This window comes from Antechinus flavipes, chromosome 4 (genome assembly GCF_016432865.1).
Source record: "Antechinus flavipes isolate AdamAnt ecotype Samford, QLD, Australia chromosome 4, AdamAnt_v2, whole genome shotgun sequence".
Lineage (NCBI taxonomy): Eukaryota > Metazoa > Chordata > Mammalia > Dasyuromorphia > Dasyuridae > Antechinus > Antechinus flavipes.
In genome coordinates, this window is record NC_067401.1 from 186136834 (window position 1) to 186197781 (window position 60948).

The 60948-nt window shown below is 39.8% G+C and overlaps 4 protein-coding genes across 4 annotated transcripts; 3 read left to right on the top strand and 1 right to left on the bottom strand.

Moving 5' to 3' along the window:
* Positions 1 to 36835: 36835 nt before the first annotated feature.
* Positions 36836 to 38694, top strand: GLTPD2 (glycolipid transfer protein domain containing 2; the record flags this gene model as incomplete). Its single annotated transcript, XM_051996668.1, has 3 exons — positions 36836 to 37009; positions 37345 to 37490; positions 37760 to 38694. Coding segments are annotated over 3 exons (843 nt in total), but the record flags the coding sequence as incomplete, so codon positions are not given.
* A 1939-nt stretch (positions 38695 to 40633) lies between these two features.
* Positions 40634 to 42559, top strand: PSMB6 (proteasome 20S subunit beta 6). Its single transcript, XM_051995919.1, has 6 exons — positions 40634 to 40776; positions 41242 to 41309; positions 41429 to 41560; positions 41689 to 41818; positions 42076 to 42220; positions 42319 to 42559. The coding sequence occupies exons 1-6, from the start codon at positions 40675 to 40677 to the stop codon at positions 42459 to 42461; spliced, it is 720 nt and encodes a 239-aa protein (XP_051851879.1). The 5' UTR covers positions 40634 to 40674; the 3' UTR covers positions 42462 to 42559.
* A 1838-nt stretch (positions 42560 to 44397) lies between these two features.
* On the bottom strand, positions 44398 to 45363 carry C4H17orf114 (chromosome 4 C17orf114 homolog). Its single transcript, XM_051995921.1, has 2 exons — positions 45276 to 45363; positions 44398 to 45091 (listed from the first exon to the last, which is right to left on the bottom strand). The coding sequence occupies exons 1-2, from the start codon at positions 45346 to 45348 to the stop codon at positions 44931 to 44933; spliced, it is 234 nt and encodes a 77-aa protein (XP_051851881.1). The 5' UTR covers positions 45349 to 45363; the 3' UTR covers positions 44398 to 44930.
* Positions 45364 to 46743: 1380 nt separating this feature from the next.
* On the top strand, positions 46744 to 58607 carry PLD2 (phospholipase D2). Its single transcript, XM_051995915.1, has 24 exons — positions 46744 to 46853; positions 47024 to 47154; positions 47274 to 47416; positions 47838 to 47946; positions 48068 to 48133; positions 48301 to 48359; positions 48654 to 48746; positions 48953 to 49105; positions 51031 to 51180; positions 51905 to 51988; positions 52169 to 52247; positions 52912 to 53022; positions 53578 to 53748; positions 54199 to 54325; positions 54490 to 54608; positions 54705 to 54818; positions 54913 to 55017; positions 55188 to 55276; positions 55391 to 55504; positions 55670 to 55719; positions 56364 to 56498; positions 56852 to 57005; positions 57080 to 57194; positions 57709 to 58607. The coding sequence occupies exons 1-24, from the start codon at positions 46745 to 46747 to the stop codon at positions 57931 to 57933; spliced, it is 2805 nt and encodes a 934-aa protein (XP_051851875.1). The 5' UTR covers position 46744; the 3' UTR covers positions 57934 to 58607.
* Positions 58608 to 60948: the final 2341 nt, after the last annotated feature.

Sequence of the window (60948 nt, forward strand, 5' to 3'; positions counted from 1 at the left end):
GATAGATTTGAGAATCATTGATAGAAAACTCTAGCATTTGAGTTTCTCCAAAAGGAAATAAGTAATGAGGGAATATGCCTATGGAATAGACAGCCTCTGACAAGCCAGGCCTATGTATGATATATGCTTTGTACTTTTTTCTAACTCCCACTCATACATTGGATTTCACAGGGAAAAGGGAAGTAACTGCTCTTAAGTTCAAAGTATTCCTAAAACTTCAGCCCAGTAATCTCTACCAGTATATTAATCTTCAATAGTCAGCCTGTTGACACTATTATTTTAAAAGCTAAGACATTTACTGAAATAGCATAGCATGTACAATGGTAACAAAACATTTCTCTAACATATACACAGTTGAAGGAGGAAGAGTAAACGATCATTCAATTAGTCCATAAGAATTTCATAAGCATACACTATCTGCCAGACACTGTATTAATTGCTGGAGATAGAATATAATGTCCAAGTAAATGAAAGGTATTCTCAAAGGGAAAGACAATAGCAGCTGGGGGAACCAGAAACAATCTCTAATGAAAGGTAGAATTTGAGCTGAATCCAGGGAAACAGAGACAGAAATTAAGTTTTTTTAAAAATAATTTTTAAAAAAATTAATAATAGCTTTTTATTCTCAAAATACATGCAAAGATAGTTTTCAATATTCACCCTTGTGAATGTGTTCCAAATTTTTCTTCTTTCCTTCCCTCTACTCCCCTCCTCTAGGTAATCCAATATAGACTGAATATGTGCAATAGAGAGCAAGATTTAGGGACATTCTTATCACATACAAAGCAACAGTATGGAAAGGTGTAGAGCCATGAGCAAGTAGACCAAAGCAGGCCAGGAAATAGGCTATATGGCAGAATGTAGAAAGGGGGAGAAAATATGAGAAAAATTAGGATGACAAAGGAGCCAGGCTATGAAAAGCTTTAAATTCCAAGCAGAAGACTTTTATATTTGCTCTTTTAGAGAGCCACTGAAGTTGACTGAATTGAGGGGTGACATGGCCAGATATATACTTTTGGAAAATCATTTAGCAGTTAAGTGAAGGATATACTAAAGAGGAGAAAAACTTGAGGCATGTAGACCAACTAGAATAATTCAGGTGAAAGGTGATGAGGACCTGAACATTTTTAGAGGACTCCATGGACAAGATTTCATGATGATTTTCCCCAGCTTGATTCACAGCAAACACACACACACACACACACACACACACACACACATGCACACAGCTGTTATAGTACTGCTCCTACAGTCAGATCTGAATTTGAATCCTGTCTTAGACACCTATTAGCTTGGTTGTTACTTGGACAAGTAATAACTTCTGTCTGCCCTAGTTTCTCAACTATAAAATGAATAATAATATATATCTCTTAGGGTTGATGATATATTTGTAAGATACTTTGCGAAACCTTAAAGTTTCAAATAAAGGTTAGTTATTATTATTATTATTATTAGGTGTATGGTAAGAATAATTCAGTATTACAGTTAGAAAGGGCATAATTAGCAATTGAATAAGGGGACAAGATTCAAAATGAAAAGATAATGTAGAGTTGAGTACATTCACTAAGGAGTTAAGCTAAGAGATCAAGGAGAGTGCAGCCAATGCAAAAATGATCACCTGGAAAAGAACTGGGTGGGGTGGGGTGGAGGTAATGAGGATAATGGTGAGGATAAAAAACTAGATTAAGGCATAGCGGAAGATGAAATGAAAAAAGTGAAATGATCCTCTGGATTTACCCTCCCAACTCCACATGTACTAGTAGGCTAGGTTCCTAAAGGGTGGCTTTTTATCTTGTTCAAAATTTTAGGGATACCCCAAGGAATTTGAGTTATTTCTTTTTTTTTCTTTTGTTAATACTTTCTTGTTGCACTTGGGTTCAATTAGCATTTTTCTTTGAGGCTTTGCTGTTTTCCACATTGTTGTTGTCTTCTGAATTTATGTATTGATTGTTTAATCATTTTCCCAACATATTGGGCTCTGCCCACCTGTTTTCATAGCCGTTCTAGGAGTCTACAAATTTTCATTGTTTCCAAGGTAGTGTGATTTGGCTAATGGTCTGGCTCTGGTCTTTACCCACAAAGAATCTCTTTTCTTGTGCAGGTCTAAGTGCTAGCACTTCTCTCTTCCTTGAAACTGTGATCAGAGCCTCTGATCCTTATGACTAAACACAAGTGCTCCTCTCCACACTGGATCTGTGATCCAGAACTGCTTATGTTCAATACAGTTGCCAATCAGTGCAGGCTACATCCAGTGCCAGCAAAAAGTCCCTTGTAATCTTTTCTGACCAATTGTTCAACCCACCACTCTTTCTTTACTCCTGAAGCTTCTGCGGCTGCTACAGCTATTGGAACTCCTCCAAGACTCACTGTTGGCATTTCTGCCATGCTCTGTACTGGTTCCCTCCCTAGTGTTGCAAATCTTTCCTTTCTAAGTTGTCTTACACTGTAAAAATGTCATACTCTGACATTTTGTCGGCTCTACTACTCTAAAATTTGGTTTGAGGAGTTATTTTTCATTTCTTTTCTTTTTTTTATTTTTATAGGAATAGCTATTTACTTTTCAAAATACATGCAAAGATAGTTTTCAACATCCACTCTTACAAAATCTTGTGTTCCAAATTTTTTCCCTCCTTCCCCATTCCACTGCTCCCCTAAATAGCAAGTAATCCAACATAGTTAAAACATGTGCAATTTTGAGGAGTTACTTTAAAGTTGTTTGTAAGGGAATGGTGGATTATAAAAGGTTCAGTTGGGTTATAATCTGTATTTCACAATATTGGCTCTGCTCCCCAAATGTATCTTTTGAAACGTTACTTAATTGAGCCCTCATTATGATGTGTTTACCCAAATATCAATTACCATTGATTACTGCCTCATTATTTTCTGCCAATAGTAGTTTACCAAGTAACATTGATTAGTTTTTACAAAGGGAGATCTACAGAATAGATATAATAGGAGCCAAATTATAAATAGCCTTCTGCAAACCAGGGGCACACTATCTTTTATACCTTTTTCCTGGAGAGATCCATCTTAAGAGCTTAAAGCATATGAGCCCTTTGATCTTAGAGATGAGATGAATGAGGAGGGAGACTCATAGAGTGTGAAAAGAGCTCCAGGTTATTATGCCTTACAGCCTTGTTGATATGCATTTTTGTAAGCGGTGATCACTATGTGAACAGTAGGCAATCCCCAATCACCATTCAGAGAAGCAGCTCATTGTCTTTTCATATGCATAGTATCTGCCAATGGGAGGAAAGCCAATCCAGTAATTTAGCAACTCACTCATAGGTGAGAGGACATGTTAAGGCATCCCTTCTCACAAGCAACTACACTGTGACCTCAGGCTCACACCGGTTCCCTGATAACAAATCATTGTTCCTTGCTCAACAAGGGCGTTTCCACAACATGGCAGAAAACTTATTGTGCACCAAAGGTTGAGGTGGCCTCAGTACTTCCTCTCGGCAGAATCCCATAGCCTAGCAATTCCCACTTTTTATCTTTTAGATAAAAAGTCCTTTCTTGAGCTGCAACCTCTGAAAGGTGAAGAAAGATTTATAAAAGCATCCTAATATTACAACCTAATAACACACAAGGCAATCCATGATTCTAATTTTAACCACCATGAAGAGGTATTATCAAACCAATGTATGATTTTTTTCAGCAGTTTTATCTGGTTTCACATCTTCATGAGAAGCTTTCTCTGTGTCAGATGCTAGTTTATATAAACTTTCTATGTCACCTTCAGTTATGTTGAGAAATAAACCATTCAAATGCCTCTTGATACTGTCCCAATAATAATCTTGACTTGTATGATTACACAGCAAAGGGGTTACACAAACCTTTGTATATCTGTAATCACATTATAATTGATCCTGGAATTTCAATAACTCCACTTCTGCATCTATTTCCAATGATACTTCTCTTAAATCTTTTATCGTCTATTACAATTGTTCATCTATCTTAGCTTGTCGGGCAAAACCCACTGAGACATTTTTAACTAGTTCCTCTATGTATCTAGCTTGTACTATGCTGTTTTTCGATATGGATATTGCAAGAGAGATTGATGAAACTATAAGTGAAACCAGCATATGAAACCTAATATGACACAGCTGATGCATCTCTTTTTTCTAATGGGACTAAGGTCTGTTTCCTTCTATTCTATTATGGCATTGTACATATGATCAGTCTTAATATACTATTTCTCACTTTTGACAGGAAGCATTGATACAGTCTGATTTTCAATGTCAGTATCCAAGCAATCACTAACTGTACAATTCCAGCAAGTAACATTGTAAAAATCTAAGGTTTCTTTGGTAACAGTTACAGAATCTCTCACATAAATGCATATTTTCCTCCCAGACAGGCTTTAGCATAAAACTGGTATCCAATTGTTGTGCCATTTGTCCAAGAACCAGGGCCCAAGATGTTTTTTCATGTGCCAAACTGCCGGCCCAATTCTTGAGGGACAAGAATGTCCCTTAGAGGCTTGTGCTTTCCATAAACCTTTCCAGGCATTGCCTTTGTAAGGTTCCCAAATAGGTCCTGGGAGACTGTTATATGTCGTCTTTTTAGCCTCATGCCAAGACTGCAATGTCCAGTTTCAATTATATGACAAGTACGAGTATGGGCACAGCACGCAGATATGGGGACCGGCCTGATGACCCCTTTGTGTAGACACACACTGCAGCCCCCCCACGGGAATGAGGGTGTCGCTAGGACAGGGCGTCCCCTGCATGATACCCCATACTCGAAATTGGCATTCCTAAAGTCTCCTTCTTCACTTGTGCTCAATAGGTACAATTCCTTCCTGACCAGCACAAAGAAAGCCTATTCACAAATCCAGCAAAGCTGTACTTTACCTTTGCCATAGTTCCATTGTATTTCTCCTCCCATGAGACAATCCTAAGCAATGGTGGATCTCGCCCACCTTTTGGCCTCTGACCAGTCCTGATTGTGTGTAACACAAACCTATATATATATATGAAAGCATCTTGCTAGTGATCTTGGGGGCACGTCTTTTCCTCCTTTAGGATAGCCGGCTCTTCTTCTTTCTTTTCCTCTTCAGTTCTATGGACAACTTTGAGGTGTCTAGTGAGGATCCACTGCTGAAGGTTTTCTCCTGTGGAGATAGAAGCATATCCTGGCCCCCACATTAGAACTCTACAGGGTCCCTCCCATTTTTCAGGACCCTTTTTCATTTCCATGGTCTCTTTAATGAAGATGGGGTGGTCTCTTTGAGTGATTCTCTATGTTCACCAGAGAGTATTTCATAGCTGGACTTAAATCATTTGAATCAAATTTTCAGTAATTTATGGTGTATACTGCTTTATCTATATCTTTCTGAGTGACCTTACTTTCATCTCCCTCTTTTTGTTTTTTGTTAAATCTCTTGAAGGTCTGATTAGTCCTGTCTACAATGGCCTGTCCTATAGGGTTATAAAGAATCCCAAAAATATGATGCATGGAGAATTCCTATGAAAACTGTTTTAATATTTTTGAGGTATATGAGGGTCCTTGATGATGTGTGGAATACCCATAGAGGCAAAACAGTGAAATAGGTGATTTATTACATGTGAAGCAACTTTCATTGAGAGGATGCAATACAAAGCCTAAATAAGTATCAACTGTAACATGAATGCATGTGTAACATCCATTTGCCATATATCATCCGGCCTTTCACCTCTGGAATTAATCCCCAGCCCTACAGGTCTTTGAGAATAATGTGCACAAGCTACACATCTTTTTCTAATAACTTTTTAGTAGAATCTCTGGGGTTCTCTCAGTATACCATCATATCATCAGCAAAGAGTGATAATTTGGTTTCTTCATTGCCTATTCTTATTCCTTTAATCTCTTTCTCAACTCGCTACATATCTTTTTACTGTGCTTTCTGCTTCTTGCCGGGATACTCCATAGAATCTCCAGAGAGATCTGGCAGACAGATGCCAATGTTCATGAGCCTTTATTGTTTGCTCTAGAGGGAAGAGAAGAATATGTTGTGTAAGCAGACCATTCACTGTTTTGTTCCCTTCAAATATAGGTCCCAGCCCATCTGTATGAGAGTGGATGTGCATCATATAAAAAGGATGGACTCTCATTAAAATCATCTCTTGTACTTCCTGAAACAAGAAGATAGGTCCTGTTTGAGCCTTTATACATGCTGTCTCTATTCTCTGGATCACCCCAACCGCATAGTGACTATCTGAAATGATCTTGATGGGTTTGTCTATTTTCAATGCTTACATAAATGACACAGACATTATTGCTGTGTAGAGCTGTAAGGTATAATAAATACATTAGAGATGCCCAATTGTAGGTAATATATGGCTACTTTGTTGGTTGGTGGCATCAGTAAACATATCAGGGCCTTGAAGTGGATGTATTTTTGTTTTTATGGGAAATATCCATTGTCTCTGTTCATAGAGGCTATTGGGTCAGTATTTTTCCTGCTTTTACTTCTTCTAACCCTAACAAAATGGTTTCCTTAATAGCTATTAAGCAATCTAACCTATCCTTGTTTATGTTAATCCACATAATTTCTCTTTCTCCTATTAATTAGATAATTCTGAACAATGTTTTCCTTGCTATTTCAGTTGTCATGTCTAAGTATGTTTCTAATGACCTTTTTGTCTTTGAGATATATAACCATTCATAAATGTCATTGTTTTGATGTATAACTCCCATGTATTGTACAGGAGCTAAAATAACAGAGCTGTGTAACCTCTTTTGTGGAAGTACTCTCTGAGTGCTTGCTTTTATTATTTTTTTTTGTATTCTCTGTTTTATGCTATCAAGGGCTTCAGGAGTCCATGTCTTAATTCTAATTATTCTTGTATTAATTGATGTAGAGTGGCTGGGGGTTTTTTGGTTTTGTTTTGTTTTGGTCAGAGGCCATTGCTCCACCCATACCAATGTGTTGGTAGTCTAAGTCATTTTTGGAGCAGTGGAAGCTGCAGCAGCAATGACCCCTCCTAAAAATCTGTGGTAATTTTCATTCCTGCTTGATATAATATATCCCTACCCCATAAGTTAATATGTAAGCCATCTATAATTAAAGGCAAAATGATTCCCGTCTTTCTGTCTTTTTGCCAATTTTCCAGTTCAGCAAACATCAAAGCCTTCTTTACTGACAATTTGATTTTCCTCCTTCCTTTTTCTAATCAAATTTACTAAAAGTTTATCCATTTTGTTGTTTTTTTAAAAAATAAAACCTATTCTTACTTTTATTAATTCAAAAGGTTTTTTTTGGTTTGTTTCAATTTTATTGAACTCTTTTATTTTTAAAATTTCAAGTTTGGTATTTGGGGGTTTATAATTTGTTCTTTTTCTGGTTTTTTGAGTTGCAAGCCCAATTCATTGATCTTCTCTTTCTCTATTTTATGCAAGTAAGCATCTAGAGATACAAAATTTCCCCTTTTTACTACTTTGGCTGCATCCCACAAATTTTGGTATGTTGTCTCATTGTCATTCTCTTGGATGAAATTATTGTGTCTATGATTCATTCTTTAGGATGAGATTATTTAGTTTCCAATTACTTTTTGGTCTATTTTCCCCTGGCCTTTTATTGAATGTAATTTTTATTGCATTGTGATCTGAAAAAAATGCATTTACTATTTCTGCCTTTCTGTATTTGACTTTGAGGTCTTTATGTCCTAATATATGGTCAATTTTTGAATAGGTTCCATGAACTTCCAAGAAGAAAGTCTACTCCTCTCTGTCTCTATTCAATTTTCTCCAAAGATCTATCATATCTAGCTTTTCTAGTAATCTATTTACATGTTTAACTTCTTTCTTATTTATTTTATGATTTAATTTATCTAGTTCTGAGAGAGCAAGGTTGAGATCTCCCACTATTATAGTTTTGCTGTCTATTTTTTCTTGCAAACTCTCTTAATTTTTCCTTTAGCAATTTAGATACTACACCACTTGATATATATATGTTTAATATTGATATTGCTTTATTATCTGTGGTACCCTTCAGCAAGATATAGTTTCCTTCCTTATCTTTTTTAATTAGATCAATTTTTACTTTTGCTTGATCTGAGATCAGGATGGCTATCTCTGCTTTTTTTACTTCACCTGAAGCATAATTGATTCTGCTCCAGCCTTTTATCTTAACTGTGTATGTATCACTCTGCTTTAAATATGTTTCTTGTAAATAACATATTTAGGATTCTGACTTTTAATCCAGTCTGCTATCCACTTACATTTTATGGGAGTGTTCACCCCAGTTACATTTACAATTTAAATTACTAATTCTGTATTTCCTGCCATCTTATTAACACCAAATTATACTTTTCTCTTTCCTTTTCCTTTTTCCCCAGTATTTTACTTATGAGCACTACTTGCCTCAAGCAGTCTTCCCCTTTTAGAGATCTTCCCCCTTTTTAATACCTATTTCCTAATATTTCTGTTTTTCCTTCTATAGGATGAGAGAAGTTTCTCGGTGAAACCAAATATATCTAATATTCTTTTTTTTGAGCCAAATCTGATGAGAGTAAGATTCACACAATTTTCGTCACCCTCCTTCTTTCCCTCAATTATAATAGGTTTTCTTTGCTTCTTCCTGAGATGTAATTTTCCTCATTTTATTTCCACTTTCCCCTTTTTTTTCTATTACAACCCTCCAAAGCCTCCTTACTGCCTCCTACCCTTGCCACTCTATTGTTATCTAAAGTCATAGGCCACCAAGGGTGCCATTAAGAAGTAGCCACCACAGTCCTGTCAGCAAAGTAAGGGTCAATATCAACCGAGTGAGTGTGATAGCTTTTGGAAAATATGTTTGTACAATGGCCTCTGAATTTGGATCCATCCGGGGGCTAATTCACAATTATTATCTTCTGTTTTAACTATAAGTTCAGATGGAATGACTGTTCCTTGAGCTATACATTGTCCCTTGTTAAGATGTGTTTCAATATCGTCAGTGTTAATCATAGTTACAGACATAGGCACTTCCTCAATATATTTCTATGATTGGGATAGCTAGTGAATCCTGGAGTAGTGGAGGATTTACAAGGACTTTTAATTGTTTTCCTCTTTGATACTATTGAATGGGCATGAGAGGGTAGGTGGTAATAAGCATTGCTCTGCGAGAATCTGCATTATAGTTTTCCAGTAACAAAGCCTTTAATATTCTATCTACATTTCCCATGGCCTTAGCTACAGCATCCAGTAATCAAGCAGCAAAATCAGTGAAAGCCTCCCCAGGTTTTTGAATTTATTTGGTAAAACTTTCCTTTTCATCCTTTTCTACAGGAATGCTATTCCATTCTGTTCTGGCACACTGGGATATTCAGAGATATGTCTCTTCAATAAAATAAATTTGTGTCTGCATGAGCCTCAGTGCTGCTAAGTTGCTTAAAATGTAAGTTATGTTTGCCCCTGAAGCAACCTGAGTGGCAGTCAACCGAGTGTTCTAAAAATTCTGTCATCCAGAACACTGCCTGACCTGAAGTCAACACAGCTCATGCGAGTGCTTTGCAATCATTGGGACACAAAATTGCCGGTGACATTGTTTCAAGTTGTAACATAATCAAAGATGCTGTGGGTCCATATTTATGAACTGAGTCCTTAAGCTGGGTTAGAACTTTAAAGGGAAGTGGTTCATGTCTGCGTCTTCTCTGCTCTGGGTTAAAAGGATCATCCTCTATATTCCCACCCCTCCATGTCTTCTCCTTAATGTCTAGACTGTTGCAAAACTTTGTGAAGTGAATATAAAAAATATAAGTGTCACTGCGGTCTTTGTTTTATATTTCTGATCCTGCTTTTCCCCAGTTCTTATTTCATTTTTAGGCTTTACATTAGGAGAGCCTTTGAAAGACTGTAGGTCTGAATAGACACACAAAAAAAGGGCAGGGCCGAAGGTGATGGAGGGTGGGGAGGCCATCCAATATCATCTTGATCATCCACAATGTAGCAGAAAACTTATTGTGCACCAAAGGTTGAGGTGGACTCAGTACTTCCTATATCCTAGCACAGTGAGCTCAAATTTAGAGTGGTTATTGCAAAGCATTCACTTTGACAGTAACTAATTCCCTTGTTTGCAGGACATGGTGTTTCTGATGTTTGGTCAATGCACTACCAGCATGGATCCTGTAGGATAATGTTTAGGCCTCAACTATGGATTCTACTCCTTGGACCTCTAGTGGATCCTCAATCACCAGCACCACCACTCAATAGACCATTTATTTTCTGAAGCAGAGAGCCAGGTAGTCATACTCTTCCAAAAGTAGGCTCACCGTGTGAGTCCCTTATACATGTACTTAGGACTAAACCCTCATTTTCTAGCCTCTTGTTAAAAAGATTATGATTTTTCGAAGTTCAAAATTTGTAGAGAAGAATGAATACTTATGGATGATGGGAAAATTAAGGATAGAGCTGATGATGATAATGTGGATGATGGGAAGATTAAGGATATAGCTCAGTTGGAATGGAATACTGCACCCTATAAACTGAGTAGATTGAAGAAAAGGGAAATCGCAGGAATTAAAGGTGCCACATTCAGTGGGGAAAGGATTGCTACCTCACTGCCCTCAAATACAGGTCGGGGCCTTCCGTCTGAGACTAACACTCATGATAAAAAGGGGTGCGGCTCTGCTGTTGAAAGCTTCTTGAGCCTGAAGGAGACCAGTGATGGTGGAGGGCCTGTCATCCATATCCGCATGTGGTAGCTGCCGGATGGCTTGGCAAACATAAAGACTGTCCGGGAGGACATGAATAGCCTCTTTATGCCATTGCATGGTGTGTCTGATGGCTTATAACTCATTTTTCTGTGTGGAATCATAGGAGGTGTCAAGGACATATGTCTCCTGAGTGTCTGCCCTGTGATCTTTGGTAGCATCAGTAAAAACATCAGGGCCTGGCACTGGCTCTGAGGAAAGAGGTCCAGGGGCAATACTTCCTCTTAGTCTTTTGTACAATTGTCTAAGTGGCCAAGAAGTAGGCAAAGGTGCTAAGGGACAAAGCCATTAAGTTCTCCTGGGCAATGGCAAGCGCCTGCTGTGCTGGTCTACCAAGAGCCAATTGAGGGGGTGGCCCCGAGATAAGTCCGGCCTACTGGCAACATTGCCACAGGAAGGAACCGCGTCCTTCAGTCTCACTGGTCAGAGCCCGTGAAGGCCTCGTAGGGGACAGCCTCTCTGGTGGGGAGGGGGGGGGCTCGCCATGTGCCGTGCAGAGAAAAGGGCTTAACAACAAATGCCGACAGCATCAAGGGCCCCGAAGGACCAATTCTAGAGGCAGGACAAGCGCACAGCAAGGGAGCAGATTGTAATGCTGCAAGGGCCTCCGCAGACCACGACCATGGTGATGTCAGGGCAGAAGGGCCTTTCAAAATATCATAAAAGGGTGCATAAAGAAGGGGGGACCGGAGGAGTGGCCCTCAGCCACTGTAAAGTTCCCACCAACTGTTGAAAATCATGACCTGTTTTCTATATAAATAGTACACATGAGTTTTTCTTGTCCAATCATCTCACCAAAAGAATACAATGGGATTGCTTTGTCAATTGGATGATCTCCCTTTAAGTTCACACAATATGGGTGAGGATTGGTAAGCAAGATAAATGGTTCCATATGTTTAAATACCATAGTATGTACAATTGCAGGTGCATATTCTGAGAGTCCAATCACTAATCTATCTCCAGCTTTGGGTTGGACCTCAACACATGCAGGGGTCCATGGGTTGATATTAAAACCCTCAACTGCATTCACCAAGTGCTGTCCACATTCCTCATCAAGGACTGATAATTCTCTTCGAACCCTGCAGCTCCTCTCTGGGTAGGTTCCTGATCTCTCTAGTATGCGTTTGGGGTCCTCGTGGGAGCCCCTCGCCAGTTCCTGCACCTACAAAATTTTGCCATGGGGCCTATCTTGCCACAAAGCAAAAGGATTTTCTGCCCCCTATTGGCTGCTTATGGCATTGGGCTTGGAAATGTCCTTTTCTGCCACAGTTATAACGTTTCTTTCCTTCATCCTTCCTGTCCTCCCTCTGTGTGATTCCCTGGACTATAGCTGAGGATTTTCCTTCCTTCATCCTTCCTGTCCTCCCTCTGTGTGATTCCCTGGACTATAGCTGAGGATTTTCTTTCCTTCATCCTTCCTGACCTCCTTCTGTGTGATTCCCTGGACTATAGCTGAGGATTTTCTTTCCTTCATCCTTCCTGTCCTCCCTCTGTGTGATTCCCTGAACTATAGCTAAGGATTTTCTTTCCTTCATCCTTCCTGTCCTCCCTCTGTGTGATTCCCTGGACTATAGCTGAGGATTTTCTTTCCTTCATCCTTCCTGTCCTCCCTCTGTGTGATTCCCTGAACTATAGCTAAGGATTTTCAATCAGAGGTTGTAATCCTCCAGCTTCAATTTTAATTGGATATTGACATCTATGAGGAAATACACTAGGAACCTCCCGCAGCTTGAAGGGTCACATGTGTGGCTCTTCTGGGGATGCCCTGATCCCATACAGAGGAGTCAATGTCCTCCCAGATTTCATACAGAATGTGGGAGGGTCTTGAAAGGAGTACAAAAAGATCATTTGGAGGTTTGAACAGGGAGAATTGGATCCTTAGCTTCACTATCAAGTCTTGCTCCAGTAAAGGAGTGGGACAGGAAGGGATTATTAGAAAAGAGTGTGAAAACAATAGATCCCCGAACTGGCAAGGCAGGGGAAGAATTTCCTAGCAGTTCTGGAGTTTCCCTTCAATTACCTTTACCATGGGGAGGAGGGGATGAAAGGAGCAAATGGGACTGAAGTGCCACAGCAGAACCCAAAAAGAGGCCCCGTATCAAAAAGAAAAGAGATGAGCTTACCTGCTATGGCCAAAGTGACTCTGGGTTTGGCAGTGGTGATGGAGTAAGGGGGTGCCTGGCCAAACCCTGGGCCCCATCACTCCTGGTCCTGAGGAGACCAGAGGTGAGGTTTGAGATAGCAGCTCTACCCCTCTCTGGGCAGTCCCTCCCCCAATGTCCTTCCTTGTTGCATTCAGGGCAAGGGCTGGGGTTTTTTCCCAAGGCATTTTTGTGCCTTATTGTTGGAATCCTTACTAACTGCTAACTAATTAGAGTTGATCTAATCTTACAAGATGTTTTGGGCAGAACCTGAAACAAGGTACTAAGTAGAACTAATTAATACAAGGCTTGTGTTCACACCTTTACTCATTGGAGTTCAATGAGTTCACACCTCCCTTGAAGCTCTTTGGGCCAGAGAGCACTATGGGAAAAAACCCACAATCCCTTTCTTGAAGGAGCATAAATAGAGCTTCAATGGGCCAGTCAAAGAAGTTCTTCAGAGTGAAGAAGCTACAAGTCGAGATTTCACCGGAATGACATGAAGAGTGGAGCTGGCTGGATACTGAAGAAAGCAGAGGGAGAGGCTGAAGGACCAGACCTTTGGATTTGGCGACATTCGGAGGGAGCTCTTGGAACCAAGCAGAGAGATAGGCCTCTAAGCTAACCGGGCTATATTGGAGATAATAAAAGATCTGAACTTTCATCACCTGGCTGCATTTGGGAAGAAGATCACCAACAGTTCTTTTTCTGGATGTAGATGGCATTTTTATTCAAAGCTTATTGGAATTGCTTTGGATCACTGAACCAGTGAGAAGAACCCCTTCTTTATGAATTCCATTGGATATTTGAAGCTAGGTGGTGAGTGGATAGAGCACCAGCCCTGAAGTCATGAGTGTTGGAATCCTTACAAACTGCTAACTAATTAGAGTTGATCTAATCTTACAAGAAGATGTTTTGGGCAGAACCTGAAACAAGGTACTAAGTAGAACTAATTAATACAAGGCTTGTATTCACACCTTTACTCATCGGAGTTCACAAGTACGCCAGCTTCACAAAGTAAACTTTGTAATTTTGGGAATTCACACCTCCCTTAAAGCTCTTAGGGCCAGAGAGCACTATAGGAGAAAACCCATAATACCTCTCTCTTGTATCCCACAATTCCTCCCTCTTGTATAAAAGAAACAGACACAGAGCACTTTGAGAGATTTCTCCGGAATGACATGAAGAGTGGAGCTGGCTGGAGGCTGAAGAAAGCAGAGGCAGAGGCTGAAGGACAAAACCTTTGGATTTGGCGACATTCGGAGGGAGCTCTTGGAACCAAGCAGAGAGATAGGCCTCTAAGCTAACTGGGCTATATTGGAGATAATAAAAGATCTGAATTTTTATCACCTGGCTGTGTTTTGAGAAGAAAAAGCTCACCACATTTTGGCGCCCAACATGGGACTAACAGACGACCCCCCCCCCCCCCCCCCCAGTGGATTCCACATTTTGGCGCCCGAACAGGGACCAATTCAGATCCATCTGAACTAGATCACAACATTTTGGCACCCTGAACGTGGGGCTAACAGACCCCCTCAGTGGATTTCAGTGGAAAAGCTCCGATCCTGATTCAAGTGGAAAAGCCTCTGATCCTGATCCAGTGGAAAAGACTCTTCAACCCAGAAATTAGGGTGAGTGCAACAAAGAAATTTTGTTAGAAGAGTTAAAGTAGAATTTCAGCTAATATGGGACAGATATTTAGAAAACAGCCTGTTTCTGTTCAAGGAAAATGTTTAGAGAGCATTGTCAAAGTTATGGAAAGCCAAGGTTTAATTATAAGTTTACAGCAAATCACTGAACTTTTACAAACTGTAAAGGACATATGTCCTTGTTTCTCTCTTGATAAGGAATTAGATCTAAATGAATGGAAATTGGTTGGAGAGGATCTTTGTCAATTATATGATAAAAATGGGCCTAACTCAATAATTAATACATATAATGTAATACAATTGACTATAAGAAGTTATTTAAGTGATAGAATGATGAAAAGGAAAGTACAGGAGGAAGAAGTGCCAACTTTACTAGGTGAAAAGGAGGATGAATCAGATGAGAATGGAGTTAATTATAATTCTGAGTATGATACTTCACAGCAGGAGGAATTAGGTGATTCCCCATCTCATGACCCTCCCCCCGCAATTAACCCTTCATGGGTGGAACAAGGGGGAGGGAGAGAGACAGAAACACAGTCAGCTTCTCCTGTAAAGCAGAATTTGACAAGATTAGAAAAAGCATTAATTAAAGCAAAAAATGAAGGAGAAGATATATCTGATTTTATAAATGCATATCCTGTGATTGAAGAGCTCAACTCCTCAGGTCAAAAAGAGAGAAAATACACTCCTTTTAATTTGGGAAAAATTAAAGATTTGAAAAAGGGTTTCACTCTTTATGGGGCTACATCATCTTATGTGAAGATGTTACTGGATAATTTGTCTTATGAAATCTTAACCCCGAATGACTGGAAATCCATCGCTAAAACATGTCTTGAACCGGGACAAAATTTATTGTGGCTTTCGGAGTTTCATGAATTATGTAGGATTCAAGCTCAACGCAATAGGCAAACAGGAGCTATTGTACAAGTTGCTTTTGACCAACTAGCTGGAGAAGGTCAGTATGCAGAGAGTCAAAACAGATTTATTATCACATAACAGTGTATGAGCAAATTTCTAAGGCTGCAATAAAAGCTTGGAATTCTCTCCCTGGACAGAAAGATGGAAATAATGCTTTCACAAAAATAGAGCAAGGTCCCAATGAACCTTTTGCAGATTTTGTGGGACGTTTACAAACAGCTGTAATAAGAACCACTGGAGATAATGCAGCAACAGAAATAATGACTAGACATTTGGCTAAGGAAAATGCCAATGAGGTTTGCAAAAGATTTATATGGGGGCTAAACAAAGATGCTCCTTTGGAGGAGATTATAAGACGCTGTGCCACAGTGGGCACAAATGCTTATTATGCCCAAACTATGATGAACATGGAAAGACAAGGTCCTTCTTGGCAAAGGAATTCTAGAGAAACTCGTCGATGTTTTCAATGTGGAAAAATTGGACATCTAAGAGCCCAATGTAGATACAGAGATACAATGAGAAGACAGGGTGAGAGAAAACCCAAAACCCCATGTCCAAAATGTAACCGAGGCTTTCACTGGGCCTCTAAATGTATATTGACCCAGAGGAAGGAGAGGCAAGGCCCAGCTCCAAAGTATCAATCAAAGGACAGGTGGGGCATGATAGCAGCTGAGGTTACACCCAGAGAGCCTTTAGAAATTCAGGACTCTGATGTCATCAACCAACAGAAAAGCAATCAGGATTGCAGTTGGGAAGAATACAGGCCTTTTAAGACAACAAGGCAATATCCAGTGCAAACAGCTCCAATGTAATTACCAGATGATGAGGAGAAATCCCAAATTTGGTAAATAGAAGGGAATTAGGTTAACTGCTTGGGGAAGAGGATCTGCTTATATTTCTGAGAAAGAATCAGATAGCTGACAATGAGACTGTTAAAAGAACTTTTTAAAACCCCAGGAATCATTGGATTTCCTAAGACAAGATGAGACTGTTTCAGTTCTTGAAAAACTAGCAAGAATCATTGGATTCCTTAAGATGAAAAATTGTTGATGAGACTTTTTGCAGTACTTCAGAGCTTACAGGAACTATTGGATTCCTGGCACATGAACTAATGGACAATGGATTCCTTATGGACTATTTCTAGGACTTATGGACATGTGTAAATTTTCAGGTTGATTCTTGTTATTTGTTACATTACTACTAGCCTGTGTTATATTGCTATGTGCTTATGTAAATTATGTGTAATGCCTCCCATATTGATGGATTTATGTATACCATGTATATCTGTTACAAAGTTCTGGCTCATGTTGATGGATTTATGTGTACCCCTTCAGAAACCCACTAATCTGATTTGATTTCCTATTTCCTTTGGTGTTTTCATCTCCCTTCCTGAGATGTCAGGGAAGGCGTGATCACCTTTTAGGTGGGGTTCTCACCTCCTTGAGAAATCAGGGAGGTCATGACCACCCTATGTTCTAAAACAAAAGAAAGGGGGAGATGTTGGAATCCTTACAAACTGCTAACTAATTAGAGTTGATCTAATCTTACAAGAAGATGTTTTGGGCAGAACCTGAAACGAGGTACTAAGTAGAACTAAGTAATACAATGCTTGTGTTTACACCTTTACTCATTGGAGTTCACAAGTATGCCAGCTTCACAAAGTAAACTTTGTACCTTTATGAGTTCACACCTCCCTTGAAGCTCTTTGGGCCAGGGAGCACTATGGGAGAAAACCCATAATCCCTCTCTCTCGTATCCCACAATTCCTCCCTCTTGGATAAAAGAAACAGACAGAGGCTCTCGGTCAGATTTCACCGGAATGACATGAAGAGTGGAGCTGGCTGGAGGCTGAAGAAAGCAGAGGCAGAGGCTGAAGGACCAGACCTTTGGATTTGGCGACATTCGGAGAGAGCTCTTGGAACCAAGCAGAGAGATAGGCCTCTAAGCTAACTGGGCTATATTGGAGATAATAAAAGATCTGAACTTTTATCACCTGGCTGTGTTTTGAGAAGAAAAAGCTCACCACACCTTATGACCCTGCCCTTTGCACCCCCTAAAGCACGAACCCCTGTGTTCTTTGGAAATAGCAGCAGCTAAAAGTTGGGCCTGCTCTTTGTTTCTTGCTTTGGCCCTGTGATCCTCCTCCACTGCTGCAGTTCTCTATTGTTGAACACTCCAAAAGTGACTTCTAATAATTGAGTTGGGGGAGTCTGGGGCCCCAGGGCTAATTTCTGTAACTTCTGTCTTATGTCTGGGGCAGATTAGTTGATAAAATGCATGCAAGGACAGTGGTCCTCTCAGGAGAAGTGGAATCCAGATTAGTGTATTTCCTCATGCCCTCTACCAGGCAGCCCTGAAAGAGGGCAGGGGGTTCTCCTCAGCTGCTTGAGTAATCTCCCTAAGTTTGTCATAATTAACCTGCTTCTTAACTCCCTTCTTCATGCTCTCAGTTAGGGAGGTTAGTAGATGATCTCTCCTCTCTCTGTCCCTGCTTCCCTCCTGGTTGTTCCACGAGGGGTCTGAGACAGGCAAGGCTGGGGCCTCTGGTTGGTATCTACTAGGGGAGTAGGCAGCCATGTCACCCTCCAAACTTCTGGGCCAGATCCCAGATCCTTCTTTTCTCCTCTATGGTACAAGAGGAGATAATGATATTAATATCTCCCCAAGAAAGATTGTATTGGAGAGTAATGGCTTTAAAAGCTTGAATATACTTAGTGGGGCCCTCAGAGGATCTGCTCAGTTTCACCTTAATTTGAGAGAGATCCGACATGGAAAAGGGCACCTGCACTCTAAGCACCCCCAACTCTACCCCACCCCAGGGTAGGCAACTTGCCTCAAGGAAAGAGTTTAGAAGTAGCCAAATCAGGGTCCTGAGGAGCAGCTGTGGCTGAATCAGGCTCCCAGGGAGGAGAAAGAGGAGCTCCATTCTCAGTAGGAGAAGGGTTGAGGCACTGGGGCTAGCCAGCCTCAGAGGGAGGCTGGAAGGATCGGGTTGAGGAAAAAGGGATCCTATTTCTTGTATGACAAGGCCAAGAAGTGGGGGCTGGGCAATCTGAGAACTGGACTCCAAAGGAGAGGGGATTTGGATATCTTGGGATATCCTGTTTTTTATAAGGGGGCATTTCTGGAGTGCAAGCTTTCTGCCGAGGGCTGCAGGGTGGAGGGCAGATGCTTCTTGCACCCCTAAAGGAGTGTGTGGCTCAGAAATGGTGAGGGGTCACCATTAAAAAAAAAACAGCTGGAGAAATCTCTAGGAGCAAAACAAAAGTTTATTGTACATTCTTGTGAGATCGGGTGTCCCACTAGTTGAGCAGACAATTGAAGGGAGGAGGCAATTTTCAGGACAGGTTTGACACTTAAATCCCTAATGCAAATATCCCTCCCACCACTGACCCTCATCCTCATTGGCTGAGGGTCTTACATTCTAAACAGGGGAACTACCCAAGAAATTGAATTTGACCAATAAGTACATAGTTGCCCATATTTGATTGAAATAGGGAGAAAATGATCTCATGGGACTATAAGCAGGAAAAGGACTTAAATATGCCCTTGAATCAATGCTCAAAGACCTTCAGGCCTACTCCAATTCTGAAGCAGATAAAGCCTTACTCAGTTTTCACAACTGTCCTGAGAGATCTCATCTCATTCAGGAGTGGAAAAGGGGGTCATTTAAAAGGTTGGTTTCTACTCCGAGTTCCTCACCATTAAACTTGACAAGCAACATTTTGCAATTTAATCTTAATTTAGGATCTTCAGACAGAGTCATCAAGGCCTGAATATAAGGAACTTCAGTCTATTTACCTTATCTCCTGCAGTTCCTTAATAGTGAAATAATTGATTGAGCCATGAATTGGCCATTTTACCTGGCTCTCTAAGAGATATTTAGGCCAGGCAGTATTGCAAAAATAAATGACCTTTTTCATCTTGAGATCTCCTCAGCCAAATTTATCCCTCTTTTTTTAAGAGACAGCCTAAAGGTGAATCTTTAGGGATAGAGGAAATAAATTGTCCCATTCTTGCCACAGGCCCCAAGCCCCAAGCTTCCCCAATTCTATAGCTTTTTCATTCTCTATAGGCATCCCTAAGAAAGAGAAAGATATGACAAATTTTTTGTCAATTCGTAAGAATTTTCTGCCATGAGCGTTCCCAGGCAAAAAGCTCTGCTTGAGCCTAAAGCTCTAGAGGCCCTAGAGGTCCTCAAACTACAGCCTGTGGGCCAGATGCAGCAGCTGAGGACGTTTATCCTCCTCACCGAGGGCTACGAAGTTTCTTTATTTAAAGGCCCACAAAACAAAGTTTTTGTTTTTACTATAGTTCAGCCCTCCAACAGTCTGAGGGACAGTGAACTGGCCCTCTATTTAAAAAGTTTGAGGACCCCTGCATCTAGGCAGTCCAAATTGTTCTGTATTTTTGGATGCCTTCTTCTATAGAAGGGGTGAGAGGGGGAAGGAGCTTACCTAGGCTGGGCTCTCTTGGAAATCTCTGTAGCAGGCCACCAAACATGATGAGGTCTGAACCTGAACTTGGAGAAGGAGGAAAACAAGAAAGGCAGAATGAGACAGTCCTTGTGACAAGAATTCACAAACTAGACAAACTGGAGTTATCTGTGGCACAGTACAGGAAAATTTATTTCTGAATATCACTAACAAAGAGACTCTCTTAGTGGCCAAAAGTCCCTAGTACAATCAGGAGATTTTGCAAAGAGATTTATTGATACTTAGTTTTATGGATAGATCCTAGAGCTTAGGACAATTGAAACAATGGAGAATTTTAGAACTGAATTTAGAATAGAATACCTCTATACAGAACTTAATCAGTAGTGAGTGTTATAAATGGGGGTGGTCTCTCAGGATAACAGAATGAAGCTGGTTGTCCTGTTTGCCTCAGCTGAGGTACAGAGGCAAAGTTCAAGGAGGCTTTCTCCTTGAGAGAGAAAGTTTTTCAGGCTTCCCTAGTCATCAGCACCCCTGACATATATCTTGATTCTCCATGTCTGCACTCCCAGAGACTGCCAACATCTCAAGTGAGATCATTCTCTCTTTAGTTGAGTTGAGATTTCATCTTTCTCCAGAATCAAAAAGGCTCAAATATAAAAGTAATATACTTCTGTGTAACCTATTTAACCTAATCTGTATAGTTTCCCTAGTCACTGTTTTACTCTTTCCCTTGAAAAATGTTTGCTCTCTATTTTGTGTAATAGCATTTGGAGAGAGACAGCCAAAAGGGAAAATATAAAGCTAACTGTTAGCCTCCCAGCTTGGGGCAAGACTACTTTTCCCCTAGAGTGAATAAATAAAGTGAACTTTATTCTTAACTCCAAAAGAATGTACCAGTAGATTCAAATATCTGATATGCTATAGAAAGATATAATTCTAACCTCAATTCTCTTTTGTCTATTGAAGATAGGAGAGTGAAGAAGTTAAATTCCAATCATGACCAACCTTCTACCTTCATAAAGACAAAAATTGAAAATGCCTTTGAAGATGGGAATGGGGTCATTTCAGATCATACCAATTAAACAAATATTTGCAACATAGGCAATTCTGGATCTTTTTGGCCCAGTTATACCTGCTGTATTACTTTTACAACAGGTATGCCAGAGAACACAGTGAAAAGGGTGGAAAAATAGGTAGTATTGATGAGGTTTGTATCCCCTTAATTCCTGGTGGTGATGAGGTTAGTGGCAATAAGAGAGTTTTAAAAAATCCTCTTTTAATCAGTCACAGATTTAAGGTGAAAGAATTCACTTATTCCCCAATTATTAATTGCAAAATGAAAGTTTATTGTTGGATAGAAAACCATTTGCTAAGAGACTAACTTCTATAGTGGCAGAGTCCTATTAGGGAAATGGAATTTTGCACTGAGAATTCTTTTTCAGTGGCCAGAAAGAGTCCAAGCAGCTGAGCAAGCTACTTTTGGCCTTCTGCAAGGAGTGAATTTAAGGGAACCTGTTATATGGGTATCTTTGGTGGGGGGATGGGACAGCCTGAGCTGATCAAACCAGGAATTCTCATTTGAATGAGAATTTAGAATTTCAAAAAGATCAATGGGAGTTGATTTGCCCTTGAATAATGTTGCTTCTCTCAACCTGGGAAGATGGGCCCTCTCTCTAGACTCCTTGGAGCCTGGGAGATCCTGATCTCTGAGATCAAAAAAGGGACACAATTTAATTTTAAAGGGAACAAAATTTAGTGATCATCTTAAAAGGCACACATTTTCAAAAAAGGGAACCGTTTCCCTCCCACTTCAATATGAGAGCATGAAAAGATGTAGCTATAAATGGAAATCAGTGTTTATCAGTAGCTGAGTGTTCAAAATCTTGAATAGAGAAGGTATAAGAGTATGGAACTATGATAATTTTGGAATGAGTTCAAGTATAGCATCTATAGTTTGAGGCAGATGAATATACTGTTCAAGGTCCTCTCTTAAAGATACAGCTAAAGAAATCTCTAGCATTGAAGATAGGAGATGGGATCTTATCCCAGGGCACATAGTAGGGAGTTACACAGGTAGAGAACACAAGGCAACTTATACTTTATCTAGGCACTTCAAGATCCTGATGGCTTTTTTGTCTTCTCATGGTGTCATGCTGCTTACCCTGAACACAAAGTCTTTCTTCTCTGATGATACTACCAATCTAGAGCAGGTCCTTCATAGCTGGACTATTACAGTAGCTTGCTGCTGAATCTTCCTGCCACAAGTTTCTTTCTACTGCAGTCCATCATTCAGTCACAAGTCTGATCATGTCACCCCACTATTCAATCCCCTCCCATGACTCATTTTCTCCTCCAGGATCACGCACAACATCTGTTATTCAAAATTTTTCGAAGCTTGCCTTTTTCCTTGCCTTTGGAGTATTTTTTACACTGAGTTTACATACTCTTCAATCCAATGGCATTGACTTTACTTTTTTGCTGATCCTCTAACAAGGCTTTCTGTCTTCCTGCTCCAGACATTTTCACTGCCTGCTCCATACCTTGAATGTTCTCTCTCCTCATCTCTGCCTCCTGGCTTCCCTTGTTGTCCTATACTCATGGGCTTGTTATGGGAAACCATTTAGGCCCTGCAAATAATTGTATTGTAATTCACTTTCCTCCTCCCTTCCCATTTATAATTTCTGTATAAATTTTCTGCTTTTATTACAACAGGCAAGGTTTCCTGCCCAGGAAAAATCCAATTTGCAAAATGCATTCCTTACTCTGAAAGTGATTAATTAAACCATTACTTGATCTTCAAAAAAACCTATCTCTGCACTTTGTTTGGTTCTAGCTCTTCACAGTTTAGAGACCAAACATTTTTAAGCTATGGATAATAAAAGTGGAGTCTTGAACTCTCCAATGTATGCGTGAAGGGACCTTTTTCCAAAGTCCCAATTCTCTATGTCTGACAAGTATACTCTGACTTTTCATGCTCACCTTTCAAGGTGAGAAATGTTCCAGGAACCCTTTCCTTCATGTGGAGCACTTTGATAAGGCCTGTTTTAGTACACAGATTTGTGTTTGCACGCAACTTTTGTCTCTGATAAATGCACGCCTACCAGTTCCCATCCACTCTTCCCCAGAACATACATGTTTGCTTGTTGTCTTTGTTATTAGATTGTGAGCTTCTCAAGGGCAACTGCCTTCCTCCTCCCTCTCCCCCTTTTTTTTGGTACCCCCAAGCACATAGCACAGAAACAGGCACATTTGTTGTTTTTGTTTTTCAATCATACCTGATTCATCATGACTCCATTTGATGTTTTCTTGGCAGAGATATTGGACTGGTTTTCCATTTCATTCTCCAACTCATTTTACAAATGCATTTATTTTCCTAGCATCCCCACTTGATTACTCTCTCAAATTTCATTGAAACCAGGAATTATGTCCTTGAATGAGTGACTGTTCTCATAAGTTCAAGGAGTTATTGTATAGATATGCACTTCCAAAACAACAGCACATGAGTTCTTACTAGTCTACTTTCCATTCATAGACAGTAGACATAGTTACGTTTTGGCAATGGCATTTACCAAAATGGAATACTAAAATAGCTTCAAAACATTCTCCTTATGATCCTAGAGCACACTCTCACAAATGTGAGCATGGGCACAAACAGTGTACAATAGTGATGAGACATACCTAATACCTGCAGGTACTTCAAGATCTAGGAGTCTTTTTTTCTCTTAATGGAGTTCTCATAAAACTCTTCTCTGGACCAATCTGATTTTCCTGGGCAGATTGCTTTTTTCTAGCACTATAAGTAAAGAATTTAGTTCTCCATCTGCTAGTTCCTTTCAGAACTTCCTCTAGTTAACTGGACTGTATATTTCAGTATGTACTTTATTTCTTTTTGTAATACACATATAATCAATAATATGTATTATGTAATATATCAATAATCTGATTTATGTTACTTTTTTTCTTTTTTAACTTTTTTTATTTAAAAAAAAAAACAGAATAAGAAAAACGAAAAACAGAAAAGGAATGTCATATGCCCAGCAGAACATCAGGGAGGATTTGAAATATATAACAAAAAATACCAGTTCAAGAAAATATATATGTTAATAGAAGAAATTATATTCATGAGGGTCCATCTTTTCTTTAATTCCTTGAAAATTGTTCTTTTGTTCTCTGCTATGTACCTATTTTACTTTATTCTTTTTTCCCCCTTCAACTCCCTGGCACCTCTAAACAGACTATAGTTAAGAAAAGATATATTTTTATATGCATATATAAATACACACACACACACACACACATACACACACACACACATTGCACATATCTTTCCTATCTGCACTAAACCTTTGCTTTAATTCTGCTCCTAACGGGGGGGGGGGGGGGGGGGGGGTGGGGTGGGGGGTGGTGGTGGAGGAGATGGTTCAGTGGATAGAGCACCAGCCTTGAAGTCAAGAGGACCTGAGTTCAAATCCAGCCTCAGACACTTAACAATTCCTGGTTGTATGACTATGGGCAAGTCACTTAACCCCAACTACCTCAGCAAAAAGCAAAAAGAAGAAGAGAAACAAACAGCTAACAGAGAGAGAAAAAAAGCAAAAAGAAGAAGAGAAATTCTGCTCCTAACTTGCCTTGCAATTATTTAACTTCCCTGCACCCATGGAACCCTTCCTTGTCTTTTTCCTTCCACCTTTGCTTCCCCTTCTACCTATCCCTCCCGAATAATTTCTTTATAGAGTTTGGAGAGTGCTATACACTTCATGGTATATGTATAGTGTTGCCTTTTTAACCCATTCCTGATGTGAGTAGGTTTTCGGAACTATGAGCCCTCCTCCCCCCTCTAATGCCTCTGTATCTATTTTTCCTCTGCACCTCATTTGTATAATATAATTACTATTTTTACCTTAATTCTGCCCCAGTCTTTCTTTTGAGTTACCCTATTGTTGATATCAACCTTAAACATATGATACATATTTCCCATGTAAAAAATAAACAATTTATCCATGTCGAGTTATTTGAAATTGATTTTTGATATTGGCTCTTATATGTTAAATTTTCTATTAAGTTCAGATTTGATTGATAGAAAGTCCTAAAAATCTCCAACTTCACTGAATTTTTTTCTCATTCAAAATTATAAATAATTTTGCTGAATATGATTTTTTTCCCCAGAAGGCATAGTTCTTTTGATTTTCAGTAGATATGATTCCAGGACCTTTTTTTTATGACTGCTGATAAATCCTGTAGAATTCTAATTGTAGCTCCAGCATATTTGAATTATTTTTTTCTTGTTTCTTGCAAAATTTTTTCTTTGATCTGGGGGTTTCAAAATTTGGCAATAAGGTTCCTATGTGTTTTCCACAAAGGATCTCTTTGAAGTGGTAATTGGTGGATTTTTTCTATTTCTACTTTCCTCTCATGTTATATCACTCCAGGACAATTTTCTTGTATTATTTCTTGCATTATTGTGTCAAGGTCTTATTTTTGGTCACAACTTTCAGGCAGTCCAATTGAAGAGGGAGGGAAACTGTTAAGTTGTGTTCCCTTTAAGAAACTATATTTTCTTCTGATCTGTGATCCCTTTGGAGTCTCAGCTTCCCCTGGGGAAGACATATCCCTCCAGATAAGTTATTTTCTGGGATGCCAGAGCTTTGATTCAATTAGAAATCCTCGTCAAAAGGCACCCCTTTAAAGTGCCATTCTCAGAGCCAAATTCCAGTTCCCTAATAGGTCTTTGCCACTATAGAAGTCAGTCCGTTAGAAACTGATTTCTATCCAACAATAAACTTTCATTTTGCAGCTAATAATTTGGGTATAAGTGAAGAAAGATAAATCTGTGGCTGATTAAGGGGATATTGTAACAGCTCTCTTATTGCCACTAACCCTATGACCACCAGGAATTAAGAGCATTCAAACCGCATTACAATTATTCTTATATTTTCTCTTCTTGATCTATTAAGATATTTCACATTCTTTATTTTCTCATTCTTTATAATCTGTTTTGTTATTTTTTTGGTCTTTCATATCTTCACTAGCTTCCCCTTACCCAATTCTAATTTTCAAAAAGTTATTTTCATCTTTGAGACTGATGCAGGTTGTGGTCCCTTTAAGAATTGATTTATTCCTTTCTTTCTGATTCCCAACCCCTCCTAGCTGATGCATTATCAATCCAGGACCTGTGATTCACAAATCTTGGTCAAAAAGTATCCCTTTGAATTCCAATAGAAGACCTGGTCCTGTCCCAGCCCCCACCCGGATCTCAGCCAACTTGGGCTGTCCCAGTCCCCATTCTAAAGATCTGCTCAGGTTTCCCAACCCCTACCAAGCCAACTTCTCACTCAGGGTCTAGTCCCCACAGCACAGCTGGTGTTTCTAATCAGCTGAGGCTTCCTGAGTCTTCTGGGACTCAGACCCCAACTCCACAAACAGTTCAGGAGGTGAAAATTTCTGTGGTTCCTGCTGAGGCTCAGCCAACCTAGCTATCCCTAGGGTTTCCCACTAAGTGTTTCTACGGAGCTAGCCCGGAGCTTTTTGCACTTCACAGGAGTTAATACTGGGCCCAGGGTCTTCAGATCTTCTCGGATCTGCCTTCTCTTCTGGAGGACTTCTGTTCTGCCTTTTCTTGATTGTTCCCCAGTCTAAATTCTCCCTGAGGCACAAATTTGTTCTATTTGTGGGGCAAATCTGGAGAGCTTTAAATTTACTAACTTACTCTGCCATCTTTCCAGAATCCTTTTGGACTATATATTTTAAAGTTACAGAGGAAAGAGGTAGAGAACACACTGCAAGGGAAAGACTAATCATTTTCCAATGACAAATGCTCTCTTCTGACTCACTTAAGGGGACTTTTTTTTGTGAATTTAAGGTTTCTTTTCTTTGATTAACTTCAATTTTCAAAGACCAATTTCTTTATACTTTTATATATTAATTCTGTCTCCTTCAATAGAAAGTAAGTTATGTCAATCAAGTCTGGGATACAATTAAATTGAAATTCATAAAGAAAAGTCAGCGTAGCAAGTATCCAAAGTCCAAGAGTCCAGGAGTTGAATTCATGATTGGTTTTGCAGTCTTCCTCAGCATTGATGCTCCAAGGAAATGGTAAGAGAAATGCAGACTCATCTAGCAGCAATATCTTATGTGCATTTAGGGGGAGATTGCTATGTGGAGATTGCATTAAATCTGAGCTTTAAATACCTTGGATTCCTTTGTAAAACCCAATTGGTATTAATTGGCTCAATGGAACTGGAATGCAAATCATTGACGGTTAACAGTGAGAGGAAACACATCGGGAATGGGGGGATCCCAATCTGATAGCCTTAAAAAAAAAATCTCAAAATTTCAGGGCTCCCCCTGCCCAATGTAAGAGGGAGACGTAACCAGCCTCAGTCAGAAAGAGTAAAGCTAGAGAAATTTTGTTATTTACATAAATAAAGGTATAAAAAGGTCAGGTTATGAAGAGCTTTAAAGCCAGAGGATTTGATATTTAATTTTGGAAGTGATAGGGAACTTTGGGAGTTGATTAGGATAAGGAGAGATGTTTGACATGATTGGATCTTTGCTTTAGGAATATCAGTCTGTAAAGGCCTCATTTCTAAAATTTATAGAGAATTGACTCAAATTTATAAGAATACAAGCCATTGTCCATTTGATAAATGGTCAAAGCATATGAACAGACAATTTTCAGATGAAGAAATTAAAACCGTTTATAGTCATATGAAAAAATGCTCGAAATCACTTTTGATCAGAGAAATATAAAGACAACTCTGAAGTATCACTTCAGAATGGCTAAGATGACAGGAAAAGATAATGGTAAATGTTGGAGGGGATATGGGAAAACTGGGACACTAATACATTGTTGGTGGAATTGTGAAGTGATCAAGGTATTCTGGAGAGCAATATGGAACCATGCCCAAAAGACTATCAAACTGTGCATAGCCTTTGATCCAGCAGTGTCTCTACTTGGCCTGTATCCCAAAGAAAAGAGATTATAAAGAGGGAAAGGGAAGCACAGGTGTAAAGATGTTTGTGGCAGTCTTTTGAAGTGGCAAGAAACTGGAAACTGACTGGATGCCCATCATTTGGGGAATAATGGCTAAATAAATTATGGTATATGAATGTTATGGAATATTATTGTTATAAAAATTGTTACAGTTTGTTATAGAAAACAATCAGCAGGATGATTTCAGAAAGGCATAGAGAGACTTACATGAACTGACACTAAGTGAAGTGAGTAGAAGCAAGAGAACATTATATAACATGTTTATGTAATGATCAACGGTGATAGACTTGGTTCTTTTCAATAATGAGATGATTCAGGCCAGTTCCACTAGACTTGTGATGGAAAGAGCCATCCACATCCAAAGAAAGGACGGGGGGACTGAATTTGGATCATAACATAGTATTTTCACCGTTTTTGTTTTTGTTGTTTTTTTCTTTTTTTTTCTTCTTTAATCTGATTTTTCTTGTGCAGCATGATAATATGGAAATATGTATAGAAGAATTACACATGTTTAATATATATTAAATTAATTGCTCTCTAAGGAAGGGGGTGGAGGAAGAAAGGGAGAAAAAATTCGGAACACAAGATTTTACAAGATGAATGTTGAAAACTATGCATATATTTTAAAAATAAAAAGAAAAAAAAGATGAACAAGCTAATTTTCGAAAGACTTGGAAAGATTTACATGAACTGATGCTGAATAAAAGAAAAAGCACCAGGAATATATTGTACACCCTAACAAAAAGATTATGTGATGATCAACTATGAAAGATTTGGTTCTCAGCAGTTTAGTGATCTAAGGCAATCCCAATAAACTTTGGGAAGAAAATGCCATCTATATCCAGAGAGAGAATTATGAAAAATGAATGCAAATCAACACATTCTATGTATACTTCCCTCTCCCTTTTTTTTCTGTTTTTTTCCCTTTCATGGTTTTTCCCTTTTATTCTGATTTTTCTCTCCTAACATGATTCACAAAGAAATGTGTATTAAAAATTAATGTACATGTATAAAAAAATAAAGCAATAAAATATATAAACAAAAAATATTTTTACATGTAACTTGGAAAAATAAATTTTAAATAAATAACTGAGTAGAGGAATGAAGAGTGAGGAAAGATTTAAGGCAGGCAGATTCCCCCAGATAGCTCATTGTTATAGTCTAGGAGTAAGGTGATGACAATCTGCACCAAAGTGGTGGCAATGTCAGAGGAGAGAAGGAATCCTATAATAGTCAATCAACAACACTTAGCAACAGATTGGAAATAGAAGTGAGAAAGAGGGATAAGTGGAAATGGCATCTAGATTTTAAGCCTGGGTGACAAGGAATATAGTGTTGCTCTACACAGTAATCATCAGAAAACAAGAAAGGGGTTAAGTAAAAAAAAAAAAAAAAAAAAAAAAAAAAAAAAAAAAAAGATAATTAGTTCAGTTTTGAATGTGTTAAGTTTAAGATTGTCTACAGTTTGAGATGTTCAAAAGGACATGAATACAAAATTTCCCCTCTTTATTCCATTTCTATGTTATTTAATTAATAGATATTACTATCCTTCCTTCTACTTGTATGTTTGTTTGATTTTTTTTTTTTTTTGATGCTGTGATCGCAAAAATATCAGTTTGTGAAGGCACGCCCTCTTCTGGAGTAGGATTCAATACTGAAATGTATAAATTTGCAACAAAGTCCTATTCTGTTCATTCTCCCAAGCAAAACACCATTATGAAATCCAGTCTTTTTATCACACCCACATCCTCCATGAGACATTCTTTAATGGCTCCCTTTTAGTACTTTTTCTTTTTTATAATTCAATTTTATTTTTATTTTTAGTTCCAAATTCTTCTCCTTTCTTCTGTCCTTTCTCCACCCACTGAGAAGACAAGAATTATAAAATCCATCATACATATGAAATCATGTAAAACATATTTCAGTGTTAGTCATATTCAGGAGGAAAAAAGAAAAAGAAAGGAAAAATACAGTTCAGTATGCACTTTGTGTCAATCAATTCGATATCTGGAAATAAATAGCATTTTTTAAAAAATCATGAGCACTTTGGAATTGTGGTAGATTTTTGGATCTATCAGAGTTAAGTTGGAAGGTCTAGTGTTGTAACATATACACGCCAAAAAAAAATTTCCCTTTTCTAAAGGAAGATCTTCCCTGGTTCTAATTTCATTCATATCCCAGGCTCTTCCTTTCTATCCTTATTTTCCATCTACCACAACTCTTGTTGTAAGAACAAAGAAATTACTGTGCTTTCTTTGCTCACTTCCACACTGGAAGGGATGCATCTCCAGCTCCCTCTTGTCTTGTCTTCTCTCTCCTGATTTGAGATTTCCTACTGTGTAATTTATGTAATCATTTGTAGATGAGCATGGGATTTAGTCCATAAAATATTAATTCAGCTCTTTTTCTTCAACTTTCTCATGATTCTTTAAGATCCTCATACACTTTTAATATTTTTGTTCTTTTTTATCCCTTAATGACCACTGTTTTTTAATTCCCAGTATATATATTTTTTGTAATAAATAGCCTGTAGCATGACAAAATTTTTTATCTCATTGCTTATCTTTTTCTTGCTAATTGTATTTAATTAGCTTTTTGTCTTCATCTTGTTTGGGGGTGACTGCAAGTTGAATGTGCTATTTACCTCTGTGGCCTCTTGAAGTTTGCTGGAAGGTCTCTATAGCAAAGAGAGACTGGGACTCCCATGGAGTTACACATGCTCTCTGACTCCTTACCATTAAACATGTGCTCCACTTCCTTGAGGAGGATACACACCTTCAGGAGATGACCCAGCATTCCTATTGTTGGTTCCCGGTGGGGAGAGGGTGTGGAAGGTGATGGATGACTGAGTCAGATGAACTGACTACTCTGTGGGCTGAAACAGGAGCTGAGAAAAAACATCTCTGATTCAATACTTTCCTTGCTTGGACATCCAGTGGAATGAAAAATAAATTCCCCTCTCCTTTCTGTAATAATAGCAGTCACAAGTACATAATCAGTGAGAACAATATGTTTTCTCCCCTGAGAATAGGATTAGCAACCTGAGATCCTGATAAATAAGTTGTTCTTTTTAAACTGTGAAAACTCAGAGAAACTTAATACAATTTTCATAATATTCAATATTTACTTACTACTCAATGTTCTATTAAAGAATTTTAGTGTAAACCACTGTATACAGCAAGATTCTCAGCCACATAGCATAATTAGAACATCAGAGTTTAAAAGATGTCTTTCTAACAAAAGGTCAAGAATCTCAAGGGAATTAATGAAAAGAAAATGCATATAAAGGTGGCCTAACTGTGCCAGACCTAAAACTATATATATATGTATATGTATATATATATAATTTTATTAAAGCTTTTTAAAAATTTTTATTATTATTATTATAGCTTTTTATTGACAAAACATATGCATGGGTAATTTTTCAACATTGACCCTTGCAAAGCCTTCTGTTCCAAATTAACCCCTTCTTTCCCCTACCCCCTCCTCTAGATGACAGGTAATCTAATACATGTTAAATATGTTAATTTATATAGTTATCTTGCTGTACAAGAAAAATTGGATCAAGAAGAAAAAAAAACTGAGAAAACAAAATGCGAGCAAACAACAACAGAAAGAGTGAGAATACTATGTTGTGGTCCACGTTCTATTCCCACGGTTCTCTCTCTCTGTGTAAATGGCTCTCTTCATCACTGAACAATTGGAATTGGTCTGAATCATCATTGTTGAAGAGAGCCATGTTCATCCGAATTGATCATCATATAATCTTGTTGCTGTGTAATGATCTTCTGGTTCTGCTCATTTCCCTTAGCATCTGTTCACGTAAGTCTCTCTAGGCATCTCTAAATCATCCTGCTGGTCACTAAAACAATATTATAAAGCAGCAGTCACCAAAACCACTTGATACTGGCTACGAAATAAAATAATCGATCAGTGGAATAGATTAGGTTTACAGGACAAAATAAGTCAATGATTATAGTAATTAAGTGTTTGACAAACACAAAGACCCCAGCTTTGGGGATAAGAACTCACTATTTGACAAAAATTGTTGGGAAAATTTGGAAACTAGTATGGCAGAAACAAGCCACTGACCCACACCTAACACCATATACCAAGATAAGGTGGAAATGGGTTCATGATTTAGACATAAAGAATGATATTATAAACAAATTAAAAGAACATAGCATACATAGTTTACCTCTCAGATCTGTGGAGAAGAAATGAACTTGTGGCCAAAAAAGAACTGAAGTTCATTATTGAACACAAACTAAATAATTTTGATTATATTAAGTTAAAATTTGTACAAACAAAACCAAAGCAGACAAAATTAGAAGGGAAAAATTTTTACATTCAAGGTTCTGATAAAAGTCTCCTTTCTAAAAACATATAGAGAATTGACTCAAATTTATAAGAATTCAAGCCATTCTCCAATTGATAAATGGTCAAAGGACATGAACAATTTTCAGATGAAGAAATTGAAATCATTTCTAGTCATATGAAAAAGTGCTCTAAATCACTATTGATCAGAGAAATGCAAATTAAGACAACTCTGAGGTACTACCTCTCAGATTGGCTAAGTTGACAGGAAAAGACAAGGACAAATGTTGGGGGGATTGTGGGAAAACTGAGACACTGATACATTGTTGGTAAAATTGTGAACAATTTCTGGAGAGCAATTTGGAACTATGCTCAAAAAGTTATCAAACTGTGCATACCCATTGATCCAGCAGTGTTTCTACTGGGCTTATATCCTAAAGAGATCTTAAAGGAGGGAAAGGGACCCACATGTGCAAAAATGTTTGTGGCAGCCCTCTTTGTAGTGGCAGGAAACTGGAAACTGAGTGGATGTCCATCAATTGGAGAATGACTGAGTAAATCACGGTATGTTAATGCTATGGAATATTATTCTGTAAGAAAAGACTAACAGGATGATTTCAGAGAGGCCTGGAGAGACTTACATGAACTGATGCTAGTGAAATGAGCAGAACCAGGAGATCATTATACATGGCAACAAGATTATACAATGATGACTTCTGATGGACACGGCTATTTTCAAAAATGAACTAGGCCAGTTCCAATGAACTTGTAATGAAGAGAGCCATCTACACCCAGAGAAAGGACTGTGGGAACTGAGTGTGAACCACAACATATATTTTTCACTTTTTTTGGTTGTTATTTGATTACATTTTGTTTTCTTTCTCATTTTTTTCCTTTTTGACTTGATGTTTCTTGTGCAGCAAGGTTATTGTATAAATATGTTAACATATTTGGATTTTTATTTATTTATTAAGTAATTTTTTAAAAAGTTTTTATTGTATTAATTTTATAAATATGTTTACATATTTGGATTTGTAACTGTAGAAATATGTTAAATCTACTATATACAGACATATTTATAGAATTATCTTGCTGCATAAGAAAAATCAAATCAAATCAGACATTCATCATTATCTTTTCCCATCATCTTAGCTATTCTGAGAAGTGTCTTAATTTGTATTTCTCTAATCAATAGTGATTTAGAGTACCTTTTCATATGACTAGAAATGGTTTCAATTTCTTTATCTGAACATTGTCTGCTCATGTCCTTTGATCATTTATCAATTGGAGAATGGCTTGAATTCTTATAAATTTGAGTTTTTAGAAATAAGGCCTTTATCAAAACCTTTAAATGTAAAAATGTCTTCCCAGTTTATTTTAATCTTTTAATTAAGACCTTTTAATCTTGTCTGCATTAATTTTGTTTGTATTTTTAACATTTTTTAACATAATATAATAAAAATTATCTATTTTGTGATCAATAATGCTCTCCAATTCTTTGGTCACAAATTCCTTCCTTCTCCACAGATCTGAGAGGTAAACTATGCTATGTTCTTCTAATTTGCTTATAATATTACTCTTTATGTCTAAATCATGAACCCATTTCCACCTTATCTTGGTATATGCTATTAGATGTGAGTCAATGCCTAGTTTCTGCCATACTGGTTTCCAATTTTCCCAGCAGTTTTTGTGAAATAGTGAGTTCTTATCCAAAAAGCTGGAGTCTTTGGGTTTGTCAAACACTAGATTGCTACATTTAGTGTTTTGATTAGTTTTTTTGGAGGTCTCTGGACCAGCCTTCATTTCAGTAGAGTAATCACCACAAGCATAGCCAAAGATAAAGTCCAAAAATCTTTGTTGTTGTTGTTGTTGTTGTTGTTCCTTGTCTCCTTGCCTGGGGCCCAGGCTAGCTTTCTGGAGGTCCTCTGGAATGTGTCTTGGTTTCTGTGGGGGAGGCAGGAGGACCACCATGATGGTCTCTGTCTTAAAGTCTCCCTGAATCTGGGAGCTTGTGTTCCAGCCTCCAGTCTTCTGTCTTCCCCTAGTCTGTTCCAGTTCCCTGTAGGTCTGACTCTAGCCTCTTAAATACTCTATTACAATTAAATCCATTCATCATACTGAGTATAAGCCGTCATTATATCACTAGGGAACCATTATTTGTTGTAAGATTAATTCAATCATACTGAACTAGAGAACCATGCGAAACTAGATAACCATTGTCTTATCAATTTCACTGAGTTAACATCTTGTTTAAATCAATCATACAGAGTTTCAACCTCTATAACTATAGTCATTGACTATTTTGTGCTGTGAACCTAACCTATTCCACTGATCCACCACTCTATTTCTAAACCAGTACCAAATGTTTTTGATGACTGCTGCTTTATAATAAAATTTTAGATCTGCTACAGTTAGGCCACCTTCATTTGGCAATTTTTAAATTCATTCTCTTGAAATTCTTGATCTTTTATTATTCCAGATGAACTTTGCTATTATTTTTTCTAGATCTGTAAAATTATTTCTTGGGAGTTTGATTGGTATGGCACTAAATAAGTAGATTAATTTAGGTAGTATTGTTATTTTTATTATATTTGAACTAAAACTAGCAAAATATTTAATGTGTCACTGCTACACACACACACACACACACACACACACACACACACACAGAAAAACTGCCTAAATTTAGAACTATCCAAAACTGAAATGAAAATAGTAAGTTTCTCTTAATTAGTATCCTTCATACAAAAACTGGCCAACTATTCTGAGGCAGAATGGTGCTATGGGAAGACCACTTGCCTAGAGAAAGAGTTTGTTAAATTCAGTTATTACCCATTTGCCAAAAAAATAGAAAACTATATACATTCACATTTAACAAAATAGCACTATTCCTCATAAAAGACAACATCAAGATTATCCTTTGTATTGTTTGATATGATTGTCCTTTAAATATTTGAAATTAATATGCCTATTATTATTTTAATTTTTTTTCAGTCTATAGCACTTCATGCAAGCCTTCCCATATTTCTTTGTCATGTTCATCATCTGTAAAGGTACAATAATATTCCAATACCTTAATGTAATGAAGGGACTGATCAATAAAGTTTCTTAGAGCAGTGGCATCAAACTCAAATAGAAACAGGGACCACTAAACCCTACACAAGTATCCATGCCTGCAGCACTTTTGACTTAGAAAATCACATTAATGTTTTATTCTATTTTCATTCATTTTTATTAAATATTTCCCAATTATATTTTAATCTGGCGAGGGGGTACATGCCTTTGGACAGAGTGTTAGACATCTCTGTTTTAGAGTATCATAATATGTGTTGGAAGGACCCTTTCTCCGTATTTCAGAGTATGTATAGGTAATCAGACTATTTCCTATTGGTTTATCCTGTGATGATGAAAACCTTTTTATTCACTGCTGAACCAGAACTGACTGTGATATCCTTACAGAATACAGGTATTTTGGATGAGGTTTGCTTTGCTAATCTAGAAACAATTTAACCACTTTTGGGAAGTCCCCCTGTCTCTTCCAGATTTACCTGGTCTTATTTTTTTATTCTTGTGAATTGAGTTTATTTGTCTTATTGCTAGATGAATTTAGGATTCTATTTGGATTACCTAGTAGTAAGGATCCAGTGTGCAATTTTTTTTGCCCTATGGTATAGAGACCCAGAGGAAATTTCCAGTATCTTCAAGAATATCCCCAAGGATACTTGAAGAAATATTAGTACCAATTCTCATGAAGGTTTGAAATATTAGTCTAACTCTCTAAGCCAAACCCACATAGTTGCTTCTATATTCCTGAAGCGTTCCACAGCAAATTTCTTTTGTGGGGATCCAACCTACCAATCTGAGTTCAAGATGATACAGTAGTCTCAGTGTCTAAGCATTACCTTTACGTAGCACCATTTATTTTAATCATTTTCAAGAGTTGGGCATGTAATATTCTTCCTTTTAAAAAAAAATACTATTAGTACTGCCAGGAATATTTATGTTCAAATAGGTCCTTTATTTCTATCATGAGACCTTAGTGTATAAACAAGCACAAGATCAGAATTGTCAGATCAAAGAATATGAAGATTTTTGTAATTTTTTACGCTATAATTCCACAATTTTCTTTAGAGCACCATTTATGGGGATGCTATAGAAGGGATTCTTGCTCAGATCAGGATTAAATTAAATGATGTGTGAGATCCCCCCCAATTCTTTCTATAATTCTATGGGCGAAATGGAAATTCACCAGGAAACCAAAATATTTGTACATTTTTCTGGGTCAGTGCAGATTTGTCCAAAAGGACATTTGAGGGTTTTGTCATGTGTCTGGATCCTTAAAGAGGGCTAGAGGAATCTAATAGGATTGTAGAGAGCAACTATTTCCTTTTACTTCTGGCCTGAGCTCTTCCCTGGGGTCAAAGACCAATAGGAACTGATAGAAAGCTTAATTATTAGCCCCTTCCCTCTCAGGCATGACTGATTCTTTTCCACCCACTCAGAACAAGTACTGATAAGAGGGTTGGAGAGGCTGCAGTGCTTCAGGACAGTGATCATGAAGCTAAAGCTGTTGTCCCCTGACCCTAAAGTCTGGGCCACCAGGCACTGGCTTGGCTATGGTCTTCCCTTCACCATCTTCATCTTCATGTTGCTGTTCTACCTGACCGGAGAGAAGCGCAGTGAGTGACTGACCACCTGACTCCTCCTCCCCAGAACCCCACTCTATTATCCCCAATTCTTTCCTTTGCTCTCACTCCCTGAGAAATCTTGGTGTGCACCCCTTCACTACCACCCTCTCCCCTCCCCAGAAGATGAGCTCACAGACTGTGGATTCAGGGCTCAGCTCTGTGTTCCAGAGAGGTCTTTGACTTCCCAGGTAAGAACCCTGGCCAGTTTGTCTTTTAAAAAAAAAAAAAATCATACCTTTTAAATTTATTTTTATGTAACATATTTAAAGAGTACTAATACAGTTTTTAAAAATGTATGGTCTAAGGAATTGTCCAGCTGGACCATTATTGCCAAAAAACATAGGGCCTTCATTTTTTGTTAAATATGGGGAACTCAAGAGAAGACCAGAACAAAACTAGAGGCACCAACACAAGAACTCATTTGCTTTCTTCCAAGAGATGGGAGGATGGAATTAAGGTTAGAGGGATGCAAGTCAGACCTCAGAAGCTAGACATGCCCTCCCTCCCATGTCTTTTCCCACAGGTGGAACCTGAACTGAAATCAGGTGTTCATTGCCTAGGACCAGACAAGCTGCCAGGTCAAATGGTAAGGCCTTTCAGGGAGAGTTTAACAATTGAGGGAGATCTACGGATGCCAGAGTTTTTGGATGGATGGAGGAAACTGGTCATGTGAGTACAACCCTTGAGTAATTCAACCCAGCTTCGACAAGAAGCCCTGCCTTTACCTCTGCCTATTATCTATAATTTACCCTGGCTATAGCTTCTTTGTACACAGTTGTTTGCATGTTGTTTCTCCCATTAGACAGTAACTCCCTGAAAACAGCATTCCCTGCATTTAAGGCAATTCCTGGCACATCCTCCGTGTTTAAATAATGCTTCAAGACTTTCTTCCTGATATAATCTCATGTTCCTCCCCATCTCTTTTCTTTCTCCTGTAGGCTCCTGGAACCTCTGGGCACCCTCTTTTCCTTTGCCACTCAGGAAGCCTCCGCAAAACTCTCAGTCCTCGAGTCTTATTCCCAAGGCCCCTACTCCATCCATTATCATACCTTCTCTGCCATGGCTGACTGGGAGCAGGATTCCTCTGAACCCTCTTCTGGTCTCCGAACTTTGGTGCTTCTGCATCGAGCCCTGCGGTGGGCCCAGCTCTGCCTGGGCAGCATCGCCAGAGTTCAGAATACAGACATAGGGGCTCTGTGTGGGAAAGCCTATCAAAGGGTGCTAGGTCCCCACCACCCATGGCTGATCCGACAGGCAGCAAATCTAGCCTTTCTTGCATTCCCTAGACAGAGCCAGCTACTGGCAATGGTATGCCCAGGAGCCAATGAACAGGAGGCCCAAGAGGCCCTATCTGAGGTAGCTGATATGTTAGAGGCTGTCTACAACCGCACCCAAGGACTGCTGACTGAAAGGGGACTGCTAATAGGAGGAGTTACTCTGAAGTCTAGCAGGGGTGGGTAGTAGGGCCACTGGGAAAACTCTGGGCTCCTAGACTGAATGGTAGAAGAAGGGAAATGACTGCGAGCAGCACTCTCCCATAGTGACACATCCTTAGAGTCCTGATGAACCAAGAAAACTCTTAAATCTTCCTCTGCATCTTTCATGACTATCAGATAGAAGATGGAGGTAGGGTAAATAAAAATTTTTTGCAACTGTCATTACAAAGAGTGAATCGTATGTGTTTCTATAAGCAGAAACAATTGGGAATAACAATCTACATTTCTTCTGAGTTTAAAAGAAATACTTCAATGATCCTCCTTTATTTTTGTCAATCATATTCCTAGCTCTTCTCTTCCCTTTCAATTTTCCTTCACTAAAAATAAAAATAAAACTAAAACCTTTGCAATAAATACACATGGTAAAATAAAACAAATTTCTGCATGGTATGTCCCTAAATTATGTCTCATTTCTGTTAGGGAATGGGAAGCATGTTTCATCACCAGTGCTCTGGAATTGAGGATGGTCATTGGAGTTTATTGAAGTTCTAAAAAATTCTTTTGACTTTACTGTTGTTATTGTATACATAATATCATTCTCTGAAATTGTCTTTCTTCATTTCTTACAGCATAATAGATTTCTACTACATTCAGAAACCATAATTTGTCCACAGATTCCCCAATTAATGGGTATTCCCAGTTTTTTACCGCTACAAAAGGAGCTGCTACAAATATTTTTGTTCATTTCCTCAATCTTTATTAGGGTTTGGATAAAGTCCTAATAGTAGGCAAATGGTACATCTTTCCAAATCCTCCACTTTCTTTTTTTTTTCAACTTTGCCAGTCTGTTGGATATGAGGTAGAACCTCAGCAATTTTAATTTGCATTTCCCTAATTATCAGTGATTAGTACCATTATTTTCATATTCTCATTTAGAATGTAGGTTTTTTCCTTAGGCCAACTGTTATCTATTGAGAAATAACTCATAATGTGGACCACAACATAAATTTTGACTTTTTTGTGGTTCACTTGCATTTTGTCTTCTTTCTCATTTTTTCCCTTTTTGATCTGATTTTACTTGTGCAGCATGATAATTGTAGAAATATGTATAGAAGAATTGCACTTGTTTAACATATATTGGATTGCTTGCTGGGTATGGAAGGGGTGGAGGAAAGAGAGGGAGAAAAGTTTTGGCATGCAAGGCTTTTCAAGGGTGAATGTTGAAAACCATGCATATGTTTTGAAAATTAAAAAAGTTTAAAAATAAAATAAAAAAAAGAGAAATAACTCATACATTTCAATCAGTTCTTTATATATCTTGGAAAATAAGACCTATGCTAAAGAAACCTCTGAAAATTTTTTTCTCAATTAACTTTCTTTTAACTTTATTAGTTTTATTTCTGCAAAAACTAATCAACTTCATCTAGCCAAAAATATCTTTTACCTTCTACGATTTTTTATGACCATATTCTTTTCATGGTCGATTATTTTTTTTCTTTCTTTCTCTAATTTTTATTATTACTATTCTCCTCTTCTAATTTATACATTTGGAGGTTATATTGTTATATTGGATGTCCCCAAAGTCTTAATTATTTAAAGCTTAAAAACACGCATTAAGACTTTTGGGACACCTTATGCAGTGTGAAATGTTAGAGTGTCTACCTAACTTTTGCCAGACTCCTTTCCAGTTTTCCTTACAATTTTTATTGAATGAGTACTTACCAGAGGAGTTGAGGCCTCTTTTTCTTTCTTTAAAATTCGGGGATTTCCTTTCCTTCTTTGCCCATGTCGGGAAACTATTGGGCACACAATTCTACAGAGAACAATTCTCTACCTAGAATTTCTACAGAGAAAATTTTGCTAATTTTTTTTGTTTGTTTTTTCCTTCGCATTAAGGGATCTTTCCGATACGAGATGGGAGAGATATGCTGGTGAGTACTGGTAATGGAAAGATCAGATACAATTTATCTTTCAACAAATAAAAATTCTTGACATAAAAATTTTTTTAATTGAAATAAAATTGTATTTCAAAAGATAAAAATGCATCAGACCTAAATCTTAGGGCCAGGAGAACTACATGTTCCGTAAGACTTCCCGAGGCCAAAAGGAGATAATCAAGGTTTCAGCCGATTTCACCACCTGCCGCAGAGCAAACCTCTTTCCCCAGTTATTCAGTGTTGCAGCTCTAAATAGCTTAGGAGTCTCATCCCAGAGAACGGGCTGGAAAGCCCCGCCCCCTGCATCGTGACGAATTCTTCGCGCAGCTGTTTAGCGTCACACGACAAAACCTTCCCGTTTGCATCCTCCCTCTTGGCCTCGCCGCTGGTGCCGCTTTCCGGCTCTGACGGAGCGGTGACCGAGCACTTTGCGACAGTTGCTTTCCGACGACCATACTTCGCCGCTAGAATCGAGGAATAATGGCTGCGCCTTTAGTAGCGGCTCGTGGAGCGTCCTTTGGCCCAGCCTTTGGGCCCATGGGCCTCGCCCCGGACTGGGGGGATCGGGGCGTCTCCACTGGGGTGAGGCCGACTGGGGTTGGGGCGAGAAAGAGCGAGAGCTTTATGGAATGCGCGGAGCCGACGGGGACATCGGGAAGCAGCCTGGGGAGCCGGGGGGAGGGCCCCCGAGATTTGGGGCGCGAGGGTGAGGGAATCCCACGGTTCCGTGGTGTCTCCCTGAGGCTCCGGGTAGTTCTGGTGTTGGTGTACGTGGAATGCTGGGATAACGGGGGCGCGGATACTCTGGGATATCTGGGGAGGGGCGGGGGCATGGAATGATCATATTCTGGAGTAATGGGAGAGAAAGCTGGGGCAAAACTCTCCTGGAGCAGCGGGACACAGAGATGGGGTAGAGAGATTCTCGGGCATAAGTGAAGAGGACAAGACTTTTGGCCTCTCCTACCACGCCTGTAAAGCGCTTAGCACGGGGCCTAGCGCAGGATAGGCGATGTAAAAACGTTAGCTGTTATCATTATTTACTCCTAGACGACTATCATGGCTGTGCAGTTTGATGGGGGCGTGGTCCTTGGAGCTGACTCCAGGACAACCACTGGGTGAGTTCCCCATTGAACTGGGGTTGGGGCTGGCCTTGGAAACCTTCTTCCCCAAGTCTGGTGGAATGAGAAGAAAGAAGGCAACAGGCTGCGTTCCTTGACTATCCTTCCTTATCTAGGTCTTATATTGCCAACCGAGTTACAGACAAGTTGACCCCTATCCATGACCGGATCTTCTGCTGCCGTTCTGGTTCAGCAGCTGACACGCAGGCTGTGGCTGATGCAGTCACCTATCAACTAAGCTTCCACAGGTGGTTACAAGTTGGGTTCAGGGAGGCAGGTGCCTGCGTCTTTTGAAGAAAGAAGGCTGTGGGTGTGAAGAGAAGGACTCACATGAAAGTTAATCAGACACCAATGCTCTTTACCTTGACCTTCATAGCATTGAACTGAATGAACCGCCCCTGGTCCACACAGCTGCTAACCTCTTCAAGGAGATGTGTTATCGTTACCGAGAGGATCTCATGGCTGGAATCATCGTAGCTGGCTGGGATCCCTATGAGGGGGGGCAGGTTAGATTCCTGAATCCTACTTATAGCCTAATAGTGCAGTCCTTGGGTCTCAGTTAAATACTACTTCCCATATGTCTTCTGAGTCTCCAAGCTTGGTCTTGCCTTTTCATTCCTTTCCATTTTATATTTCCAATCTCTCTACAATCGAATCTTCCTAAATGATTCTCTGCCCCTTCCCCACACACACTCTATTTCTCAGTGTAGTCAGTATAAGTCCCCCAGATTGGTTATTCATTTTCTGTATTTCCCATTTTTAGGTATACTCAGTACCCATGGGAGGTATGATGGTTCGGCAGCCTTTTTCCATTGGGGGTTCAGGCAGCTCCTACATTTATGGTTATGTTGATGCCTCTTATCAAGAGGGTATGAATGAAAAGCAGTGTCTTCAGTTTACCGCTAATGGTGAGGATGATGGATTTTGGCCTGTTTATTCTTTTACCAAGATTTGACTCCTGTATTCCTCTATCTCTTTTTTTTCACCTGCTGTTTCTTTTCTCCAGCTCTTGCTTTGGCTATGGAACGAGATGGCTCCAGTGGTGGTGTGATCCGGTTGGCAGCAATTACTGAGAAAGGAGTGGAACGGCAAGTGCTTATGGGCGACCAGCTTCCCAGATTCCCTATTACCGCCTATCCTTCAGCTTGAGATCTGCTACCTCCTGTCCTCCGTGTACCTCCCTCTCCCCTCAATTATAAGCCATCTTCATATATACCCAAGATTCAATAAACTATGGGTCAAGGGGAGAGTTCATGTCTGATTCTTTGCCATATCACCTTCTTCCCTTTCCCCACCTCTTTTTAAGCTTCAGCAGGGTTACTTGGATCATCATTGCTTGCTATGATCCCTGATGTAGGGAGGATGGAGTGGGTGGGCAGATTTCTCTCATACAGAAGAAAATAATTAGCACAAGAGATAAGTCCTATCCTGGAGCACCTCTTGTTCTATTTAAGTTGGAGAGAAAAGGAGTTTTGATATTTTCCAAACCTTTCTAGTGTCAAGCCTATTTTCAGTTCAGAAATAACCTATTAAATGGCACACAATGTCAGAAATTGAAATAACTTGTATCAAATCAATCCTCTTTGTATAGAGGGGAAGACTAAAAGTCACAGTAAAAGGCAGAGCTAAGGAAGGACTGAACCAAAGGTTTTAGGAAACAAGTTCAATGTTGTACATTCAGTCTATACTTTGAACTTCCTTCTTTTCAGTCTTTGTCTTTACATACACTGAATCATATAAGATTGAAATTGATAGGGAGAAAGAGGACATGAAGGTTCGTACTTCAAGGAAACCTATCAAATTTCCAGAGGTAGCAAGTAGAGTGGAAAGAACAATGGGCCAGGTCATAAAAGGTAGAGTAGTGAGTCTGGAGTTAGGAAAAAATGAGTTCAAATCCAGCTACAGACAAATCATTTAATCTTCCTATGCCTCAATGTCTTCATCTCTAAAGTGGAAATAACCAATTCACATAGGGTTATAACTGTTTCTTTCCTGCCTGTTCCAAGTTGGAGTCAGGAGGTAAGTTGGGTCCAAAACTCACTTTCAGTATTTATTAGTTGTTGCTTATCTGAATAGACACAAGGACTGGACCTGTAATTTCACAGCTTATAGGAAACGTGAAAAAAGTACCAGTGCAGATTGGCATTTTGCTTGGTTTTAGTTGCTTAGAACACTTAAGTTACACAGTCATAGCCATTGAGTGTCACAAGTGTATCTCAAGAGTTTTGAACTATTTGGTAATCTATTATGCTACAATTGCGGCAGCGGGTAGTTAGGATCAAATAAAAAACTACCTAAAAAAAAAAATTGCAAATCTTTACATGTTATATAACTATCAGTTTCTATCTCATAGCTTTAGGCTTAAGAGCTTGTTAACATCCTTTCCAAAGGTCCCATGATCCCATAAATTCTCTTCGAGACTTATTTTTTTTTGCTGCTTTCCAATTGAACTGTAATGAAGAGACCAGCTACACCTAGAAAACACTGGGAAATGAGTATGGACCATAACATTTCCACTCTTTCTGTTATTGTTTGGTTGCATTTTTTTTCTGTTATTTTTATCTTCTTTCAAAATCAGATCTTTCTTGTGCAGCCAGATAACTATAAATATGTATATATATATTGTATTTAACATGTATGGGACTACCTGCCATCTAGGGGAGGGAGTGGAGGGAAGGAAGGGGAAAGTTGAAACAAGTTTTTGCAAGGGTCAATGTTGAAAAATTACCATGCATATGTTTTGTATAAAAAGCTATAATTAATTTTTTTGTTGTTGCTAAGGCAATTGGGGTGAAGTGACTTGCCCAAGGTCACACAGGAAGTGTTAAGTTTCTGAGATCAAATTTGAGCTCAGGTCCTCTGGCTGCTCAAGATTTCTTATAGGTTCCAGGATTCCTAGTGGAGAGCTGAGAGGGAGGCTAATCCCCAGGGCTCCTCCAATAAAATACTAATCCATGAAGATAACTACCCAACTTTGAGCCCCACTCCGGTCTCAGGTTTTCTTGTTCTCATTTCCCCTTCCATCTGCTGTGTATATTTCCCAATATTCTAGGAATATAGTAGAACAAGCTTATAAGTTCCAGAATTAGTCTGCCCAGAAGTGCACTTTTATTAAGTTGCTATAAATCCAGCTTAAAAGAAAAACGTACTCTTGCTATCAACTAAGATATTCAGCATATGAAATGAGGAATTATTCTCCATCCTCATAAAAATCCCCAATGATTCACTCAATAGCTATAGGGAAGGCTTCCTGGAATTGAGCAGGAAATGTTAAATTAAGTAGGAGGATAGAATTGAACTAAGTGAAGAAGTACTGCATGTCTTTTCCTGGTTAGAAGACTTGGTCTCCCAGTTTCCCTCATAGTCAATACACTTTAAAAATTTTTTTCTCAGCTCATTTGGGTTATCCCAGCCCACTCCTTACTTCCCCTTCTTCCCCCATATATTTCTTCCTACAAATAAGTGATCACTAGCTCTAATCTCAGCAAAGGTGATTTTTAGGGGTGCCCCCAAAATATCAACACAATTCTGCCTATTACAGAATAAATTTAATGAGAAATGAGACATGTAAAGTCAAGATTTGCCAGTCACCTAAGAGTTGCCGGTCCCCACCAGACTTCAGTTGGTAGCATCGTTGGCTGAAGTTGTGGCATGCAGCTGGTGCCGGAAGGAGAGTCGAGCTTTGCTGCTGAAGTAGGCATTGTCTCCTAGACTGGGTTCTCCAGGCAGGGGATGCTCTCTGATCTGATTAGAGTTTGGATGGATGACCAAAGTCTGAGCTATAAGAGAAAGGGAGTGAAAAGCTTAGTCAGAAGCTGCTCTTTTCATCCCAGGAAGAAATTGGGGAGACAGAGACTTGGCCAAATCTTCATTTTGTCATCTCGAATTGCAATGTCCTCCTTCCACACCCACACTTGTATATTTTTCCTTCTTTTTAGTCCCTCCTCATCTCTAGTACTCTACCTGTTCCCCTTTGGTTCCCTCGATGTCTCCGAGGACCAGACCAAGGAAAACACCATTGCCCTTTTAGACCCATCTTGATAATGAGAGAAGGGGGTAGGGGAAGGAATGTTGATCTAGAGGGAAGGGGCAGTTTGATGTTAAAGTGGCATTTCTTTTGCCAGCCCCCAAAACCCCCTTTCAGTAGTCAGACTACCACTTAACCTCAGACAGGCGCCTCAGTGATTATAGGCTGTAGCACAGATGAGTAGGGGAAAGAAGGGAGGGGAGTGATGGAGGACATAGCTGGGTCAGACAGCGCATGGGGGAGGTAGAGGAAGAGGTTTCCTTTCTCAACTCTCCCCTCTCCATCTCCCCATTCCCCTAACAAATTTAGGATTTTCTTTGGGATCCTAGGGAGTAGGGAAGGTTGGGGGGGGGTGAATAGAAGGAGAGAGACAAATTTATTCTTTATGCAGAGACAAGATACCTATATACACACAGAGAGAAATGCAGCCAAGTGCTTTCGACCTTCTCTCTAGTTTGCTCCTCAAACCCTACTTCCACCCCCACGGCTGTATAGAGATAGAGAAACAAGATGAACAAGAATGCTGAGGAGGTGAGGCTTCAGGGAATCGTGCCCCGCCTCCTCTGACTCCCAGCCCTGTCCCGCCCTAGAGGGTGAGGCCATTGTAGTCATCCCCATTTGCTCCCCGGGCCTGACCCGGCCCAGCCCGACCTTCTCGGGATGTCTTCTCAGGTTCCTGATCCGCTGGCATCCTGGCTCCGGTTCTGGCTCTGAGTGGTGAGGGAAAAGAGGACCTGGGAAGAGTGGGACTAGGGGTCCAGCTGTGTTTTCGGGACTTTGGAATTTCCCTCCCTTCCCAGCTTGGGAGATAGAGCACGACTTCCTCATTGATGCCATACCCCACCCTTCCCTGATTCAACTTTCGTGTTCATCCCGTGTCTCTGAAGCCCCTGCATTAGCCCAGGTGCACTTGCCCCTCAGGGACCCCGGTTTCTCCTTCCCCCGCCCCTCTTTTCCAGGGCCCTTTCTCTGCCCCAGTTCTGAGACATCCTGTGCTGGGCTCCGTGCCTTCTCTCATTACTGTCCCCTCCCCCTCTTTCTGAAGAATTAAGAGAATGAGTACTGGAAAGTGGGTGATGAGAGTGAGGAGAGAGATGAAGGTGAGGGAGGGAGCAGAGCTGGATCAGCATGGAAGACCAGAATTTTGGATGAGAGGTGTTTTGGGAAGGGGTGTCAGGGTCAGAGAAAACGGTCAAGACCAGGACTAGGGTTATGGTTAGAGGCAACAGTCAGCAGAACAGGGCAGAACTCAGGTTGAAATGGAAGGTCAGGATCAGACATGAAGGTAAGAAATATCCATTCAGGGTCAGAAAAGAAGGATCAGCCCGAAAAAGGAGGAAGTCCAAGAAAACAGTTCTAAGGGAAGGACCTCACATTCCTGAGATCTCTTGATCTGCTGTCCAGTATGATGTCAACTCCAGAAGGAATGTTCTTTGGAGATGGTGGCCTTGATTCCAGCCAGCTCCAGATGGAACCATATGAGTTGGACACCTTGAAAGAAGGGGAAGACCCAGGTAATATGGAGAGGGAGAGGGGAAATATAGGGCAGAGCACAGAAGAGACTGGTCCCACCTATAGGGAAAAGAAAGGGAAAGCAAGAGAACCTGAGGGTGGGGACCAACAGGATAAATTTATAGCTTAGGGAACTAGATTCTAAACCCCTTCAACCTTCCCATCTCCCCAGCTGACCGGATGCATCATTTTTTAACCATCTATAACCTTCAACCCCTGAGGAATCACCCCAGGATTTTCGCCCCTGGAGTCCCGGTTATTGCCCAAGTCATAGGCACTGAAAGATACACCAGTGGATCCAAGGTCAGAGGGCCAAATTCTCATATCCTTGAGTAAAGGGTGGTTATAGATATATATGGATCGGGGAGGGACTCATTCAGAGAACTTAGGAGAACCTGACACCTACTACTTGGAACCCAAAGGTGGGCACGTGCACACTTTACTCTGTCCGAGTATCTCACGGTGATTTCACATGGACAACCAAGAAGAAATTCCGAAATTTCCAGGAGCTTCATCGAGACCTGCTGAAATACAAAGTTTTGATGAGCTTGTTCCCTCTGGCCCGGTGAGAGGAGAATGGGACCATCTTTGGTCTTCTACAAAACTCAGTCCCTTTTTTCCTAATTTTTTCTCTTAGGCGGGGCACGATTCCCTGAAGCCTCACCTCCCCATTCCTTCTCCTCCTTCACCACTATCACCAATACACACATGCATGCATGCACACACACACACCAGGGCCCCTAATTCCATGACAGACTGTCAAGCAGGGTTGGATGCCCAATTTTATGCCTGGCATATTCCAGGCTCTCCATACCATTCTCCTGCCTCAACTACCAAAAAGGGCCACAATACCAAAGTCATAATAGCCATGTGCTGATAACTTTCCTTACCCAGAAATACTTTTCCCGGGGACTCAGTGGTGGGTTGATGTTCTCTCCAACTTCTATCTGATTTACAATCCCTCTTTGCAACCTTCCAACTGCCAGGTTTGCTGTTGCCTATTCCCCTTCCCGAGAAGCTGCTACAATAGCTGAAATCCCCTCTTTGCCCAGAGTAGGATCTGAAGGCTCCTCCAGACACAGGGCCAGCAAACAGGTATAATCTGGATACTTTTCTGGACGGGTAGGATCAGGGACAGGAAGGGGACAGTGAATTTGGCAAAATCTTAATATGAGAATTTCTCTGAACTATATCTTCCTTTCTTTTCTCACTCCAGAAATACCTAGAGAATTATCTCAATCATCTCCTGGCCATTTCATTCTACCGCAACTATCATGCTATGGTGAGACAGTCTTAGAGAAACCTTGATTGTTGAGGGCATTGGAGACTGGAGAGCAGATGCATTGGTCCTTGAGGGTAGTGGGTATTGGGAGGCCAGAAGTTTGAATGCTAAGGGTAATTGAAGTTAGCTATCTTGAATCTGATATTTCTTTCTTCTTTCTCTGTTAGACAGAATTTCTAGAAGTCAGTCCATTCTCCTTCATACCTGACCTTGGCCCTAAAGGATTGTGAGTAACTCTAATATCCCCACAGCCTTCACCATTAACTTTCCATATGACTTGGGGCAAATTACTTCTTTCTGGGGCCTCAACTTCCTTCTATTACAAAATAAGGGGCCTGGACTAAATATCACTAACAATCTTGGTTCTACCTCTCAGCTCCCTTTTCTCTCCTTGTTCTCATTATTTCCTTCCTAAATACTCTCCAACTACTGGTGCCCCTCCTTCTACGTTAGATGACTGGGTCAGTATTGGGAACCCCTGTCTAGGACTACTAAATCTCTGTCACTTTGGTCCCCATAGGGAAGGTATGATTCGAAAGCGCTCAGGGGGGCACCGAGTTCCTGGCTTTACCTGCTGCGGCAGAGACCAAGTCTGTTACCGATGGAGCAAGAGGTGAATTAGAGGGCCAGATGCCTGGATCACTGAGAGAGGGAGGACTAGAGACTGGGACAGATGCTTGGACTGATAAAGGAAAAGGGAGCTAGGGAGCCAGACATCTGTGTAGTACACTTGGAAAAAAAATAGATAATGGTAAAATTGGAGTGAAATGGAGGTGACCAGATTCCTGATCACTAATCACAACTCATTTTATTATCCAGGTGGTTGGTGGTGAAAGACTCCTTCCTTCTATACATGCGCCCAGAGACAGGCTCTATTTCCTTTGTCCAGCTTTTTGACCCTGGATTTGAGGTCCAAGTTGGGAAACAGAACACAGAAACTCGTTATGGGGTCCGAATTGACACTTCTCACAGGTCAGAAGCCAGTACCAACCAGGGCTGAAAAAGGAGAGTGGGAGAGATTGGAAAACATGGTCATATTTCCAGGGAAGTGGGGTGGCTAAAATGAGAAAATGCATAGAGATATTAGGAGGATTCAGCTGAGGGAGGAGTGGGATGGAAATAGGGAAAACCTGATAATCATCCTAGAGAGGAAAATCATGGGGGAGAAAAGGTAAGGGAAAAAAAAAGTTTTACTCCTTTCTCTTTTTTGTCCTTCCCCAATTCTTGCACTGTTATATCAGATCCCCAGTCCAAGACCAGTGGCTACTAGATTAAAAAAAAGTTGAGACTCTTTTTTGAGTCTGGTCCAGAATTGGGGGCAGGGAGTCCATAATATCCTTAACACCATGTTCTGGATGCTATCTTTTATGAATTCTGAGACAGAAAGTAGTGGGAAACATATGAACTTATATTGGATTGCTTGCTGCTCCATAGAGTAGGTGGGGAGAGGAAAGGAGAAAATTTTGGAACTAAAGTTTTTGCAAAGGTGAATGTCAAAAACTCTTTGTATATATTTGGGAAAATAAAAAGCTATTAAGAAAAAATTAATAAATCATAACTCCTTAAAAAAAAAAAGAAAACAGAGGGAAAACACTAGACTGCAATTTAAAAGATCTCAAATTCAGTCCTGTTCCTGGTACTTACTAGAATGACTTGGGTCACTTAATTAATTTATTTGTTGGTTTATTTATTTATTTATTTTTTTGCTGAGGCAATTGGGGTTAAGTGACTTGCTCAGGGTCACATAGTTAGGAAGTGTTACGTCTCTGAGTCCACATTTGAACTCAGGTCCTCCTGACTTCAGGATTGGTGCTCTATCCACTGTGCCATCTAGCTGCTCTGGTCACTTAATTTAGTAAGCAGTCCTTTAAATTTCTCTAAATCTCAACTTTCATAAGGAAGTTGTTTAGTTTTCAGTCATATCTGACCCTTTGTGACTTCTTTTTTCTAAATAAAGATACTGAAGAGGTTTTCTATTTCCTTTCCCAGCTCATTTTACAGATGAGGAAACTGAGGTAAACAGGGGTAAGTGACTTGCACAGGGTCACACATTTAGTAAATGTCTGAAGTCACATTTGAACTCAGGTCTTCCTGACTTTAGGCCTGGTGCTCTATCCATTGTGCCATGTAGCTGCCTGTAATTAGAAGATCTAAGTTCAAAGCCTGACCCTTTAACAGGTAATTTCCCCTCTCTCATCTTCATTTTCATTATCTGTAAAATGAGATTCATTTGTATTATTTGGTCAGAAGATTACAGACCTTGAGGTAAGAGACTTCAGAAGCTATATGGTCCAAGTCCTTCATTTTTACAGCTCTCAGTTCAGGGACATACAAGAACTTGATGTGACAAGATATGATTAACCTTTATCACATTGTTTGCTATCTTGGGGAAAAAAGGAGGGAGAAAAATTTGGAACACAAGATTTTGCAAAGGTAAATGTGAAAAACTGTCTTTGCATGTATTTGGAAAAATAAGATATCATTAGTTAAGTGTACCCCCCCCCCCAAAAAAAAAAAAAAAAGAACTTGAGCAAGGTCATGAAAGTAATGTTAAATGAGAGGCAGGGTTTGAATTCATGTCTCTTCCCTCTAAGGCTGGTGCTTTTACTACTATTAAACACTCTTAAGTTCCCTTGGAACTCTAGTCTAATGACCGGTCTTCCTCACTTGGCTCACATAGGGAAATGTTTTTGAAAGATGCTTGTAAACAATGGGGGATTGGGGTGAGGACCTAAGAAGAACTCTGTTGTCTTGTTTGTCATTAGAGACCAAGGTAATATATCATTGCCTGAAGAGAAGATATTATTTAGGGCTTAGAGTGAGGAGAGCTGGAGCAGAGAAGATGATAAGCAGAGATTGGGAGTGTCAACATTTGAATTCTGTTTTTACTACCATAGGTCCCTGATCCTCAAATGCAGCAGTTATCGGCAGGCTCGGTGGTGGGGTCAGGAAATCACAGAACTAGCTCAAGGTCAGGGGTGTGACTTCTTACAATTGCACAGACATCAGAGCTATGCCCCACTCAGGCCGGGGACCCTGGCCAGATGGTAAGACCTCCTTTTACCCTCTCTAACCCCTTTCTACCCTCTCTAACTTCCCTCGTTCCTTCTTTAATCTCCTTCTACTTCTCTACGGATACATCTGATTCTACATGATTTCTACTCTACAATTCAACCTTCTTTATTTAATATTTTTCCATTACTCTTAAAACAATTTGTTTTTAAAATGTTTGAGTTCCAGATTCTCTCTCATCCCCAAACTCAGTCACCATTAAAAAAAAAAAAGTGAAATTATGCAAAACATTTTCATAAAAATCATGCTGTGAAAGAAAACATAGATCTTTCCACCCTAAAAATAAAAAGAAAAAGGAAAAAACTGTCAAGAAAAATTAAAGTGAAAAAACAGAGAGAGAGAGAGTATGCTTCAGTCTCTATTCAAACAATCAGTTCTTTCTCTGCGTATAAATAGGATTTTTCATCAAAAGTCCTTTAGAGTAGTTGTGGATTGCTGAGAATAGCAAAGTAATTTACAAGCTGATTATCCCAGAACATTGCCATTACCTTATATACAGTACATTTCACTTTGCTTGATTTCATGGTGGACTTTCTGAGAGCATCCTGCTCATCTTTTCCCATAGAACAATATTCCATCATAATCACACACCACAATTTATTCAGCCATTTTCCAACTGATGAGGGATCCCTTCAATTTCCAATCTTTTTGCCATGAGAAGAGAGTTGCTATAAATATTTTCTACTCATCCTTCTTTAGGTTTGTAAATGGGGCAGGTTACTTTGCAGCTGTGGCTGATGCCATCCTTCAGGCCCGGGAGGAGATTTTCATCGCAGATTGGTGGTGAGTAATAATAGTTAAAGGACTTGGAGCACCTGTAGATTCCAAGAGAAGAGTTCATGATGAGAGCTGGTTCAGGGAGCTTTGGGGATAACAAAAATAGGAGAAAATTGATTAGAGAGAACAAAATGTCAGAGAGTAATGGGGGAGATAGTGACTTGTTCTATGTCTACCTATCATCAGGTTGAGTCCTGAAATTTATCTGAAGCGTCCAGCCCATTCTGATGACTGGAGACTGGACATTATGCTCAAGAAGAAGGCAGTAAGTGGGGAGGTAGGGCTGGCACAAAGGAGTAAGACCAGGAAGAAAGGGGACAAGGTCTAAAGGGGGAGAATGCCTAAAGAATAAAGAAGAACACCTGGGACTGTCCAAGTGATCAGACTTCAGACCTGAATGGTATAGGGATCCCCCACAGCAAGGGATTCATCCTTCCTCAGATTTCCTTAGGATACTGTATCTGAATTTCTCCTTTGCCCCATCACATTCTGCCAAATCCAAACATTGGATAGGGAGTCAGAGGACCTAGGTATGAATTCCAAGTCTTCTATTTACTACCTGTGTGATTCTAGACAAATCACTTTTCTTCTCTGGCCCTAGTTTCCTCATCTGTGGCATATGATTAGATCTTTCTGGTATTTACTCCTATTATTCTATATAGTAGCTTCCTACAAGATTATTAAGTCGGTATAGAGAAGAGGAATTGTGTCATTTTTCATCTTTGTAATCTTATCACCTAGAGGTATCTGTGGCATATTGTAGGGACTTAATACACATTTTAAAAATTGAATTGATTGGAGGCAGAGTTTTAGAAACTTTGAAAAAGGAATAATAGAGAGGAAAGCCAAAGATGAGGGCAAAATCAAATAGGGGGTAATTTCCAAGGTATTTTCCATTGACAACTAATTCCCCTTTCTATCCTCACCAGGAGGAGGGTGTGCGGATTTCTGTGCTGCTGTTCAAGGAAGTAGAATTGGCTCTGGGCATCAACAGTGGCTATAGCAAGAAGGCTCTGATGCAATTGCATCCCAACATCAAGGTGATTCCCCTATTTTTTGCCCTTCTTGTCCTCCCTTATTACTTGCTTTCCCCATGTTCACTCCTCCTCTTCTTAACTCCCTAATTTCTATTTTCCATAAATCCTCATGTTGTAATCATAGTTCACATTTTATTTACTTTTTTTTTTTTTGCTGAGGCAGTTGGGGTTAAGTGACTTGCCCAGGGTCACACAGCTAAGAAGTGTTAAGTATCTGAGACCAGATTTGAATTCAGGTCCTCCTGACTTTAGGGCTGGTGCTCTATCCACTGTACCACCTAGCTACCCCTCCTCCCCCCAGTTCACATTTTGATAGTGATTTGAGTTTTACAAAATGCTTTCTTAATAACAGTGCCATCATATACAGGGCATAATTATTATTTTCATTGTCTAAGTAAGAAACAGATTTTCAGATAGGTTAAAGTCACATAGTCTTTTGATTAAAAGAACAGTGCTCTTAGCAATAAACAATATTGCCTTTTTTCCACTTTTCCTCCAAAGCACTCCTTGAGACTTTATTCATTCTCAAATCTTGTTGTCTTTTTCTATACTGTGCAGGTGATGCGTCACCCAGACCATATGACACTGTGGGCTCACCATGAAAAGCTGCTAGTTGTGGACCAAGCAGTGGCCTTCATGGGAGGGCTTGACCTTGCATTTGGCCGATGGGATGATCTGCACTATCGGATTACTGATCTGGAGAGCTATACTGGAACAACTACCCCACAGGTAGTTTCCCTCATACTATAATGTCTCCTTCTCCTCCCAGAGTGCTTCTCACCTTCTTTTTTATCCTTGAGGCCCAACCCCACCTTTTCCTTCCCAACTTCATGTCCTCTGCCTGTACTCTTAGGCTTTTTCTCTTTTCAAGGACAACCCCTATTCTAAACTTTCCTTATTCTCCAAGATTTTTTCTGATGTCATCACATTATGGGGTCCCTCTTTCTGTCCTGCCCCTTTGGGACAGGAAGTAAGGAGTAGGAGGGTGGGATCATCGATATGTCCCTTTTTTCATCTTTTCTTTGACTTTCAATCTGTGTATGTGTCTTTCTCTCAGTGTTCTGTCTCATGTTTCCCCATTTCTGTCTTATTATACCCTTCTCCTGGTTTTGGCTCCCATGACTCTGCCCCTGGGCTGGGTCTTTCATGACCCCCTGGGCTGGGTCTCTCCCCACACAGCTGCCCACCCCAAACTCAAGCCTTCCCGTTGCCCCTGACCTCTCCCACAACCAACTGTTCTGGCTGGGCAAGGATTACAGCAATTTGATCACCAAGGATTGGGTACAACTGGACCGGCCCTTCGAGGGTGAGAAATTTTTTTTTCCACAGCCCCAAGATTGAAACTTGCATCAAGACAGCTTTCTCTGTAGCAAGCATGATCTCCCTGTCACCCTGGCTCTGTGTTTATGTGTATGTCTAGAAGCTGGCTTCAGGACCCCTTTTTTGACTTTTCCCTTTGGGGTCCCCCAGATTTCATTGACAGGGAGATGATGCCCCGAATGCCCTGGAGGGATGTGGGGGTCGTCGTCCATGGTTCAGCAGCACGAGATGTTGCCCGACATTTCATCCAGCGCTGGAATTTTACCAAGGTTTCCTTTCACTTAGGGAAAAGGCTGGTCTGTGGGAGGGAAAGGAGGAAGCTAGTGTTAGTCCCACTGATTCTCTCTTCTAACTCCAAATCTCAGACTATCAAGGCCAAGTACAAGATCCCTCTATTCCCCTATCTGCTGCCCAAGTCACATAGCACAGCCAACCAGTTACCATTCACCCTTCCTGGAGGGCAGTGTGCCACTGTACAGGTAAGACAACCTCTCCCCAAGAGTGTGAGAGCCTTTCCCCATACTCCTAATCCCAAAGGGTGAGGATCTCTTTTTCTTATTTTTTGTTTCCTAGATCCTTAGATCAGTGGACCGATGGTCAGCAGGGACCTCTGAGAGCTCCATCCTCAATGCATACTTACATACTATCCGGGAGAGCTGCCACTTCCTCTACATTGAGGTAGGTGGGGGTAAAATGGGAAATTAGGCTTTTGCTAAAACCAAGAGAGCAGAATTAAAGAGAATTTCATTGTCAGAATGAGGATGAAGAGATTGGGAGCTAGAGAATTAAGGGAGATGGACTGTATTGCTTATTCCTTTCCTCCCTCACTAAACCTTATGTCCTACCAGAATCAATTCTTCATCAGCTGCTCAGATGGACGGACAGTTCTGAACACAGTGGGAGATGCTATTGTGGAGAGGATTCTGAGAGCCCACAAGTAAGACAGAAAAAGAGATACTCTGGATGGGTGTATGTGTATAAAGGAGCAGGATTTGGTCCCCAAATACTAGGAGGTTAGGTGTTCAGCTATGACCCTCTACATTTTCTACAGGCAACAGCAGCGGTTTCGGGTATATGTGCTGCTCCCCCTGCTTCCTGGGTTTGAAGGTGATATCTCCACAGGCGGTGGAAATGCTATCCAGGCAATTCTGCACTTTACCTACAGGTCAGATATAAGACCTTTTTGCCTCTTAATTCTTCCCTTGACTTCTCCCTCTCTTTAGGGGGCTCTCCCCTATTCTATCTCAACTCTTTCTCTCTTCTCTTTATTCTTTTCCTCCTTCTCAGGATCACCTCTTTACCCTGACTTTCCCTGTGACTTCTCCCCCAGGACTCTCTGTCGTGGTGAATATTCAATCCTGCATCGACTCAAAGCTGCCAGTGAGTGATGGTAGTTGGGAAAAATCTTAGATGGAGTAGAAAATATTGAGAGAAGCTGGGGTAGAAGGAGTGAAATATTTCCCATATAACTGTGTATTAATATTGTATCAATCTGGAAACAGTCCTTCTGCTACAGCAACTGAGTTTAATAAAAAAAAATCATAGGGTCATATAGATTTAGAGTTAGAAGAAACCTAAGAAGCTATCTGCTACAATCCTCTTATTTTACAGGTGAGGAAACTGGGACTTAGAGAAGTTAAGTGATTAAGGTTATATGGGTACCACATAACAGAGGCAGAAGATGACCCCAAATCCTCTGATTCCAAAGCTAATGCCTTTTCCATTATACTATGCTGCTCTTCATAAAAACTCTGTTAAGTAGAAAGTACAGATATTATGTTCCCCATTTTATAGATGAGGAAACAGAGAAATTTGGTAAGTAGAAGCAGAATTCAAATTCTACTCTCTGACTTTTAATCTAGTATACCTTCCATTATGATGCTGTGATATATAGGTTAGGAAAAAGGTCCTCCAGGGCAAGGGAAGAAGAGTTGAATCAAGAGGTGAATAAAGTTGTTTGTGGATAAACTAATCTTTGCTCCCTCTCCTTCATGTCTCTTTCCCCTTTCCTGTGCATATACTAGTGGGTACATCGTGGCAAAACTATGTGTCAGTGTGTGGGCTCCGAACCCATGGAGAGCTGAATGGAAAGCTAATGTCTGAGCTCATCTACATCCACAGCAAGTTGCTCATTGCGGATGACAGGACAGTCATCATCGGTCAGAGAGTGGCTAAGGGAGCAAGGGATGAGGCTGAAAATATAGGGAGGAAGATTGAGAGTCAAAATTGGGGAAGGGGATCTCTAGATGGGAAGTAGCAAGAGATTTGGAGGAATTAGTGCAAGTAGTATCCTGGAGGTCTGGAGTAGAGACAGAGAGGAAAGAAAAAAAACAATGATGTGGGGGCTAATGTTTAGGATGGTAAGGATGTGGGTAAGTAAGGGGCAGAAACAGTGGAAGTTGGATAGAAAAACTGGGACTGAAGGAGTTGGACAAATAGAATTGGGAGTGGTAGTAGTAAGGGCAAAGGGTACCTCTTCAAATTTTCCCTTTAATAGATAGGTCTACTCTAGGTTCAGCAAACATCAATGACCGGAGCCTCCTGGGGAAGCGAGACAGTGAAATAGCAATATTGATTGAAGACACTGAAATGGAACCATCACTTATGGATGGAAAAGAATATCAGGCTGGGAGGTTTGCCCTCAGTCTCCGGAAACACTGCTTCAGGTAGGAACTTCAAAGGACCCTATCACCTTGGTGGGGATATGAAGTAAATCTGACACTTCTCCTTTTTTCCTCAGCACCATTCTGGGGTCAGAGTCCCAACCTGAACTGGATCTCCAGGATCCTGTCTGTGACACCTTCTTCCAACTGTGGCAGAAGACAGCTGAGAGAAATGCCAGCATCTATGAGCAGGTTGGGATATCCTGGAAAGGCCTTGAAGGAATGTGTGTTTTGGGAGGCAGAGGGTAGTAGAATAGAGTTTTAGGTAGATGTGGGAAATTTATAGATGGGCTATAAGAAAGGATGGAACCATTTGTTAGTGGAAATTTTTAGATGAGAGAGGATCCCTTGCTGTTGTGAATCTTACAGTGATAAGTCCCAAAAGCAGTAATTATAATAGTCTTCATTTTAAAATAAAGGAATTTGAGAGGTACACAACAAAGTGCAATACAAGAAAGACTTTCACAGAAATCAGCTTTTTTCCAAAGGGAAAAGTAAAAGAGTTTAGGAAAATAATTGGAAGAAATGTTTATTGAGGGGTGAGGGAAAGGGTCCAAGAGATAAGGTGGGAAAACCTCTGATTGGAGGTAGGTTGGGAAAAAAATAGAGAACTGAAAACCCTGGAATTAGAGCAGGAGTAGGGCAGGACATCTGTAGTTATTTAAGGAAAAGGAAGTTATTCAACAACTTCATTTTTATCCCCTAGATTTTTCGTTGCCTGCCATCTAACGCAACTCGATCACTTCGGGTGTTACGGGAATATGGAAGTGTGGAGCCTCTGGCCACTGTTAGCCCTGAGATAGCCAGTTCAGAACTTACTCAGATTCAAGGCTATCTTGTCCACTTTCCTCTCAAATTCCTAGAAGATGAGTCACTGTTGCCTCCACTGGGTAGCAAGGAGGGTGTCATACCCCTCGAAGTATGGACATAGCCCAGAATCCCTTTTATGAGAGGGCTAGTAAGAGAATTATGAGAAACCAAATTCTGTACCTGGCACCTTTCCTTTCTCTCTCTTCATATCCAAATTGAGGACAGATTGTTCATAAATAGGGGGGATGCACAAAAGGGATTCGATTTCCAGAAGAGAAGGGAAGATATGTCTAAGTTGGGAAGGCAGGAGACTTGGATTCTCTGGTTCTAGCTCTGAAATTGACTAGCCATGTGTTCTGGGACAAGAAAATCACTTGCCTTTTCTAGGCCTTAAGTTACTTTCTTCATTTCTCATTGGGATGAAGAGATGAACTCTGACATTCTTGGAACCTTGATTCATCCCAGGAACAATAGAGGAGAGGGTTGTGGGATAGGGTGGAAATGATGCAGAAATGCTGCTCTCCTACCCTAGTGATCTCCTGATTTTCTCAGTCTCCTGAATCAAATTTAAATCCCTGATACTGAGGATAAAGCTACAGTTGATCAGTCCTCTCTTATTCCCCTAGCTCTGATCATTTATTGCCAGGGTTTCAGAATTCTGACCCCCATTAATTCCCTGGTTTATCCCACAACTAGGGCCGCAAAAACTTACCATTGCCTGCTTGCAGACACTGAGCATTTGGATACTTTATGTCAATTGTGTGATTGTATAAATAAAAGTGTTTTTTAGAGTAATTTTTGAAGTTAAAAAAAAAAAAAGAGGGGCGTCTCATTTTGTGGAATCGAGGCAGCAAGAATTGCATTTGTTCTTTCCACCTCTCCTTTACTTCCAACTCCTCTTGCTCCAACTCTGTCCTCTCTATCTTTGTGAATCTATGGCTTCAGGATTCGTCATCCATTTTTTTGGGGAAAAGAAAGCTGATTCAGTGACCTCTAGTGGAAAAGAAAGGGAGGGGCTAGGACAAACTAAATACTTAGAGAACAGAACTTGTAAGTAATGGACAAAACTAGAGCAGGGCAGGAAGAAAATTTCTGGTTTCACTCTTTCTAACACTCTTGCTTCCCCCACACACAGTCAAATCAAATAACTGGGAAAGAGTTTGCAAGAATCAATTGCTTCTAAAAAAAAATAACAATAATAAAAAAGATCTCTGTGACACTGATCCAGAACCTCAGTATATTTGGAGGATCTGGCCACAGTCCTGAACTCTGAAAATAAAATCTAATAAAGGCTGACAAATTCTTAAAAAAAAAAAAATCACTTGCTTCACATACAATTGAGACATTATAGAAGGATGAGACTTATTTCTGTACTGAAAGTTTTCAATGGGAACTTCAATGGCTAGTCGGCCTTATGTTACAATATACCTATCCTCTCCTAATTTTTCCTCCTTTTCTATTGTTAAGATATGATAATTTAGTCCTTTCATCACCTATCATCCTCCTCAGACCACATTCATCAAAAGTCCTGGAGCAAGAGATCTTAGAGTTCGATGAATTAGAACAAGGAGAGTGATAAGTCAGGGAAGGCTTCTTATTCCCATTTAATTAAAAATTAAATGAAGGAGAATATGGGCATCCCAGCTTTTGAAGAACGTCTCTAAGATTTCAAGCTTTACCCTCCTTCTAAGACCCATTACCTCTAGAGCTCTGGGAAAACAGTTTGACCAGAGGGAATCCCATCCACACTCCCCATACCTAGATCCTCTGGTACTAATTGGCAGTTTGTTAATTAGCCTCATTAGCATACTTAAGTGACTCTCCTCTGGGGAGTCATTACCACCTTAACAGTCTGAAGTGGGTCTGGGAGGAAACAGGGCAACCTGTCAGGAGCTGGATTTCTGCCCACCTCTCTCTTATTTTCTCTAGTTTAGTTAAGCAGTAGGAAGTAGAATTTTCCTTTTTCTATTTCCCTTGTCTAAAAGTATAAGCTTTTGGAGTACAGAGTCAAACCCTCAGAAAGCCAGGAAACATGAGTTCTTGTCCCACCTCTGCCAACTGGGCAAGTTACTCACTTTCTGTCCTGTAATGTTAGAAACTCTGTTCTGGCCCTGCATTCTATAATTTAATTTAAATCAGTCCCTTGGATCCTTCTTAGTAGCTACTTTTTAAACTCTTTATTTTAAGGAAAATTCCTTTAAGTGTTACATAAGGTCTTATATTCAACAATCTTCAGTATCTATCTTTACTGTAAGGTAACACAAGTTTATTATTATTTTTTAAAAATAACTTTTTATTGACAGGGTAACACAAGTTTAATGGAAGGCAAAGAAATAAGTGTTTTTAAGTTCCTATACAAGTAGTGTGTGTTGAAAGCAAAAAAAAAATCATCTTATTTGATCCTTAGAATAAACTCTGTAAAATAGATGCTATTTTTACTTCCATTTTACAGTCCAGTAAACTGTAACTGATTTTGTTAATTATTTTTTATTGATTATGTACAAAGATTGCATATTCAGGATCTGTTCCCTATCATGTAGTAAGTATAGAACTACATATAGTATATCATGTAGGGAGGGAGAATAGATATCTCTAGCTTTTACATTCCTTGCCCCCACCCAATCTTTCTTCAAGAGAGACTAATTCCTGCCAGGAGGAAGAACAGAAAGATGGGACAGGAGGTCACTCTGCTCTATTTGTTCTTTAAATATTATTATGTTCATGATCATGTTCAATCTAACTTCTGATCACTGTGTTATTATGTGGGGAAGCAGGACCTCAAGTTCTAGATTCAAGACTTGACTCCTTGCCCACCAAATATTCACATAAGTATTAACAAAAAACCTATTTATTCAAATTGGTAGAAAAAAATCAGAGGTGCATGTCGGAGGATATATAAACAGACAATACAGAGTGAAGGAGTTCTTTCTTTGGGACTGAGATAACACAGTTCAACCAAGATAAAAGGTTCCTCCAAGGGGAAACTCCCAGAAGTCTCTAGTGGAACAATCTGGGAATAGGGACATGACAAGAGACAATTTATAGTTGTCTTGAGATCGGCTTCTTCCCAAGTCTTTTCATTCAGCAGCCTGAAGTTAGGTTGGTCTTTTTTATCTTGAAGCTAGAAGCCGGAAGT

Bases quoted from the DNA above. Each gene is read 5' to 3' on its own strand.
- PLD2 (XM_051995915.1), top strand. From the start codon at position 46,745: ATGATGTCAACTCCAGAAGGAATGTTCTTTGGAGATGGTGGCCTTGAT. The intron at 46,854-47,023 runs GTAATATGGAGA...CCATCTCCCCAG, and splicing joins GAAAGAAGGGGAAGACCCAG to CTGACCGGATGCATCATTTT. The intron at 55,277-55,390 runs GTAAGACAGAAA...CATTTTCTACAG, and splicing joins AGGATTCTGAGAGCCCACAA to GCAACAGCAGCGGTTTCGGG.
- C4H17orf114 (XM_051995921.1), bottom strand. From the start codon at position 45,348: ATGGGTCTAAAAGGGCAATGGTGTTTTCCTTGGTCTGGTCCTCGGAGA. The intron at 45,092-45,275 runs GTAGAGTACTAG...TTTCTCTTATAG, and splicing joins AGGGAACCAAAGGGGAACAG to CTCAGACTTTGGTCATCCAT.
- PSMB6 (XM_051995919.1), top strand. From the start codon at position 40,675: ATGGCTGCGCCTTTAGTAGCGGCTCGTGGAGCGTCCTTTGGCCCAGCC. The intron at 41,310-41,428 runs GTGAGTTCCCCA...TTCCTTATCTAG, and splicing joins GACTCCAGGACAACCACTGG to GTCTTATATTGCCAACCGAG. The intron at 41,819-42,075 runs GTTAGATTCCTG...TCCCATTTTTAG, and splicing joins ATCCCTATGAGGGGGGGCAG to GTATACTCAGTACCCATGGG.